This window comes from Melanostigma gelatinosum, assembly GCF_949748355.1.
Source record: "Melanostigma gelatinosum genome assembly, chromosome: 8".
In the NCBI taxonomy this organism is placed as follows: domain Eukaryota; kingdom Metazoa; phylum Chordata; class Actinopteri; order Perciformes; family Zoarcidae; genus Melanostigma; species Melanostigma gelatinosum.
Window position 1 is genome coordinate 16,846,597 of NC_136641.1, and position 72,089 is coordinate 16,918,685.

Here is a 72,089-nt window from a genome sequence, read left to right on the forward strand (position 1 = left end):
TGTGTGTGCTTAATGCTCTCGGAAATATACTCTAAGCATTTGCCCGTTAAACTTCTCTTCACTGTCTTTTGACTGTGTGTGCATGTGATGTCAGTATTTGTATTTGTCCATTACTTCCTGATATCTAGCGAATGCTATAATCGCTTAAGTGGCCCTTTAAGATGATTTAACCTCCATTATTGCAGAGCCAACCTCTCTAGACTGTAACATGAGATGTAGGACGAAGAGTGTGTCTTGTCTGTCACCAGAGAAAGTCTTCAAGGGGACTATTAGCGACAATACTCACAGCCATATATCCTATCTCGCCACATGCTCCTTTATTTTTTCTTGACCGCCCCAGATGAGCAAAAGAGAGAATTTCAAAGTTGCAATGAACTACAGCTTCGGCGCTACAGTCAGACGTGACGTGCTTTCATTCTTAAATTGCATCTGTCTTTATCCCTGTCGCACTAATAATTATGGTATTGCTGAAATATTTGTTTATATTATCATACTGTCACTCCCGACTTACTATAAGGCAAGTTTTGCTACTTTAACACAACTTTTTAAACATATTTTAGTGCCCCGGCTGCATCAGAGACGTGGTCTTTAGTGAACAGTATTTTGAGAACAGTAAAAAAAAAAAAATTGGTATCGCAGTCTTTATGGAACCAGCTATTTTATTTTGATATTACATGTTAAATTAAGTTCCTATTTTATATGCAGAAGGAATAATTGTGTCATTCAGGACCTTTATGCTGAATTTGCGCCAACCACTGCCTGAATTAAAAAATCCACAAATAATGAATACATCTTTAATCGAGCCCCTCTGGATATATACTGTATATTAGAATCATGTAAAATGTGGGGGAAAAAAGGCTGAAAATGAGAATACTGGAATCATGATGCCCAGTTTCCCCAAAAGTAATGAAAGAAATGAAAATAAAATGACAGCATTGCTCTGAAAACTCTCCAGTCTGTTTGGTGAGATTTTATTGAATTAGTCATTCTTAAATTAGACACACCAATTACTGGTCAAATTTCCCAACTCTGATGATAGACATTTCTGAAAACCATACGCATGCTGTTATGGTTAAGCTATGCAACAATTAAATTATTGGAAAATTGTGAACACTCTCTACAGGACACACAAATAATATTGCATTTAGCCGCTGAGCATGGACACATTTTACCACGAAAGGTAGAAAAAAAATTTGCCTCAGTTCTGCATCAAAAGCAAAGCACATGTTAAGCATAATGTGTTGTGAAATGTTATTATCTTAGCTCCAACTGCTGAAATGATCTTCAGCACAGCTGGCTCTCCAAAGGTAAAACATGCTCCTTCACGTCATGCAGTGCTATTCTTCTGTCAGCTTCAGCTACAGATTGTGTGATATGTTTTGTCAGAACTTAGATCAGTAGTCATGATCTGTCGCCACGTCTTTTCCGATAGTACATCAGCGTTACATTATACATCTGTCTAACTCCTGATTTCTTTGTTACTGCCTTATCTTTATGGGTCTCTGTGTCACTCACTGTCATTACTCAGAGAAACGTATTGGATGTCGTTACTGTCTGTGTGCTTCTGAGAGACAGAGAGCATGCATGACGGTCTGTCTCTATCTGTATATTACACTACAGTCATTTAGCACACGCTTTTATCCAAAGCGACTTACAATTCAGATTCGATCACATTTTTACACCGTAGGCACAGCTACGGGAGCAATTTGGGGTTAAGTGTCTTGCTCGCGACTAGTGGAGCCGGGGATCGAACCGCCGATCCTCTAATTGAAGGACTACCTTGCTCTCCACTTAGCCACAGTCGCCCATCATACACATTCGTGTGTGTGTTGGAAAGCCTTCACAAGCGGTGTAGTGCTCCTTTTCCCAATACCGGGTATGTTCGAGGCCAGCAGCTGTGCTGTCGGGATGTGTTTAAGTCTTTTCTCCAGGAACACTCGCTCTGCTTTCTGTCAGTGGGCTGAGCTGGGCCTGCCCAGCGCTGTGCAGGGGTGAGCATGGATTATTAAACATAAGCAGATCCCAATTTACCCTGAGTGGAACTGGCTTGACCTATTTACTGGGCTGGTTTGGTTGGGTTTGGTTCGTCATGGTGGAATTAAAGTGCGGTGAATTGGTGCTGCTTAGGGGTTGTGGTCTGATTAAATTGGTCATCGTATTGAATTTGTAAGGATGGAGATATTCCTAGGTCTGTTTTGATCTGCCAGGTCTTTCCCTCTCTGCCTTACTTCCTCCTTCACAAGAGTTGAGAAAATGTATGCGTGTATTTCTGCATTTGCGTGTGTCCTTTCAGTCAAGCGTGCATGTTCTCATACGTGTCTGATAAATACCTCACGGTGAACTTGATAATTCAACCAGCTGCGGCAGAGTAGAGGGAGGAAGGGAAGCAAAAGACACAGAAAGAAAGAGTGAGAGAAATAAGAGATCATCTTTACGACCTCTCTTCTTCATAAAGCTTATCCACGGTCGTAAATCACTGGCCAGGACGCTGAGGCGAGGTCTGATCTCTCAGGCCAGTAAAACACAACCATGAGAAGCTATGAGCACAAAAGTGTGGTTCCCATTTGTCTCCCTTCGCAGTGTTTTATATTGGGCAACACTTCATTGGTGCTCGACTTGGATAGGATATAACAAAGACAAAAGGGAAGATAGGGAGAAAAATTAGGAAGAGAAGGGGATGGAGTGAGTTGGAGAAGAAGTATGTGTGCATAGTATATGCGTGTCTGTCGATGTCTCTGTATGTTTATTGATAGCTGGCGGTTAGTGCATCTCCCCTCCACCAGGGGGGAATGTGAACACTCATAACATAAATCCTCTGACACACATGGAAATGTACATCATGCCCATGCGCCTTGTCTACTTGCCAATTCAACTCTCAATCCTCCCTTGCGCCCTCTCTCTTCTTCCGTCCTCATATTTGTTTTGTGTTTCTGGCTGTCTGTGCTGTGATTGGCAGGTCCTTTGTGATCCAGCAGATCCCCAGCAGTAATCTCTTCATGGTGGTGGTGGACAACAAGTGTGACTGCAGCATGTTTGAGCCAATCACCATGGACCCCATCGAAATCATGTATATCCTTCAATGGCCAAAGACTGGTATAGAAATAACAATATCACCGGATTATGTTGTTTTAATATGGAAGTCTATTCTTCTCCACCTCATAAGCTCCAGTGTCACAATCCTGTAGCTATAACCACTACGTGTCCAACAATGTTGCAGGGATGTAAATAGCAACGGCATTTTCATTTGTGGGGAGGTCTTTGGGGAGTGTATATAGCCCTCTGCCCTTTTGGTAATGAAAGAGATGAGAGCATTATGAGGGTTACTGACAAACTCAAAGTCTGTCAGAAAAACACACAACACAAGCAACAATACATACATGAAAAGAAAGTGATCATAATGTTTCCACAGGGGCAGCTGGTATTGCACAACACTAAATCATGGATGTGACAGAAGCATGATAATTGTGTTCTGGGAACCCTTCAGAAGACAAAAATAAATTTGTAGATTTCAGATTTCTCATTTGTATGTATATAATACATATACAATACAAAAGTAACGGACGACAAACCAATTACATTGCATTAACTGCTGCAACCTTTGGACCCGCAAACTTAAGGTGCTCAGCACTGATTTTATCAGAACCACTTGCTTTATTATCAGATAGCTGTGTTATTGCCTCAATCGACCTCATTGGTTGTGAGTCCCAATGTCTCACTGTTAGCAATATTACCCACTTTCTAGGGGTCACTTTTAACTTAATTAAATAAAGCAGATTAATGTTTCCTCCACAACTCAGCTGTGTTATCAGCTCAATAAACTCCTACTATAGTGCATGGTAGAAATATATTGCCCCTGTTCAGAGCTCTCACCTCCTTCCAAAATGGTGAGTGTGTGTGTGTCCTTGTGTCAGTGGGGGTCTGTGTTTGGACTGTGTTACACAACAGCCCACGCTGCGATGAGACACTGATCAACAGCAGACACAGAGTGGAGTCAGCTTGAGCTGGATTCTCCGACAATATGTAAGTTGTATGCAGTACAGTCCCACTGTATGTACATATACACCACTGTTCATTTTGTTGTGGAGCGCTTACTGTAGCATAAAGCCTGCAACAAAAGAAAACTCATCAGATATTACTCCGTCTGCTTTTTTTCCTATATGCACACCCGTGCTGTGCACAAAAGTATTACTGCCTTTCCTTTATAAACAAGAAATACACTCCAGCAGGAAAACCCCCTGCAGAGGGTACACATTGTCTGTTATTGACTTAACTTCAGCTGCACATAATGAGTCTCTCAAGTGCGAGCGGTTGAAGATGCAAAAGGACAGGAGGCGCCCAGATACCTGTCACCCTTTTCACCCAGAGGTATTCTCCACATACACAGATACTGCACACACACAGTTCACTCACAATGATAGTACTTTCTTTCATAATAAATCCCCTGCAAATTCTGCTTTTGCGTTTTATTAAAATATTCCACATATGTTCATAGCTTGACACCCCCTCCCTCCCCCTACTTTTCTTCAGGAGAACTCAATGGAGTGTGGAGGAGCTGCGTGTCTCACCCCGTCTCTCGCAGCAACACTGCTCTGCGTCTTCCTAGCGCTGTTCCCCAGGTGACCAGAGCTGGCGAAGCCTCTCCATCCAGAACTTGACTTGGATCCGCTTGACTCAGCATGCAAAAGAATCGCAACAATGCCACAGAAAAAAACACTCCTGCCCCTTATAAAACTGTGCCCAATTCCAACTCGCCTCCAACAAAGCCCCTAGCCCTGAGGTGCCTCCCTACAAGACACCTGTATGAAAGGACTGTTAATGGCTATAGTCATCATTACAGTGCTTTTGCAATATCACATGAGCTGCACCGAGAGGTCATTGGGGAGATACAAAGTTAGGAACATAGTAATAATGTCAACAATGCACATAGTAGCTTAAAAATTCCACAAGTGGTCCAGTAAAACCCAGTGACATTCACACCACTGTGTTCACTCCTTTTAGGTTGCAGCTAAGGGCTGGGGTCTGTAGCTGGACTTGGAACTGGGCATTACAGCCACGTAACACCCGGTTGGAGAGAGACAGGTGCACCTCTCCCTGGCGCACTCTGAATTTGAATGGACAATAATGATTCTGAAGATTGAAAAAAAAATAAAAAATACTGAAGATGATTATATGTGGCCGGGGTCGTAATATAATGTTTGTCAATGATCTTTTTTTCATGATGGGGAAAAAACAAGTTATAGTCTATATGAAGAAAAAAAATTTTTTTATTTATGATTTGCAAGTGGTACCCATAAACTGTGACTATGAGATTTTTTGAGTCCTCTGATGTGAGTGGTTGTTAATATTTGAGCTTTGCCTTATTGAACGATATTGGTCCTGTTTGTGTACTTTTTAAATAAAATGATGTTTAAAATGGATGCTGTTGTTGAAGCCATGTTGTTGAAAGGCTCTTAGCAATAGAACAATATAGTTAATATAAAGCATCAGTTCTCATCCCGATTTTATTGTTGGCAGATTTGGTTGATTAAGACAGCATCTCTTAGCGGTTGGCTGTGGGAAATGTTTGCCTGCTTTTTCGGCCTCCACATGAACAGAGATGTGCGTGCCTGCACGCATGCATGTATTTGTATGAGTGCATCTGGTGTTTCGCTCATCCGTCATTTATGTAACTCTCTGCTCCAGAGGCCTACCCCCCACATAAAGATAGACAATAAAGACCATGACACCAGAATCGTAGGCCAACCACGACATACATCTGTATGTGTTTAGGAAATAGACACAAAAATCCTTTTTTTTCTGACAAACATACTGTACACATAAATGCAAGAATAGGATTCCATGCCAGGCTAACTCATATGCGTTTATGTGTGCGTACAGAGGAGCACAATAAGTAAAAACAACAGCGGTTCGCACAGAACCAGGGCCGGCAGGGAGCCACTCTGCTGTGGTGTCGATGTCAACACCAAGGTCCCCGTGGTCAACAGCGGGACATGCTACTTCTTCCTCTCTATCCCCACCTCTCAACCAGCCAGCTCTACTGACCCCAACTTCCTCCTCCACAGACAAGGTGACTCTCACTGTGCCAGTGGTTTAATCTGGTCTCCATTGAGCAGAACTGTTTCACTCTAATCATTTCCAGTAGATTGTGCTCTCCCTCTTTCTGTGGCCCAAAGACTCCCTGACTAGCTGGTGGGTCATTTATCACTGCATTATGGGATTGTTTGGGTCACAAATCCAATCCGGTCTGTGATTCCTTCCTGTTTGCCAGATGAGTTATGGGAAAGTGCATCCAATGTGTGTACAAAAGCCAGACGTGGGAAAGCAATCTTCTTTCTGAGTTACAATGGCAGCCCTCATGCCAGCCCGGGATCCTGTGACTGATAAATGCTCATCTCTGTTTTCCCCACACACTGGGAAGCGGAAACATAACACATGCAGATGCTTAAAGACATTGTTTTTCAAATATCTCCCTGCACACTGCTCATGTGCGCTCGTCACGCAGGTCGGAAGGGAATTCAGCTTGACTTTGTGTGATTATGTTGTACAGTGTTAAACAGTACAATAATAGCAATGAATAGAAGGTAATAAATGTGTTGCCGATCCATTGAAATACACAATTGTATGGAAACATAAATGTGTGTCTTTACAGGTTTGTTCACTTGGATGCCAGTTCACACCTTTGACCCCGGCCCATCAAAGGAGACATGAATGAGAGAAACATCACTGAAAGTATCTTACGAGAGCGTCCACATTCTTTCCCAATGATCCGATTTACGCGTCTGTTTGTGGTGGGAAGGAACCCCTGAGAGAGGAGTCGCTGATCACTGGGACACAATGCCCTGAAGGGGCCCTTCAGTCCAAAACACACCCATCCATCAGCACTCACACCACTCTAACCCTGTTTGCTCACCATTATCTTGACTGCATGAGAAATCTCTTTTGCTAATATGCCGGAAGACAGATGACAGTGAAACACACACATATTCACACATTCAAACGTTAGTGCAAACATCCACGTGCATGAACACATGTGACACACGGAGAAGGGGTCACACGGAGGGCAAAGCTTTTGGCGTTACCTCGGATGGAATGGATAACATTGATGGTTTGTATTGAGGACCACAGATATGTTGAAATGGAAATGATTCTTAGCAACAGGACCACACACAGGCCCGGTGACCACAACACGCCACAGTTAAGACAAGCTGGGAAAACACACGCACGATTCTGTCGGCATTCCACCGGGTGACTCATTGTACTATGTATTCTTATGCCTGGTGGACAGGCTTACAGTAGCAAATGCGTAATTTTATAGAACCAATACCAAGAAAGAACTTTGCTTACTGGATTTATTTTATTTTATGGATTGTGTATTTGCGGTATCATTGTCATTCTTTTCTTTTTTACATTTTCATCCCTTTTCTTCTAAGCATCTTGTCCTCATCTCTGTCCTTGTTTACCACCATCTCCACACTCCTTTACCTTTTTCTCCTGCTGCTCTGGTCACATGCTCACTGGCTGTAGCGGTGATAATGACCAGACCGCTCGACTACCTCACCCACACATGCATGTACCCACACACCCACACACACACACATCAGAGACGAAAACCGAACCAAACCCCAAAGGCAATTTGTTCCTGCGCATGCCAGGAGACTCGCTGCTGCCAAGGTTGAGAGGTGCCAACTGAAAACATACACTCTTAACACATGCTCTCATTCTCAGAGTTAGTAGTGCACCCCATGCTGTGACAGGAAGAATAGCCTTCAGTACTTATGGACCTCTTGGTGAGCTTGAGGACCTGACAGCCAGCTGTGCTAATACTGTCTGTGTGTGTTTGTTTGTGTGTGTATGTGTGTGTGTGCGCACGCGAGTTTGTCCTTATTTGCATACCTATCCAACAGTGGACCTCAGCATCAATATACGTTCAGCAACAGCGGACCTTTTAGAGGTCCTGCTTTAAACGTGAAAATTATTTCTAAGTGAATTTATTTTTATTTTAGCCAACAGGCCTTCAGATATATGTGCACGTAAACGTTCATAGTCAGCACTGCCTCTGCAGGCTGGAGCAAGGACTTTAACAACTCACGAACACACTTAAACACACTTATATCAGTCCACTGTAGGGATGTGCGTGGGTGTTTTGTAATAATTCACCAGCCTGTAGTTCATCGCTTCCCTTTCAGAGAGGCAGCTTACCGTCTTCAGCCAAATACTGAATACTATACGACCAAAACCAGAACAAATCATATGCATACATCTGGCATTCCATCCTGTGTTTGTACAAACAAGCTGAGGGAGATTTTGCAACATTAGCATATTGAGCGGAGTCTTTGTAGCTGTGATCTGAGCTCTGCCGCCCTGTTTCTATGAAAAGCCTCATTTGGTTACACATGGCAAGCTGAGCAATGGCCTGGAGGGGCATACATATTGGCTCCCTCAAACAGGAAGGGGCTAAGTTGAGACCCACGAGCCCCCTGCCTTGCCCCTGTCACTCAAATGCACCCAGGCTGTTTTTAGAGTGTATAGGCCCTTTTAACAGAATGGACAGTCAGGAATGAGGAGAGAGGGGAGGGTAAGCAAGGGAAAGGAGGAAAACTAGATTGGAGGTCATGGAGGCAACGGAGGGAAAAGGCGGGCTGATTACACCCGAGTAGGTGGTCTCACGATTTCATTACTCAAAGCAAGCAACACCATTGGCTCTCGGCCTCAGTTTGTCCCCAGGTCTCTGCACTGGATTGGGATTGAGAACCGCTGTAAGTATTGTGAGCATTTTAGAGTGTCCTCTGATCACAGTTCATCAGCATCAGCATGTTTATCTTGGATGAAGGACCGATCAATGAGTGAGGAACTATTGGCTGTTGGCTCCCTCATGCTATAAATCCTTCTGTGCTGATGAATACTGATTGTTGATGTGATAATTGATGTTGTGTTTTTTTGTACATGGCGTCTCTGGCCATGGTGTGGTTACATCAAACTTTTATAGAAGTCTGAGTATGTGTGTGTCAGCATGTGTGTGTGTCCATCTGTCTTGTTTGATTTGTATCTTTATACCTCAGCTGCAGAGCTGCTCCTGCTAACCCTCTATGAACTCAGTGTGGACAGGACTAAATGGTGGCTCTTATTGGCACGTCTGTGTGTGCGTGCCTGCGTGCGTGCATGTGTGTGTGTGTGTGCATGTGTGTGCACACGACTGGCCAAACTTATAACCCGCATGTTCTGCGTAGGCCTATGCCTGGCCCTGGGACTTCAACGCCCTTAGTTTGCATAGCAGAGCGGTGAAAGAAAGGCTAAGGTTACAACCACAGGCCCCGACAGAGAAGTCACTGCAGCAATATGACATTTTTATGCCCTAGTGTCCCCCACTCGCCCGCTCTCTCACCCTGCCCTCTGCCATCATTACCTTCTTGACCGTAGGAATGTCCAAAGCCTTGCTCTTGACATCAACCGCAGCCCTGTGCGTCCTTCTGTTCTCTCTCACTATAACCACCATCACGCCCCTTTTCTGTATCTCTGATCAGTGTGTTAGTGTGCACGTACACATTTATGCTTATGCATACAGTATGCACTTGTGTGTGTGTGTGTGTGTGTGTGTGTGTGTTTGTGTCACAGATGTGGTCCTCCTGCTCTCTCTCACCCGAACTGTCTGGAGCATTTAGAGGAAATGACATCACAGCGGGGTAATCTTGGGCGCTGACGTGTGTTTTGCGGTCGAGGCAGGCTGGGCTGTGACGCCGTCTGTTTGTATTTCAAGATCCAGTTGATTAGGGTTCTCATTCATGTAACCATTATAGTTCCACAGTTAAAGGCCATGTTGTGATTAAAAATAATCTGTCATCATTCTTGAATTGTGTAAGAGTAATTACACAAACCTGCATAGATGCACTCTTATGACCTTAGTGTGTTTCTGTGAGCCAGTCAAAATCACAACATATGACAGTGTGGTTTTACAGAGTCTTTCTCCCGATTACTAGGAGGAAGATAGATGAGTCCTCCCATGTTCTCTCCAGACCGTTTGTCAACTTCTCCCTGGTACTTTTTTCCTTTCCGCCTTACTGAAGCTTATTTCCCTCCCCTTCTTACTAAACCGTATTTCCTCCGCTTATCACTGGACCTTGAACTGGGGCTCTGCTTCAGTCGAGATCAACGCTGTGTCTGTGTCATTCAATCAAACATCCAAATCACATTTAAGCTCTTGCGTGATTTTGATGATTTCCTTGGTGCCCAACGATAACACCTCATACAAAAGCACATCCTTAAAGCGGAATTAAAATGTCCATGTTCATAAATATCCCCAGAGAGCGAGCTCAGCATACAATGGTACAGCCTAGAGCTGTTTATCTGAGAAAATAATTCCTCTGTAAACCATTCAAACTAGCCCAACTCAGTCTCACCAGCCAAATGCCTTGCCATGCTGATACAGAAGAAATAGACCTGATCCTGATTAACTATGTATTTATGGCCTGAGGGTAATATGTTGGATCAGAATGGTAATTTTGGCCACCATCTGTTTATACACTTTTTTAACAATCTCCATGATGTAAATAATGTGTGTGGTTTGCAAGTGCTAAATGCCTGCCCCATTAAACAATCAGCTCTCTGCTGCTTCAAATAAACTACATTGCTGCGAAGGCATAAGCCTAATAACCTAGTGCATAAAGTTATTCAGAGTAATTATGACTTGATGTGCAACAATGAAAAGTAAAATCATTAAAGAAAGTAACACAAAGTAGAAGAAATACTCCCATTGCCAAATAAAATGAAATAAATAATGTTACAGTCAAACAAGTAGTATACTGTAACAAGAATAGTGTATGTGGTTGTCACAAATGAGCAATGGATTTTCTTTGCAAAAGAAAAGACACTATGCATTGGATATGGGTTATGACTATATCTTCACAGTGCCCGCCCAGAAATAATAAAAATATTTTGGTTGTGTGGATTTCCTAAACTTCTCAGAATTATCAAGAATAGCCCTAAAAGGTATTCAATTCACTAATGCTCTTACTAAACAATGCTGAGGACCACTGTGTATGTAGAGGAGAAGAAAATGAGTATTTGCTGTATTTCATATTCAAACTTACAACTTTTACAATTCAAACTCTTGAAAAAAAAATCCAAGGTATTGTAGGCTGACGCTTTCTCCTTGTTTATCATTAAAAAATGCAAAACCTGAAGGTAAGACGGAAGGAACCAGAATTAGATAGTTCACCAATGGTCCACAGCCATTGAGTCCAAGTGATTATGAGATGAATGGCACCTACACAACTCCGGCTGGTCATTGAGGTGCTCCTGTCTGTATTTCAGTTGACGCAGGGGATTCTTTTTTTTTTTTACAAACGTTTTGGCATGCTGAATGTGTGTGGTCCTAGAAAGAGGAAGTTGGATACCTATTCTATCTTTCTCTTGTATATGCAGCAGCCAGTCAGTGGATGATCCCAACCCTCAGGAGACTGTTCAGCCGATGAAGATTCAGCTGGAAAGTCTCATCTCGAGCTATTTTCTGTATGAGAGCTTGCACGTAGTTCAGGAGGCCCTGATATCTCAGCTGGTTAAGAAACAAAACAAAAAAATAAAAGAGGTTGCAGCTTGTCAGGTCCATAAAAAGAAATGGCGTGTCTTTATAAGAAAAATACAAAACACATTTCCTCTATGTGAGGAGAACCTAATCTCTCCATTATTCTGCAACACTGACAATGCTGATTTAAACTGGTGTCTATTTCCAACACCACATTTACATCCTGTTCAATTATCATTATGCCCTTTTCTTTATACACTGTCCAGGTCAAGATGGCAAGTTAAATGCAGCCCTGTCTCTTAGAAACTATGTGTATATACTACCAATTTGTATTGAGTGCCAAATGGTTACATAGCAGTGTTGTGAGCATGAATCAGACTATAATTGTGGAGTCTTGAGCAGTTCCCAGATGTCTCCCCTAAAGTTGAAATGTAAATTACACCCTTGGGTGAAGGTGAAGTGGAGGTGAAAAAAGGCATAAATTGCTTCAGCAGGCCTCTGAATCTCTCCTTTAATTATTTTTGCTTGTTGTACGTTTTTTCTGTTGTTGTAGGTTTATTTTGATGTTTTGCTGGACCTCCCGACCGACTCTCTGTCTTCACTCACAGGCGTTGACAACGGGGTCAGGTGTGTATGTTCAATCACACGTGTGTATGGAAACTGCCAGGTGTGCAACCCGTCATGGGTAGCAGGCAAGTGTGCCTCTTGTCACACACACTGATCACAGTTGACAACTAAAGACCCACCTCTTGTTATCAAACACACCTGTTTTAGAAGCGGGGGGTTCCAAGCTGAACTTAATGCTTAAAACAGGATGCTTTGGAACGAAGAACGCAATGGTCATCCATTGAGTCATGTCACTGAGTCATTGAGTTGAGGATACATAAGATCTTCTCTGTGCAGACATACTGTGAAATGGATTATTGTTGAAGCCTACCAGCCCGCTGATGTACCCAACAGTCTTGAAATTGACAACATTGTGAAGTCTTTCCTGACATTACATCTGCGCCTCACTACTGTTCTAATGTACACACACAAAGAGAAAATACCACCTCTGTTAGTGTGTTTATATACAAGTTTAATGGAACAAAATCAAAACGCATTGCTTGAGAAGTACACATACATCCTAGTTTCTTACTCTCTGTTTTGTCATGGGTATATAACATTACATGTGACATATGACAGGCATATTCGTATGCCATGTCACCATGCCTGTAATTAAAATCAACGCTTACTCTACTGCTCTACTCAGCTGCTCTGGATAAAAGTGTCAACTGAACACCAAGAATGTAATGTTTTCAGAACATGAACTATGTTCCATGATAAAATTCACCACCTTTATTTTTGTAAATGTTTAATGAATACCCACTTCCCTCATTAATCTCCCAGCAAAGCACAAGAAAGATAAACAGTGAAGCAGTTAAACAGCTGAGCTGTCCCGTTTTATTTTCTCCCACATATTCAGACCTTCTTATGAAAAGCTGGAAGGCCGATACACACTCCGAACTTGGCAGATCACTCCAACTGTGGTTTGAGGACTCCCTTATTCTTTTTCTTCCTGTGCGCTCTGAACTTCTTCCTTCTGTCTCTCTTTCTCTCTCTCACGCTTTTCTTTAGGGGGGTGTGTGTGGGGGGGGGGGGGGGAATTCACCTCCATAATTTATTGCATGCAGGAAAAAGGCATTGTGAGTTCATAAATCAAAACCACTTTATATATAAAATAAATGAAAGCCGCCTACATATGGGATGTTTTAGCTCACATTCTTAGCAATTGAACATGTAATAAAATAAATCTGGATTTTTCACCTCAGGTCTCAATAAAACAAATGTGAGCACTGAATATGCTCTGTGTTCCTGCACTCGCACCGTATCGAGGCATTTACATAATTTGATTTGTTGGACGCAGAAGGGGATGTCTGAGATAGTAAGACAAACAGAGTGCATGTGAAGTAACTCTAGCTGTGATCTACACCCGTGCAAAGATAATTCTTATCACAGCAGATATATGGTTTAGGACCTTTGATGATGGAGTTTCCCAGAACACTAAATAAATGTTTTCCACGGACAGGTTTATGCTCTAGCTTGAATCTCGGACTTAAATCTTTTGCTCTTGACATTCTTGTACACTCGATTTTTTTTTTGGAAAACAAAACCAAATAGACTAAATACACTGCAGTTGGAATGTTTGGAGGACAATCCATGCGCCGACATTGATCAATTACCAAACTGAGAGGCAAACTAAATAAATATATCCTCAGACATTTTTGATGTGTGTGCATCCTGAAAGATGTACAGCCCACCTGTGGTCTGAAGCTTATCTGGGACTCTACTTTACGCAGCTTTATTTTATTTTCCCCAGTCATATTAAATCTGTCATTCTGCAAACCATTTGACAGATAGTGTAACTGCATGCTTGCTAAAGCCAGCACTGATCACTTTAACCTGTGCTGCTGTTTGTGGGTTTCAAATGATCAAGTTGTACGAGGCAGCAGCGTTCTCCCCTGTGGTGAGATCATGTTACCAAGGGACACCACTGTCAGCTCCTACTACTGTCTCTTGTTCATTAATCATTTGATGATGGTGCTAGATATCCACTTATCCTCTCCACAACTTAAGCTGGACCATACAAAGGAAAACACTTTATATTCTCTGCTTCTTGAGTCTCGTTCAATCATAGATGTTGCTTTTAGATATGCCTCCAAGGCAAATCTGTGTCTGTGCGTGCGTGCGTGTGTGCATGTGCGTGTGCATGTGTGTGCGTGCGTGCGTGCATGCATGCTTGCAACGACACACAGGGTGGTGATTTGTGTCCTCTTCAAGCCCTCTGTGGTCAGGGGAACAGTCATATATTACCATAGTGAAGAAGACAACCATGTCCTCCTTCTGTGTCTGTACCCCTTTCACCTTTTCTATGCCACAACCCTTTTTCTCAGAGCAGCATAAGCTTTAAGCAGCAGACTAAGTGATTTAAATATTGTGCCGTACATGTTACGACTTTTACATCAGAGGCTGCAGAACACATTTGTTCATGATAGTTGCCAAAAGGTACATCTCTGCAATCTTGTGAAATAAAGTTTCGTAAAATTACACTGCAAATGAACAGTAAAGTAAGTCTGTGAGTTGGTGACTGCAGTAGGTTGAGTTAGTACACAGATCTAGAGCTACCTAGAGATACAGTGCAGAGGGACAGGTCTTAAAGGAATGCCAGTCTCTTAAAACCCTTCGGGTAAGAACTTGGGAACTACGGTCTGACTGAAAACACCTGCACCTTATAGAGGCCAGTGTACCAAGAGCTTCAACATCTTGATCCAACATACACATTCATGAATGTATGCATTCACATAAACACACATGCATAGGCCAAACACACATGCACACTCACTCAAATATGCATAAAAGCCATTTGTGCACACGCAGCAATACACACATTCATGCAAATACATATTAGCTTGTGTCATCTTTTCCATGGCTTCCTAGCCCTTTCTAGCATCAGCAAAACATTTTGTATCTTTTCCTTCAATAGGTAAAGTGCAATGAAATGCTATCCCTGCGTTATAGAGATGGACATGACCCAAAAATGCTCTACACCCCCAAAGAAACTTCCCCTCTGCTACTTTTCAGACTTTCAAGAGGAAAAAAAGTCTCTTCTGTAGACAGTGAGTTGTTTGTACATGTCTGCAGCATGTCTGCAGGCCTGCACTGGACTGTCGCTAGGATGGGTGACTGGTTTTACTGGTCTACCTCTGCAGTGAGCAGAACAGTATGATCTGGGTGTAGCAGTGGAAACCGTTTTCCTGGGCAGACCTGTGGGGCCTAACAAGCAACTTCCTCATCAGTGTAGCTTGCTAAAAATCCTATTGATTGCACAGGATGTCTTCAGACTGAATTCAGACATATTAAGTCTGAGGTTTCAACACAATATACAGAAGCAAGCTCAGTCCTTGCAAGGGCATTCTAACTGTAACACCTGGTATATTTCAGGGTTTTCTCCTCGCAAGAAGTGAGTTGAGATAAGTTTCAAACTAATTCCAATCCGTGTGCTTTGGTTGCTTGCCATCTAATAAGGTCCCATCGAAGCCATATAAAAAGTGGTCGCACAGCCGGATACCTTTATAATCTGACAGTGTCTCATTAGCCTTGCCTCTGGGAAGATGGCGGACAGCACTATGCATCAGGTTAACACACATGCCTTAGTTAGTCTTAGCTTGTTTTCCTAGGCAGACACCACATTGTGGCGCTCCAGCAATCATTAAGATCCACAGCCCGAGTGATTAGCTAAAGGCTAAATTGGAGGCTGGCCGCAAATCAGAGCTAAAACCACACATAGCTTTCATAGACAGTGACTGTTTGGCCCCATCCAACACCAACCTTTAATGCTGTCGCACCTGATGCTTGTAAAATAAAACTGCACAGGATGAGACCAACGCTATGTACTATTTGTGGACAGGGATCTGTTCTCACTTTCTTTTCTGGCTGTCTTCTGTATAAACAGGAAATCATATTTCTTCTCGTTGACATTCAAAACAGCTTGGGCGAGCCAGGGTGAAGATAGATACAAGGGATTGTGTTAGAGTGAAGCACATGAAGAGTGAAAAGTGAGGGGCTGCGAGAAGAAGAGAGACAGTTGGGGAAATATTGGCTCCAGATATTTCCCCTGGTTTGCTGCAGAGCTGCATATATTTTGTCGACGTCGTATATTTGAGCTTTGGTGTCAGAAAGACTTTCCTTGTTGTATACTCCACAGGTTGTTCTTTTTTCTTCGCAGCTTTTGTTAGAATTCACAGTTGTCCACGTTGGAAACATACATATTATCAATCAATAAGAAAATAGGATGAATGGCACATTAAGTTTGCGTCTGAAACCAGTTGAGCAGAATGTGCCTGAGAGGATACGATGTCAAATGCATTTTAGATTCAGAATTCAAAAGTCAAACATACTTTTAATGCCATTTGCCCTTGCTGTTTAATCTTGTTTGCTGTACTATCCTCTTCCATTCTGGCCGACAGTATGAACTTAAGTGGAAATGGATAGAGATTCCAAGCGAATATGAGGTCTGTATTTCCTGTAAATAAGATAACTGGCCTTTCTTCAACTCCTTGAAGTTCTGAACTCAAGTCAGCCTATATGAATTCAAGTCAAAGTAAATGAGCTCTCCGGATTAAAAAGCACATTATTATTCTCTGTGTCAGTGATGAATAATGTTTTCCATCTCTGAAGGATGAAGGCTCAGGAGAACTTAACATGTAATGATGTACGTTGTCGTGCGATATGTGTGTGTTTGTGTGTGTGTGTGTGTGTGAGGGGGAGGGTAAATATACATAATGGTGGGTATGTGCGCACATTTCTGAATTTGTCTGAGAGACCCTGGGGAATCAAATTTCTGGGTGTAAAAGGACCTAAAGCTGGTCCTTTCTGGTCCATTCTGCCTGATACTGTGGCAATCATAACCTTTCCCTGGATTCCCTCTGTAACTCAGATCAACCTTAAGGGGAACCTGAAAGCCCCTCCACGCGCTTGTGCACACACACACACACACACGCACGCACGTACGCACGCACGCACGCACGCACGCACACACACATCACCAGTCCTGTGCCAGAACCCATTCATCAGGCCCTCGTAGCTGGGCCCTGTCAACCTCCAGCCCCAGGCCTGTAGGCCTCAAGCCAGGGGTTTGAGTTCCGGGCTCCCCGCCAGTCTGTCATGGTGCTGGGCTACGGGCCAGCCTTCCATCAGCTTTGATGTGAGCTGGATAACCAAATGGCTGAAGAAGGGTGGCCCCTCAGCAGCGCAAGAGTTACACAGCACATTTAGTGGGTCAGTGAGCTACCATAAGTATCCAGCTAATATATACACACACCAATAGCACCTTCTCCAAAACATGGATCAGGTAAAGATTTTAGTTTTTTTTATTGAAGTCTACGTTGCATTTGCTCCTTGTTATAAAGGTAAAATAACACTTGAACTATTTTTCTAATATGATTAAGTGGGCTTAATTGTTTGATTTGGAGACTTTTTGGTGCTCTAGCTATAATTAACATTGCAATAAATACAACTTTATTTTATTACTCCACATGCTGAGCTGTAATTTGTCCGATTTTCATCATGTTGAAGAGTGAAATATGGCGTTTTTTTGTTACTGGAGACTGATTACATTGGAGGATAGCATGCAAAGGCAATGAACTGTTGAATTATATCGTGTTTAAAAGTAGTGTGCCAACTCTCATCTGCATAGACAGGATAGCCCCACTCTCTCTCCCACAGTCACACTGTACAACAACCTCACATTTACACCCTCGTACACAGACAGCCACAACACAAATCTAACAACGGATTGTGCAATACTCATTGCAAAAGAGTTTTGGTCGACTAAGAACAACATTCTTATTCAAAAGCAACAAACGTTGATAAGCATGTATTTGCTGATTGACAGTTGTTGGATATTTTCAACGTGATATGTATTATGTGGGGGAAAATTGTGGCATTTCGTTCTAATCTGAACCATAGTTTTGCTAACCGCTGTCTGACCTTGATATTGTTTTGAGGAAATAATTTTACCAAACCGCTGGACCGCATCGCCGCATATCTCAAGCTGCTTTTTTTGTTTTGTTTTGTTCTGGGTCCCTCGCTATCTAACTTATTCTTTATCTTACTTTTCTGCTTTATATCACTAGAAATGTTTCTGAGTGGCTCCTCTGTCAGCTTGTAAAGCAGAATTGATTCGTGATAATGAGAGAGCAAGTATCCATCTTTCTCTGAGATGGCTAGACAGACTACTGGAGCCACCAACTCCACTTCCTTGCTTATAAACTCTGTTCCTGGTATGGAAAACCTCTTCCAGTGTGTATCCGTGGGTGGGGTCTTAAAATAACTGGAAAGAAGCACTTCTAATATGTAACTGCAATGTTTTAGAAAAGCTATCGTTCCTTGCCAAATCAGACAAATAAACACGACATACAAGATGCGGGAGTAAGGTGGCCTTTCCGAGCCCCCCCTCTGAGAAAAGTCAAAGCCAATAGGAAGTGTGTATGTTCCACATGCAGACACAGGGCCTTACAGAAGGATATTCACCTTTAAAAAGGTGTTCGCTTTATTGGATCTAGCGGGACATTACCTGCATATCCAGCTATTCAATTTTTCCATCTGCACTGTGTTGAATCATTAACGACAAAGACCTCAGTGTAAAGCCGGTGTCTAAACACCTTATTTCATTAAGTGTTTTTTAATGAGGGCGCTAACTAGCCCGGGTGTCAGTCATCAGGAAAAAGACAGCCAAAGCTGTTGGAAAAATATGTTTTTCTGTGGTCTATTACATTTTTCCTGTGATGGTAAAAGTTCTGATGAGTGTGTGTGTCAATTATTCTCTCGCTCTCAGTCCAAGCACATCCTGTGTTACCTTTGTGGGGGAGTTTTTGTATTGCTGTTCCTCAAAAAAGGACAGTTTTCTCTGTTTCTCTCTGTTATTTTCAACACTGCAAATTTGTACATTTGTGAGTTTCTTAGATTGATTTGATCTTGAGGCAGTGGCTCATCGTTACACAGGAGTTCATTCTTGGCACTCGGTTTCAATCAATTTTGAGTGTCACTAAACACTTGTTACATCCATAGAGTCTTTTCAAAGTGAACTTCCGTCCTCACAGGAAGTTAGGTTTAGGAAACAAAACCACTAAGTTAGGTTCTGACTCTCGTCACTATAGTGACTGACAAACGAGTCACATGACTACTGAGTCAGATGACTACCATCTCTCGAGACAAAATGCAGATGTTTACTTTAAGTTTCGCATGGGACACAGATGTAAGTCTCGAAAGTCCTGTGTTTGTTTGATCCATCCACCACCCCTTCCACCTGCCTCCAGCAAACTCCCACGGACTTTCTACACGTCATGTGTTCTTACACATCTCTATAACGCAGGGATTGATTGCCTCCGGTAGCCAATGACTCACCAGGATCTCTCTTAAACCTGAACTTCAACACTAATACGCTACATTAACAGTAGCATCAAAGAAAATTACTTCACCGGGACCAGAAATGCATCAGTCACTGTCTGTGTGCTCCCCCTGCAGTTTCCTCTCTGTGTTTTTCCATAATTCCACTGCTCAGTGTGATGAGAGTAACTGTTTTCGGCTAATTGTAATGTATGACATGGATGTAGTCAGATTGGATACAACTTGCCCCCTGTCCTGTTTAAAAATAAAGGCAGTTGGTCCTACCAGCTTTCTATTCAGAGGAATGAATTCTGCCTCTGAGAGGCCACGGGTTATATAATGGTGAAGCTTGAAAGAAAGGCATATATTTATTCAAAATTTTCATATTGAGTGACATCAGTGAATTAAAATTTTGAGGTGGGTTTGACATAATCCGTGCCTCCAGTTCCTTCCTTGTGTTTCCTGTATTTTCCCCACCCCTTGTGTAAGGAGCCCTGACTGCTCTCAAGCTCATTCACCTGTTCCAAGCTGCAGTTCTTCACTCACATCGCCACATCGCTGACACAGCTACAGTGGTAGTGTCACGTCTTAGGCCAGTTGAAATATGCATTCAAGTTATTTTCTTGTGTGTTTAATCTCTGCTTGCCTGCATGTCTGCCTGCTGCTTTGACACGCTCATAACCTTCCATTTTAATTTCCCTGCCTTGTCTCCATTTTCCTGCCTTGCTTTCCCGGTCAGTTCCTCTACCTTTGCCTCCCTGGATTCCCCTCCCCACTTCCATCCTCATTCTCTTCTATTTAACAATAAAGCTTTCCTCATCATTCCTCACCTGAAATCTGTGTCCTGCATCTGGATTCCCACTGTCTTAACAAAATCTTAACAAAACGATATGGCCGACATGGACCCAGCAGATGCAGGCTCAGTCTGAATGGGTACAGGAGCGTTTTGCCAAGCACTCGCCACCCTAGGCGCCTTCATGGGCTAGCATGAACAACTCTTCCGGTGGGTCACGAATATACCCACGGCCAGAATCGGCAACCTGGTAGATGTGGCAACCACTCACCTCTCAAATCCAGTTCCTGCTCTTCTGCCCCGTCAGTCAGCCTCTGTAGACAATTCTTGTAAATAGTGGGGAGTGTCATGGTAGATGTAGTTGTAAAGATATTGGTAGACACTGAGAATGAGGACTGAAAATGAAGCTCAATAACTGCTGTACCATATTTGAACTATAACTGCGCAGAGCTGCGCTGATGTCGGAGCAACCCCAGGGGCCCACTTCACTGTAATCCACGAAGGCTTAACAGGTTGACAGAATCACTCAACTACTGGCTCTGACCTGGCATTCAGTTCCTTGTGAGGCGGGCGGGCACACACACACACACACACACACACCTACACACACACACACACACACACGAGAAAAGAAAGAGACGCTCCAATGGCCAACCACAAACAAGTGAGTCTGTTCTGGTTTTGTAAACATGTCTCATTGTGTAATATATTGCATGCAGTCTGAGAGGAAGCAAAAACGCAAAGATGTGACGACAGTGAGAGGGAATGTAACCTTACTGTGTGGAGCTGTGTGAGAGCAGTGAGACAACACAAGCAAAGATCATCTGTCTATAAAAGGACAACAGATCAAATATCAGAGTGTAAATACGCCACTGTGAATCAGACAAGGATTCTATTTACCAAAACAAGGCAGTTGTATAAAAAAATAGAACGATGACAATACATTATTTAATGCTATTAGGTTGTAAAGATTACAAGTACGGGAACCCAAAAGCACGACACAGAGACAGAGTACAAGTGTAGTTTGGTTTACTTGTGTTCAGGCAGGGTCAAAACCGGGAGGTCAGTCAATAAGGCAAAACAAATGCAACAAGGGGCAGGCAAAGAATCCAAGGTCGAAAAAACAGGCAGGCACGGTCGGAACAGGCAGATCAGGAATAGTGCGAGGATAACGCTGGAGAGATTGGCAGAGAAACACAAGACAATTTGGCAGGGATCAAGTGAAAGTGAGCAGACCTAAACAGTGAGGTACTAATGAGGGACTGGGCTGCAGGTGAGATGGGCGTGGAAGACCAGGTGAGGGGAATGGCCCAATCCCAATGTCCCCCCTAAACCCTCAAACCCTCAAACCCTCAACCCTCAAGGACTTACTGACGTCACCTGGTAAGTGGTCGAGTGTGAGAGACTGTGAGGGCTAGCAATGGTGTAAATAGGAATGGGACAGCACTTTGCTGCAACATATCATGTTACCATGAAAACGACAAAAAATATGATGTACAATTGTGGGTATTTATTTTATACTTTGTACTCCCTGATTTGAACGTCTTCGGGCTCTTTCCTCACAAGATGAGGTCATTTTATATAATCTATTTACTCGTTTTTGTCAAAACAGCCTCAATGACTAAATCTAATATTTGATGAATAAATATATAAATATCTTCTGATTTCATGTTTATTTTTTGTCCCATCTTTAACCCTTGATGTTTCTGAGTGAATTGAATATGACAGGCTGAACACACGTGAGCCGTCCTCTTTGTTTACCTTTATTTTTACGTCTCCATGCGTCCACTGGTTACCCCGTGTTTAATGTCACATTGCAATGATTTGTGGGTAATTCCCTTATAAGTCAGCAAGAGAGCCTTCAAACACTCGATGATTTGACGGTGGGACAGCCCTGAACCCTCACGGACTTCGCGGGAGCGCGCCTCAAAGTCTGTGAGTCCGTAAGGGGGGGCATTGGGATTGGGCCATAGAGTGATGATCGGGTGTGAGTGGCAGGACCTGAAACGACAGGTGTAATATATATTGAAATTGCATGTGCCATACTTTAGTGACAACTTTACTACACTAGATGCTATAAAAACATTTCATGACGGTTTGACTTTCTTTGCCGTGTTTATGTGCAATTACTTTTTAGATGTCCTTTTTATGGCATACTAATACATAGTATACATGCAATTACTATTTATGGCGCATATATTGGCATATTGTGTCTTTTTTCTATTCTGTAAAATTGATTAAAGCGAGAATCGAACAAAACAAAGAAAATCTTCATGTGTGCCATTTAAGCCGAGTAACAAATTGTAATCCTTTACTGTCCTATGAAGGTGAATCATGTTTTCACATCTGTGATCAATAAGGCAAGATGCACCGCAGCATACTTTGCTTTTCCAGTGCTGCACACACACACACACACACACACACAGATACATATACACACACACACCAACCGCTATTCTACTATGTTTACATTTCAACTGCAATTATCTCCTTGGATATCCTCTTTTCTTCTGCTTTGCAACTGCATTAACAACGAAAAGCTCTAATAATCATTACCATAGGAGGTCTGGCTAATTCCTAACTAGGTAACAATGGCAACCTTGTATACATTTTCACTTCTGGAATAAACATTGTTGGTATGAGAGCAGTAATTGCGCTGATACTAATTTGTCTTAGTAGTAATTTTCATCTCACTCCAACACACACACGCACGTACACACACACACACACACACACACACACATAAACGCCTCACTCATGCACATTGAGAAATTGTGACCTATATGTATAACCTTTCTATTTTCAGCCAGCATTGTGCCCCATTGAAACAACTTGCGGTGCAAGTGGTTTCTGGGGGTGTGGGGGGGGGGGGGGGATAGAATTGGCAGTGAGAGAAGGGGGAGCCGGTAACTCTGTGGCACTGACCCGTCTCTCTGATCCAGTCCAGACTGTTTGCGACGTCACAGTGCGGTGTCCTGCCCTCTTTCTCTAAAACACAAGACCACAATCCCAAATAGCTCTAAATGCAGCTCTGTAGAGCGCTCTTTTTTTGGCCCCGTTGCCGCTTTTTGAGCATTTTACAGTAAGAGCAGGGGAATGGAACAAGCTCCACTTTAGCTTAGAAAGATGAGCTTTGCCAGACTTGTTGCCCTGACAGCTTATGCATTCTGTTTTATGAGGCTTTAGAGTACAAAGCTGGCCAGAACTGATCAATAGAGTTTGTGTTTTTCTGCAATTGTAGATGTTTTCTGCAGTGACAGTTTTACAGAGCTTAAGGGTGAGTCATGGTTTGATGTGGTGTTTTAAACAGGAGTAAGAGTACTAACATTTGCACCAGAATTCAAGGGGGGTGAATCGGCCAGAGTTCAAGCTGAGGTTTTGGTTCATGAATGGTAAAATGTGGTGTAAATGTATTCCATCATTATGTGCAGCCTTGTTTATTGCAGTTACAGTAGTACATTAGTTCAGCCTTTTCCACTGCAGGAACAGAATCAACTAAATGTGTATGGATCTACAAAGATGTGGTCAGCAGATCTGGCTTCAGCAGAGGGAGGTTGCCTCATATCATCCAGCTACTTTGTTTTAGGAAAACACAACCCGTCACGTAATCGTCCTAAAGAACCTCAGAGGAATTTAATGCAGTGGAAGAAGAATAGAGTAAAACCACTTGCTAGGCCCGTTGAACCTGTCTTTATGCAGCCTGGTCCATTCATTATCACCTCTGCATAAATACAAAAACACACAAGCACGCACACAGATGCAACAAAGTATTCAACGTGTGCTTGAGGTATTTGCATATTTCAACATCTAAAAATAAGAAACCATCAATGTTATCTTTGGGAAAAACACTTCTGAAAACACTTGTTACCGTGTTTTCTAAGGGTCGGAGAGATTTTTTTTTTTTTTTTTAAGTAAATTGGAGCAAAGCTCATTTAGACTGGCAGCTTTTTTTCTTTGATAAATTGTAGAGAAGGGATGACAAAGAGATGCTAAGGTTTACACCAGCTTAAAATATCTGCTAAGCACCTCCTTCCCTAAGTTGGTGCGCATTTGTGAAGCTATATACTAACTGCCATTGCGGTGAATGCCTAATTGTGTGTGCGAAACCTAAATCACAACCGTATCCAGTGTGGGATAGTGTTGTTCTCTGCAGAAATGGTGCATAAATGTTTACACAGTTGCCAGCATTATCTGTCAAACTGTAGGTGGGAGTCGAGAAATGGGCAGGTGGAGAAAGGGCCGCCAAGATTAGATGTCCAAGCATTTTGTTTGAACCTTTGGAAGTGTCCCTGCCTCTTCCTCTGAGAGTGTCATACCTGTGCACCTGAGGGTTTCAGGTTTCCTCTACGTGGTGAATCAGCCTGCTGTGCACCTGGATTTCTGTTTATGCTATTGCTGGAAGAGTCCTGCTGGTATGTAGTCAGTCACTCAATCTGACATCCAAGGAGGCTTGTCTAGAACGTGCAAGTAGTATCTCACCTTCAGGTAAATACAAAAGTTGATTTCATATCCTTCTAAACCGTGCTGTTGACAGAAGGTTAAAATGTGTAAAAAAAACCCTCTTACTGTTCTTCCTCATCTTCAAGTCTTTTTTTCTCTTCTAAAAGCTTTTTACACCTTCTCCCTCCTTGCTAACCTTGTTTCATTCTCTCCTGCTTTCCCTTATTGGCCTACGTGACAATCATAAATGTAAACACATGATGTAAAACACTTTGTACAAGTGGATGCCTAATGCAAGTGCACCGGCACACAGTTGCCAATTGACAGGATCATATACGGGATGTGCTCTTAAAGTCAGTATAATTTTCCAAATGTAAATATGAGTCAATGTCGGGACCGTTTACACTGTAATGGTGGTCTTTCAGCTCTACTTTCCGTAAAGCACTTTCTCTCTGCTCTGCTCCCTCGAGCCTCTCCTTATTACTCCCCTCATCCAGCGCTCATATAATCCCTAGTTTCTCATTACCCAATCTTCTCTCCTGTTCTCTGCGTCTCCTCTTGAGCTCCAGCAGTCTCTGACAAAGCCCAGTCGTCTTCCAGACAGCCCAGTTCCCCCCACATTCAAAATCCCCCTTTTCCTATTCTCCTGACACAATATGATTTATCATTCTATAAACTGATCCACTGTCATTGGATTGTTGAGGGGCGCTTACAACACAACCTCAATAACCCCCTTGAGAGACACCCAATCTTCAGGCCATCTTTCCAAAGCTCTTTGTTCACTACACGCCGAAAACAGCCATCATCCAACGTGGGTGAGGAGACTGAAGGAAGGAATTTAGAAGCAAAAAAACAACATGAAAATCTTTTTTAAAACTGATTTAGGAGAAAAAGAAAAGTTAGATCGTATTGAATCAAATCTCTATTGAAAGAGACACTTTCAAGTAGATAAACTTGTCTAGTAAGTTATAAGTAGAAAGGAAAAGGTTAGTCATGAAAACAATTTGGTATAGACAAACAAGTTAACAAATAGAGTAAATACTTCTCTGCTGGTTTTACATTTGATATTTATTGAAACAAAGTAGAGCATTGAGCCAATTTGTAAAAAGTAACAAAATATCAGCTATAACACATTACGTTTAACAAACCTCAAATTCATGGAGAAGCTTATAAATATACATATTTGGATTGGTAGAAATAGTTTGTCTATTGAGAATCATCACAGGGATAGTTAGCGGTTAACTGAGTGGTACAGGAAATCTGTAGTGATGATAAAAATCTGAACGTCATCTGTGATATACAAGTGTATTTATTTGTGTGTTAACATTAAAGCTGAACATGAGTGAGAAGAAATCATTTGTGTGTTGAATCAATAAGGTGCATTTCCCTTTACAAAAACAGTGAGGAGCCACATTAGTGAGAACACAATTTTAAAAAGTGACTATAAGCAGTGACTTGAGGATGTCCCACTATTGATTTATTTCTCGACCGTTGATCTATGATGGAGATGATGCTTCTCTGTTTAAAGCTCAGAGGAGAATCTGGTAAAAGAAAATAAATACAGTTTACTGGTTGGTTGGATAGACATACTATATACACATAGCATGGGATATTTCACCACTGTAACCACAACATTGCCCATATATATTCAAACCATATTAAGTATTGTAGAATAATGTTAAATGGATAATCTGAATTAATATGGAAAAGAATGTAGGCTATAATATTGATACATTTGCTGATGCACTGTAAAAAAACCAACCAGCTGAACAGACACGCACAGACAGGTTTAAGCCTCTGTATCAAAGTGCATAATGGTGGAGGGGTTGTTGCAGCACCTGGGGAACTCTAAGGCTTCTGGGAGAGCTTAATAAATGGCCCAATCCCCCAAAACAGCCATCTTATTGTACTCAAAGGACTCGTATGAACCAACAGTGTTCCTTACGGTTAGGATGTGAAGGCTGGTTTGGGACTGGGCCCATGAAATCACATCCATACACTATAGCACACATTGTCCTCTCAACACAGTCATTCTCAAACAACAAACCAGGACCCCGTAGTCAACTATGCCACATATATCAAAACACTACTCTTCTTAGGAAATTGGAAGCACAATCCAATTTCACAATGAGTGTGACGCATCTGACAAGAAGAACTGCATATGATGATATGAAAAAAGAAAAAAAGGTGGGGGTCACGTGAGGGGAGATTTCCAGCCAGTTTTAGGCACTTGAATGGGTTAAAATCGACTGGTGATGACTGGGCCAAAATAAAACACAATCTCAAAATAAATATTTCACGATACTCTCAGTTTCTGAAGACATACGATTTTTGGAAAAAAGAGTCAGTCTTTTTGCAATGGCATAATTGTTTAACTCTATAAATATAATTTATATAGTTTTTTTCTTCCATTCTTTCTCTGTGTTCAACTCCTTTGCTCACGTATACAGACAGATGTTTGCCCATCGTCTGCAAGCAAACACCCAGGCAACACTCTCACTTGCAGACGAACTGGTCTACGATCTTGGTGCAGCGCTTGCACTTGACATAGCAGCACCAGTGGAACTTGCAGTGGCAGCGCTCCACTATCTGGGCCTTGTACTGGTCGTAACCGCGGCCGCAGCACATCAGCTCACACCCATCCATGCCTTCCGAGGTCTTGTTGCAAAGGCGCCCCACCGTGCCCAAGGAGCCTGTGCTTTGGTTCTTCAGGCAGTAGTCCGGACTGGACTCGATGTACACCAGGTCGTGGCTTGTGGGAGCATTGAAATTGGTGTACTTCTGCACCAGCTTTCCGCGCGAGTTGAGCTTCATGGAAGCAGAGCTGTCATACTTCTCCTTCAGTGCGTCGCCCACCTTGCGAAAGTCAGCTAGCTGCAGCCAGCAAGTCTTCAGACTGCAGGAGCCTGATACCCCGTGGCACTTGCAGGACACGTTGGCAAGGTCTGACACCGTCTGAAGGAGGGAAGAGGAAAGAAACAAATAGATTAATAACCAGATGAAGAACATGCAAAACCATTTATTCGTATGTGGTAAACTGCAGACAAATGGCCAAGCAACACATGCTTCATGTATCGAATTTGATATCTCTGCATAAATATTTGCACAATATACTGCTGATGATCTCATAAGGCATCACATTGCACATGCACATAAAGGACAACATTGTCCATGTCAATAGTGCAATGAATAAAATGTTGTCCACTCATTTGTCCTACTTGAAAGAGAACAGCCTGGCAACAGCATAAAGTTTCCTTTGAGGTGGTTTCAAGATGTTTGGAGAGGGGAAAAAAAACCCAAGTGCTGCCTTCATCTCCCCACAGATCAAAGCCTCAGGAGGGGAGCGCTGACATAGCTGTTACACAGATGATCAGCGGAGACTTATCTAAATGAGCTGGATTGTCTCACTTCAAACTCCTCTTGCTATCACTGGTTGGTCTCATGCTAGGGCCTGCAGTTTATATCGGTCTGCTTGCTTCTTATCTGGTGACATCTTAGTGTGCGTATGTGTGCCTGTGCATATAACCCCAGTGTCATACCCTTCTTCCAGCCTCGTTATTGTGAATATTCATCATCAGCCGGGCGCTCTCATATGAGCCTTTAGGGTAGCTCTTCTCCCGCTCACGTGCATCCACAAACTCCTTGGAGAATCTGTAGCCGTAGTTGAGGTTGTCTCCGCAGCCGCCCCACAGCCAGTCTCGCGGCAAGTCTTTGGGGCGAGCAGCACGGCTGCACCCACAGCTGGAGAGCTCACCCTCTCTGCAGGCGCGACTCACCGCGTTCACCACCCCTGCCGCGCTAATTGCATAGGTGAATGCCGTTTCTCGGCTGCCTGCAGATGCACAAACAGGAACATCATGTCACATTTCACACGATAAGAAACAGAGTAAATGAGAAATACATTGACATTTGGTACACATATCCGGTGCTTCCATTTTTTTTTATGCATGTATATTTATTTTATACCAAATGTGTGTCACTAGCATTCTGCTTTAAGAACTTGTACAGCGTTATGAGATGTGATGTCATATGACAGCATTGACCATACATTCAGGATTACAGAGCACTTCAACCGAGAGCTGCATGCTCCTCATCACCAACATCTTGGACGGTGGAATCTGGTTTGCTGTTATTGGGCTTCAGCCAGAGAGAAGAGGGCGCCCTCCAGTGACAGAGATGCTTCTTAACAAGCAGCTGCCATTTCACCCAAATTGAAAGAGACAACAGTTATTTTACCTTACATGACTGACTGATCCTGGAGCCATTGCTCATTAACTACCACTGTTTCTACCCTCAGATTTCTGCTACAGAGATAAGACGTAGGAAGTCTTAATAACGGAAAATACACAAAAGCAGTTTTTGCTATCCCCAATCCATTACTACCTCTGTACAAAGCCACAGACTAGAAACGGAAACTTAAATGAGATAAACTGAAGAAACAAAAACAGCCGACCAAACTATTAGGCTGTGTGTTGACATTGAAGACGAGGGCTGCTACTAAATAAAAATGCACAGCTCATATACCTGCTGGGCCAAACCTTTAGAGAGTGCGCTCCAATGACAATAACAGATGGACAGAGAACGGGAGATGAGGGAGGAGAAAGAAAAGACGACTGAAGAGATAAGTCAAGAAATACAGTGAAGAAAAAAAGCAAGCAAAAGGGAAAAGGAGACACGCATGCACTTAATACCACAAAAGGTGGAAAAAGACAATGACAGAGAAGATACAAGGTGAATAAATAAACCTTGTGGAAAGTCTGAAAGATATTCAGGTGGGAAACGCTGGCAGGAGCAGTGGCGATCAGAAAGAGTGGGGAATTCATTAGTCTAGTACGAAGTTTAATCCACCCCAAGGATATTGGCCTCATAGTGGACCTGTGAACAGACAAACTGCTGCCTCCCTGCTCCTGTACCCCACCCTGGAGCTTGCCAAGCCAGGCAGTGGAGAGGGTCTGCACCCAACCACGCCAGCACTCCCTGGAGCTCAGCTATAAATCACCAGCAGTGTCCTCGGCCTGCAGACAGACAGACAGTACGACAGGCTTTCAGATGGACAGCCATAAAAGGGGAGGACATGTTTACTTGGCCCAGAGTGGACCGAGACGGGAGCAATGCCGGGGAGGGAGGAGAGGAATGGGAGAACGGCTGCTGATGAGGTTTCTATGAAGACTGATCTGTGGAGAGGGAGTCAGCAGAGCCAGAGATACAGACTCACCAAGAGTAGCGTAGAAACGCAGACAGACACATATGTGCGCACACAAAGTCATGTAGGGGTATGTTCACAACAAGTACAGCACATTAAAGGGTTGGTTTACCGAAATATTAAAAAAAAAAAATCATTGAAAAATGTAATGAAACAAAAAAAAAAACGGCATTACTATTTACTTCTAGTGGTATATATAAACATCAACAGTTGTATGTGCAGAGGTTTTAAGATATTCATCTGTCATGTTCCCCACTGCCCCAATATATGCTGCAAGTGACAGGAATTTTGGTTTTGGTGCTCACAACATTAAATATTAAAGGTTCAAAAACAATGTCCTGCTTACTTGTGATAATTTACAGACCTTGTGTGATCAGTTTTCAGTGAAACTACTTTCTAGATGAAAATAATCATCAAGTAAGCTGTTGACAGTGTGTTCTGTGGATTGACTAGAGTAATGGGAATATCATGACTGCAAAGACAAGTCACTGTTGAGCCCATTAAAAGGTTATTCTTAAAGCTGGGAGCAGCACAAACTAAATTCCATTCACCATTTATCCCACTAATTGCATTGGGATGGGGGGAGAAATCTCACAGACGGATATCCCATAATGTATAAAAATGTTTGATCTTCGGAGGTAAGAATCTTGAATTTTGGGTGAACTGACCCGTTAAAAAGTACATGAACCAAATGCCGACCGACCCCTCTACAAGTGTTACTGTAGACTAATTTGAAAGGTTCCCAAAATATGAGCAACGCAAGCGCTGACTTTTGCAGGCCCACATCCAAAGAAAACTAAAACAAACCAAGTGAAATGATAGGATCCAAGAGTTGGGATTACGAAGAAAGGATTGTTAAGCTCTTGAACTTTCGACAAGAGATCTCTGCACACTGCATGCAAGTGCACGCACGCACGCACACACACACACACACACACACACACACACACAGTTTAATCTCTGACAAGGTGATATATTGGTGCACACACTTACTGCACTCCCATTACTTGTGAATACAGGGCAGCAACAGTCCAGCTCCACAGAGTGTGCATCTGTGTGTGTGTGTGTGTGTGTGTGTTAAACTAGATTAGATTGTCTCCCATTCATCAGGGGAAAAGCAGATTCTCTGCCTCCCTCTTGCTTCATGTCGGGAGCTGGTTTAGCCGGCCACAGCGACATGTGATTTATCCAGCAAGCTCACCCACCAACTATTCCCCCCACACAGCGGCTGAGAATCAACAGCCCCATATATTTCACACACACACACACACTTTCCTAAACACACAAAAGAGGGTCAAGAGAGAATAAAGAAAGGAAAGATAACACTGGTGAATATACACCATTTGTGAACACAGGTGTTTGAATCTGCTCCTATGTGTTCAGGTATATGTTTCTGAGATTATATGCTTTGTCTGTATACATTGTTGCCCACTTCTTACCTATTTGCATGACCCGTCCAAAAACAGATGAGTTGTCCACCGTGCTGCAGTTCCAGCGCCGATGTCTGAACTGGTACTGGCATTCTCTGATGCCTGTTTTGGCACCTTCACCGATGTACTGCATGTGGTCCTGGTAAAGCTGGCACAGCTTCTTCTGGCCCTGTGACAGGCCCACCAGCTGGCTGCACAGAGGCTGGGCACCGATGATGTAGGCCTCTGGGATCAGTAAAGGGTTCATAGCCAGAGACCTGGATGAGGGGAGCCACATAATGCAGTTGTTTTCACTCATTTGCCATTTTGACACAAATGTATGCACGATTTAAGGTCAAATTCTAAATCAATAGCTCATTTCACTTGATTAGTTTCTCCTTCACATGGGTGCAGCTATATTAATCAGGGAAACGAGGTGCAGTCATTTATACACCCTATAAACTCATAGCTCTTAATGACACTGGATATTTAATTCATGTGCAGGCCAAGAACATGGAAAAAGAAAAGAAAATGGAAGCATAGACAAACGAGGAAAAAGAAGAGTCGAGGAGTGAAAAGGGAATGTTGTTTGTTTCATTTTAAAAGTTTTCCAAGGACTTAGGATGCAAAGGTGTCCAGCATTTGCCAACAAAATATATAGAAGTGTATAACTGGCTATGAAAGTTATGCACCTTTTTTCAAACCACAAAAGAAAAACAAATCGAATCATTTTAAAACAGTTCCTTTCAATTTTGTATTAGAGAAAGAAAAAGAAATAAAATGGACTGGAAAAGAGAGAGACATGGACAAACAGAGAGAGAGAGAGAGAGAGAAACACTAGTATGAGCATCTGGTTCCAGGCCACAGGACAATTAGAGCATCCCATCCCTGAGCCCTAAGAGAAAGACAATTAGCCCCAAGTGTAACCTGATCGACTGGGAAAAGTCAGCAGCCAGCAACGTAGCACACACGGAATACACACAACATATACACAGATGTATACACACAGAAGAAAAAATGAACATACACACAAACTGTCACTGTCTCACACACACACGTCTTTAGGTAGGCTGCTTGGGCACTCTAAATCATTCACACCTGTGTGTGCTCTCAAAGAGGAAACTGAAAGACACATAGTTTGGGCTCCAAACTCAGCTTTCCAAAAAGTCTGTGGTGATCTGCGAGTCCTCAGATGGTAAATCAAACTCATTTTTTGAACTTTACGGTAGTCGCCTACTGAATTGAGCCCATTAAACTATGTTCATCTGCATAAATCCTCTTCAAATGAATTGTTTCAATTATAACTTGTATTTTCATAGAACTAACTCACCGCATGATGTCACCACTGGCTTTGATCTGCTCAATGGAAGTAAGGACAAATCTTACACTGAAAGTGTGGGTTCACTGTAAATGCTCCATGTTATGTTCCTCTACAAGCACTTAAGCTGGGATACACAATTATACACAAGTGCACATTTAGACACAAATTAAGAAACAGCAACAGGATGTAAAGACATGTGATTTGCTGTAAGCAGAGCCTCTATGTTGACTGGTAAACAGTATTTTACCCTATCAGAAGTACTCTGTGTGTGTTTAAGTGCACCATGCTCAAATATAGGCTTTTCTAATGGCAGTAGGATGTGTGTCTATACACAAATGCAGCACACACACACACACACTCATGTACAGTCACACACAGTGTTCGTGTTTGTACATATTTCGACATCGACTCATAAACCACAGCATTCTATGTTTTCTATAATATTCATAATTTTGGTTTGGCAATATGAGAAGAAAGAAAATAAGGGAGAAAAATGGTCCTTCCTGAAGAGCTAATGTGCTACAGTCAGCATGTTGTGTGACTTCATATGTGGTGCAACTGAAGCTGAGGAGGCTTACTTAGCAAACACGCACACACGAGACACACACTCTCTCAAACACAGGCCTAAAATTGACTGAAAGATATATAAACATTTACAAAATGTTAAAAAAAAATCTATATCCAATCTTTGGCTTTTTTCATGTCTTTTTAGACTCGGCTACCCCATTTACAAATGTAAAGAGAAGAAATTCCCTTTGAAAAGCTGACAATCTCCACTGGCCATGATACACACACAAATTTAAGACACACAAAATATAGCATATATGTAAAGAAAATGCATACCACCATGAGTTGGCCTCCACCACTACCTGCATGAGGAGTGTGAGGAGTGTGAGGGCAAAGACACAGTGTCTGGAGTCCAATAGGCTGCCAAAGGGCCAGCAAACCGGCCGACACAGACAGCCCAGCCCAAGGTTCATACTGCCGTTTGATCTGAGGGAGGACAGAGAAAAAGGATGCTCGTCAGTCTGCCTGCTTGTATTCAGGGGATGCAATCCACAACTCTCTATTTTACATGCAAACAGCACCATGGTTGTGTGTGATGAGAGCCCTGGAGGCCATCGGTGCCACAGTAAAGCAGTCATTTGGCAGGTCTGAGTGTGAATCACACAATACTGATAGACATGCTTGAGAAGACACAATGACCATGAAACCCCAGATATATACATTCCTGACAATTCACTTTACACAGAGAAAGAGACTCACAAATGCAGAGACAGACAGACAGACAGAGAGGCCTAATCAGGCTGTGTGTGCGTGTGCTTTATTTTTAATCCACTGCATATTGTTGGCATAAGGGCCACACCTAAATTATCTCAAATTTCAAAAACAATTATGACTGCATGTTTTATACAAAGATGGTTGACTCAAAAAAGAAGATCTCAAACATGGGCTTAGAATAAAACACATTGTGTGATTTTTCGTTGTATTTCACGCTGGTTCATTTTCATCTTTGGCAAGGCTGATTTTATTTGTTCCTGGTGAAAAAGTTCAATATTGTTCAGTTCTGTAAATAAGAAACAGTCTTGAGAAATAAAATTCGTTAATTGAACACATTTAATGTGAGTTAACATGAATATTTAGGCCCGTACAAAACTTGGAAATTAAAAAGACATTCGATTTTTTTTTCGTATTAAATATACAATTTGACGAATAACGATCATGTCTATCAATAATTGTACTGAAATGATTTTTCATATTCATTAATTGACTGTAGGGTCAGACTGAAACGAGCCACGTCAGCGGCGGATGGCCTGGGCATACTGTGCAGATTTTTGCCTAACGAAAACTGCAAGGAATTTAAAAAAGTTAAACATGTCAATTGTCTGCAAGGAACTGTTTAAATAATTACCTCTGAATGTGCGAGTTAAACCGATGTGCCAGCCATCCAGTTGGGCCGTGTGTGAATTTTGGGACTCAAGCAGCTCTAATTTGTCACGCTGCGATATTTTCCAGGGTCGAGTCGCGGAGACATGGGCCTGCTTAATACTCATTACAGGCAAAGCCAAGTTCACCATCACTCACCCATCGCGTGCACACGCGCGCGCTGACACACAAACATGTGCTTTCAGTTTGTGGCTGCTTCAGTAATAGTTGATGAGGTTATGTTCCCTAAAGTTCTTCCACATAAATTAAAGCAATAATCCAGAGGGCGGCGGTTTTATGCTGATTTTAAAGTAACTAATTGGACTTGTTAAGCCTGCCAGCAAATTTTAAAATATATTTATTTACAGATAATTTAGTTTCACAATTAATTATTTTGCGCCAAGCAGGTCACTTAATTAGGAGTAACTCCTCCACAGCTAGAGTGACACACCTTTTTTATTGCACATATTCATATGAAATGTACCGTCATGATGCCACAGGTGCATGCAATTATCTAATATTTCGTTGGCCAATACTGCGTAGTTCATTTCAGTGCGCCAACTATTCAACACCATACAATACTTTATTATTGCTATTTAAAACTATACATTCTTGACGGCTATTTGGCATCACTGCATGCTGAGTAAATCCTGCGATCCATGACCCCGGAAACGATTTGACCCGAGCGAAATATTCATTGGAACTTTACTGGATGACTAACGACTACCTTACTGATTTTTGTCGGTAAAAGTGGCATCAAATTGGACCGGAAGAGAGAAATTAGAATAACGTCGTCAGGATGATAAAAGATCGGGCGCTCCTTTTGCAATGGATCATTTCAGAGGCTATTTTAAGAGCCATATGGACTAAACTGCTTTACATTAAACCTAAGAGTTTAAGAAAAGACGCGGATTATTTCACCTTTGGTCAAATGTGTCTTTTGTTATTTTCTGGCCAACCAATCTAAACTATCGTGACAATTAAACATAATAGTAATTGAATGATGTACCAACAACGTATTGTGAAAATATGGAGGGAAAAGCATTAGGGTGCTACGAGTGGGACATTTTAATGATGACTTATTTTAAGTGACTGTATTTACGGTATGGCCTGCATTTGTAAGCCTTTGGATAATGTGCATGGTGACAAAGAATTTTTTTATTTTTTGTTAAAGAGTATTCATGGAGCAATTTGAAAAAAGTCACCTTTTCCCAAGCTGCATGGTACCCTAATTTAATGACTAATTTGTTAAATATTATACGCATTTAATAGCGCAAAATGATAAGTGTCTTGTCCTGCCTGTCCCATTGTTTGAAAAAACCAGGAGAGGGAGCCAGGTACAAGGATTAGATTATGAGAAGCAGCACAAAGAACAGTGCCTGACTTTAAACAATGGTTAACAATGGAACCAGAAATCAGACTATTATTTTGCATTTATATGGTTTTTAAAAAACAATGTGTGGTTTATTTTCGCTGAATTTCTAATTTGCCCACATGGCCTTGATATATTATTGGTCACAGTCGATGCAGTGAGGGGTTAGTATGTTTCACACTTCACATCTGTCATGCACTTTTGTCCACATAACTAACAACCAGTATTAGTCCACAAAGGTCCCACTGAAGCACGCATTTCCAACTCTTAAAGGTAAACTGCGGCTGCATGGAAAAGTGAGTGAACCAGAAGACCTATAAAGGCTACTCACCAGGGAGCACAGCCCGTTAGAAGTTGTAATCCACTTTCTGAAGACGATATCAAACCAATAATCCCAGAGCAGGCCAGGTGGATTTAGGATGTCCTTTTCTGCTGCGTCTTGTCGTTTTATCCGGATTTCTTGGAAAGTGCTTGGCTGGGGTGAAGAAAGCGAAACACTAAGGCTATGAGTTCTTCAGTTTGGTGTTTTGGTGAACACGGACACCCAACAATCATTGAATACATGCGCTCCGTGCGCCAAACCGTTTAGAGGGCTTGTAGTAAGCAGCGGGATACATTAAATGTCCAAAGACCTTTCAAGGAAGGAAATTATCAGTTCCTTTAACGAATCTGTGCACGACTTTGTGGTTACTATTAACAAATAAAACCCATCTGTGGCAACCCCACTGGCGGAAACGTCGGATGTCGATTCTCTTCTAATTGAAAGCGGCCTACTTTAATCGTCGCTATCAAAGTAAAAAAAACTGTCCAATATTTTATCAAGACAATGTCAAACCAAAAACAGGAAAAATATTGTGATGAACATAAAATCCAGCCGCTCACACGCCCAGGTCATAGCGCGTTTTACCTGCCGAAAGATCCACACGGTGAACCTCGCCACAAACGACTTGTCAATTTACCTTCCATTATGTGCAAAAAACGACTTTGACAATTCCACTGCTCGACTTAAAAGTCCTCACATGCAAAAAAGTAAGTCATCCGCCTCTCAAAAAAAAAACAGATGGCACAATTAATCGGCTCCAGACAGTATGCTCCAAAAAAAAAACTTTCCGCGCGGACTATCTCCAAACAGTGCGGCTTGGCGAGTGCGCACGGTGCCAGGAGGAGGAAAGGAGCACAGCGTGTGAACAACGGCGGCTTTGCTGAGGCTCCGAGTCTGTCGTCCTCCCACACCGTATGTGTGTGCTGTAGTGCAGAAAAAGTATCACCGACTATCCCTCCCTCTCTGCTTCTCTCACCTGCTTCAGTCGCCTCCTCTCACAAACTAGCACACTGCAGCATGGATGCGCAGCGCAAAACCTTCAGATGGCGCATGCGCTTCACATTTCTCCTCAAATCGCCTTCCAGTCACCAACTTTCAAAGAGCAAGGCATTGTAGGGAAGGTAAAAGAGAGAGAGAGAGAGATGGTGGAACAGGCTGTAACAAAACAAGCGTCTCTATTACCTAAAATAAACTTATAAAGCACCCGAGGCTATTACCTTATCCATACCAGAGTAGAGTTAGGATTTTCACTGGCAGCAGATCGAGTTGCCACTCAGTAAAATCAAGACAAGCAGGTCCAGATCATGTGCTTATACAGGCTGCTCTCATCACCTGAAGGCCTGTGAGCATTACGGTCATTACTGTAATTATTATTTTATGGTACATTATCTCAAAACATGCTGCAGGAATCCCTCGGCTTACAGTTCTATATTTTTCAATGAACCCGATGAGTGTCAGAGGGCAAAGTGTTTAATAGTTTCACCTGTGTCACTGTAGATTGCTCGTCTGTGCACACTGAAGGCATTCAAGGGTGAAATCCGTGTTATTTTCAATTGCGCTGGACAGAATTTCATCTGGATTGAGGAAATAGAGATGAAATAACAGTCAGTAAAACAATGCTGAAATGAATGGAAGGGGTCACCTGAATATCTGGCTACATGCCCAAATGAGGACTTGAAATAAAAAAAAGAAAAGAAATAAATTTAGATTTTTATGATACCAATCTTCGTAGTCAGGTGCAGTCAATCTTATATATCTGGTATGGGCCGAATTCAAAACAGTATGAGTCCCTCAACCCTTACTTACAAAAGGAAGAATATAAATGTAAATATCAATGTAAAACAATTCTAAGCTCCTCAAATGGTCTGTAATAATAAAAAAGGATCAGTAATAAAGTTATTGCTCTTTTCGGCCACCAAAATGTTTTTAAATAACTCCTTTTGTGAGAGCCATCATTTTGTCACATTTTTCCACAGTGTATATCTCCTTTAAGAATGTACTCTTCATGTGGCTGTGAATAACTGTGGCAGAATGAGTGTGAAGTGCCTGCAAATCTTGCAAGAGTTCTGTTCCCAGCTAATGTTACCGTGGTGGATGCTGGAGGCTGCGACTGTGTCAAAGAGCACTTAAAACATGCTCAGCCACATTTCTGATCCCTCACCATGCCTCACTACCCCTCCCGCCTCCATCAACCCCCCTCCTCCTCCATCCCCCCACATTCCCCTCGAAGAAAACTGGGCAACATCTGGCTGAGTTTATGAGAGAGAGAAAGAGAGAGAGAATTGGTAGACCTTGAAAACGGGGGAGAGTTCTTTCTTGGGCAGTGCAAGAGTCTATTGTTGTAGTTGCCATTAGTGGCGGCGAAACTTTCATTTTGTGAAAATACCCATTGTTGCACTCAAATTTACCAATAACACTGTCGATGTCAATGTAGACATGATTGTCTTTCTGATAAATCCCGTGTTGCAGTTCTTGTGAAAACTTTTATTCAAACAAGAGAAACCAGCTGACCACTGCAAAACACTGTGGAACAAGTCAAGGGTGAATACCGTTATCCCCCAAACTTTCACAGTCATCACAAACATGAGAGCAGCATGAAACCACACACACACATGCAAACACACTGTACAAACATGTACATGTTAGGTAAGGGCCAAATGGAAACACTGTTATACTGTTGAATCGAAACATAACACTGTCCGTTCTCATCAACCTCCAGTAGTGAATAAAGTGATGACGCAGTGCTTCAAAATGCAAGTCACTTCATAATAAACAGACTCGCCACTCAGATTCACAGGATCAACAAATAGACAACAAAACAATACATCACTCGTCGCATAATAAGTCACACATAGCTGTTAAAACTTCAAAAAAAGAAGAGTGGCACTCAAAACTGTTTTGGATGTAGAAAAGCTAACAACATGATATTGGTTCATTAAACAAATGCACAGCAGGCTAAAAGAACACAAGGAGAAATGTATAAACAGACTGTTTTTACAGTAAGCTGGCTGATTTGAGGTCAGCCGTGACTCCTTCCCTGTTAATATGGGTCCTGATTTTAGAGAAGGTGTAAGCAGATCCTCAAACTGTTCTGATGGGGCATCTTTAAGGCCAAATTCGCCTTTTTCTTGTTGATCTCTCAGCAGGAAGTGGGTAAATAGGGCGGTTTACTGGGTAGCCCGAATGATTCAGATGCAGTCCCATTTCAGTAATTTGTTTCAGCAGACAGGGTTGTCTCCTTTGGCACGGTACATTGAGAAGGTTTCTGTGGATTGTGGGTTTTGAGGTCCATGTTGTTATATTTACAAAAGTCTGATATTTAGCTGCAGAAGCAAACACATTCATGCCATCATGAACCAGTCCAGGATTGGCATGGGTTTACGGCTAGTTCCACCGGCTCAGCTTAGCCACACCAGTAGTCGACAGTGGAGTGGAGTGATTGCCGCTTGATGTGAAGCCAGAACTCTGTAGCACCGCAGTACTTTAAAATGAATCTAGCTCACAGTCTATTGAAAACAGCTAGGGAAATGAAGGCCGCTTGCCAATACCTTGTAGCTGCACACTGATGACAGATGGTCCTGTGAGGGATATTCACCCGCCCTCAGTCGGCCGTTGCATTTGTCAGCGGAGGTGACATTCATCGGTGAGATGGTATAATCTCTGACCGGCTGAACGCTGAGTTTATCCATATATGTATGTCAGGTGATCATGATGGTGTGCAATTATAGGCCGGTTCAGTGTGTATGCTTGTAGTTGAAGCTCTCGAACCTCTTGGTACCTGGCTCTACAAGCAGCTGTGGAAAAAAAAAAACATGAAGAAAATCAATCAATATGAGAGGTCAACCACAAAGAAGGAAATACAAATCCACACAGGGATATAAAGATGCATCATCTAGCAAAGGATCTTAGGTTGTTTTTAAAGTGTCTCTCCTAAGAGGTTGCATCATACCATTGCGTTGCTTGGTAATAGACAAAAAAATGCTCAGGTCCAGTGTAGATATTTCGTTTTTTTCTTTGCTTTAGGTTGACCATTTTCTTCCTCTAACTGTCTGGTGAGCCCCCAGAGGCCCTTAAGAATGCTCTAAATGTAGTTGGCAGCAGCCCAAACATCAAGTGCTCATTTATAAAAAAAAGTCTTTTGGAATGTGTCCGTTATTCAGGTTGCACAGCAGTCAGCAACAACTCACTTCTTTTCTTAGGGTTAGGTTGTGGGAAAAAAAAGAAACAATGATGTATGTCTAGCTCGCTGGGGGCGCCTCATTGGCTGAGCAAACAGGCCACAAACTAACTACCAATCACTGAATACGTTATCATCAGTCACTCAGAGGGGGCATGGTGATACTTTAATACCAACTTTGTTTGTTGGGGACGTCTCTGACATTCACAGGTGAAGTTGAGGAAAATGTTTTAAAGGAAATGATTTGACCTGAGCAATGATGCCGAAATCTTGAATGTAAGGGGATTATAAGTATTTAGTGGTAGCATCTTAGGTTAGTGTGTTGTGTATAAAGAGGAATGTCAAATTGTATGGAAAGTGTCCAGCTCTGCAGGGCTGCTCACACTCTTCCTGTCTCCCTCTGATTGGCTACCAGGCAGAGAAGGACCATCCATTACAGCCAGGAGTAAATAAACATGCACAGCAATTAAAGTGCCATCATTTGTTATGCAACGTGGTGTGTGTGTGTGTGTGTATATACATATACCCGCTTGCCTTTAAGTGTGACCAAATGTGTGTCGGCGCATGTACATGCTTGTGTGAATTTGTGGATGTGTGTTGGACGCCATTCTCAGGTTTCTTCACCGTCGTCTGCACTTAAATTAATGATTTTAGGGCCAGAGAATCAACAAATATGACCCCTGGTAGGGCATAATGGAGAGAACGACCTGCTTGTGGATGTGTTTGAAGAGCGCTCCTCTTTCTTCTCTCTCAACACCTCACTACTGCCACACAACAGACGCATTCACTACACAAACTCACGTGTGACGCCTGTGTTCATGTTGTTAATGAGGAAGTGTGTGTTGCTTTGTGGTCATGAATGTGTGTACGCTTATCGGCCTATGATTATTTTACATGTCGGCATGTTGTGACAGATTGTTAAAATCATATGGAATTGTAGGTACCTGAGCGTGAGTTCTGCATTTGTAGTAATGATTATGCCCGCTTCAGAAGCATGTGACAAAGCAAAGCATATTATATCAGCCAGGAAAGCTATAACCACAAGATGGATAAGTTCAAGAGCTCAAATGGCTCTAACAGGCTGCTTAAAGCCCTTTCAGCCCAAAGGTCACTGTCCACAGGGCTGCAAAACACGCCAACTACGCATATACTGCATTGCACAAAGAGAACAGTTCAACAAGTGCTCACTTTTGCATAAACTCTGCATCTAAGTCAAATGTAATTTTGAAATAGAGTATGACTGAAAATAACAGCGTGCTCATTTGATACAGAGTGGAAAAAAAACACATGCAGATTCCATTTAACAGACACTGGCGGTGTGCAGCAGTTTGGCTGCATGAGGAGAGTATGAATGTGATGGATTGCGCTGTAATATTCAAACCGTGACTTGAATCTTCACAGGAACAGCTCCTGATAAAACTAAAACATTAGCACTTGACATTTACTCCAACAGATCAGACTCAAGCCTCGCATTAGCATATTGAGCCACTTCACTGAAAGTAGCTTTAGAGAGGGGATAAAAGGCACATTTCATCATGGCTTTGTTCACACATATGAATGTTTGTATCTGTCTTTTGAGGTTGGTTTTCAGATCACAATTGGGTGCACTGTCCTTTTAAATCAAAAATTGCTACCATTACCTTTAAATTGCTAAATATAATTTCCATCTCCCTCTTACAGCACGTAGCCATCATCTCCTTCTAACTCCAATCAGCCATTCCTATCTTCTACTCCCTGCGTAACCCTCATCCTCCTCCCCACTCTTCCACTCTCAGTGTGCTCGATGGTGGGATCAGACAGGGTGAACACGTTCCCATATTAATACTGGTTTAGCCTGCATCTGGAGACAGGACAATTATTGTCTTATCAAAATTTGCAAATCTCAGATCTTTAAGTTTATTTTATGAGTCCACCTGCAATTCTCCCAAAACCATTAATGTTAAAGTGCTGCTCTTTCACTTGAAATAACGCTGGTTGGTGTCTTGTCAATCCTACAGAAAAAAAGAGAAACCCACCAACTTAAACTGAGTACAAAGATTCAAGATAAAAAGACCCCCCCCCCATCCCCCCTTACCTCTACCAAGAGGAGTGACATGAAAAACAAGCCATTTGGTGGTATGAAGGGCCAGATATTTGGGTGAAATACAGGGAGACAGAAGTGGCATCTCACTGTTCTGTCTATGTAGTCACACATATTTCATCTTGTTGACATTCTTTGTCAAAACGAAAATGTTTTTTCTGTGGTCACATGCCTCGTATGTGACCACATATAATGTTTCTGAAGGATGGTCTATTTAACCTTTGGAAGAAAAGCAGTTTTGACAAAATGCCTTGCAAGGAAAACCATGACAAAAACAAATCACTGTTCTTATCATGTGTCTGATTAATTGTATGCAGGTGTGATGGTGTTTCAACATGCTAATTGATGATGGAAAGAACAAATCATACAGCATCTTTATTGCTCCATGGCAATGCAATGTAATCCATTACAACAAATTTGATTTTAAAAAAGCACTTAACATTTGATCCAGTTCCAATTAATTAATCTGAGGTGACATGTTCCTATGAGCAAAAAACTATATATTTAGTATATTAAATGGATGAAAAACAAGGATCTATGTGACATGCCCATCCAGTCATTTTGAAACCACAGCCGAGAAACCTTAAAAATATGGCCTACATCAAGCTACCCCAGGAAGAGAGAACATCTCCTCGGCAACAATTGCTTCAAGAGATCACCCTTTCTTCCCAAATGTCTCCTTTTTTCCCCTCTTTCTTTTTTTTCAGCCTGACTTTTACAACTTCCTCCTGGTTGGGACTGCAGCTCTAACCCAAACAAAACTCCATTTTTTAGTTATTGGCCCTCATGGCATGTAATGGAGAATCAAGCTAATTATCCCTACAGCTGTTTTCACTTGCTTTTTATGTAAGCAATACCTGGCTGATCCAGAGAGCAACAGTGAGGCCCTTCTTAGCGCTCCAGGCCTCCAGGCCGGCTGGAATTAGAGAGCAAAATGCCAGGTTTTCCTCCCCCCGATGCTGCCCGTGTGTACCCCTGCACCCATCTCCCAGCACACAACCCGGCCCTACACAACCCTCTGCACACTCAAAACATCTCCACTCCCTCATACACCTTTCAAAACTCTGCCTTTGATGTTAAACAAAGCTACTCTTCAGTTAAGATCTGTATGACAAGAGCTCATTTTCCTCCACTGATGGTTCCTGGCAATTAATGAAGGAGGTAAACTACAGTAGGGTGTGGCTCAGATTAACCATCTCCTGCTGTCAAAAACTAGAAAGAGAGGGAGTGCAAAAAAAGAAGAAGAAGGGAAAGAAAGACTGAGAGGGGGTAAAGAGTGAAAGAAAACAATCCCTCAAAGGCTAATTACATAATTTCCTTCATATGATCAAACACATGCTGGGTGAAAGCAAGTGTGAGCAAGCCTCACAGATGCCAGGCCAAGAGGTGCTGAGGAGACTTACTAACACAGTCGGCAACTGCTCTCTAGCAATGAACAGCCAATGCCACAAAAGCACTGAGCCAGATCACAGAAGCAACTTCATCTGTACTGTTTGTAGCTTTTGTGGGATTCATATCCAAACCCTAGGTATTGATCCTCCCTTCTCCAGCAAGCTCAGGGTAAAGTGACTCTGAGCAGATTAACAATTGCTGGTGTAACGTTCCCCTCATTGCAGTTCAGTCCTTGCTGCAGCCAGAAATCTGTTCAGTACAAACACCACTAGGTGGAGTTGACAGTTGATGAAAAAAAAAAAAAGAATCTCATGTATCAAACTCATTCAATTCCCATGGAGAGGCAGCGTGCATCTGTGAGTCAGACACCGAGCATGCTTCACATGTGCTATTTCTGAGCTTTCTTCCCGTTCAAACACTGCTCCTCTAGCGTGCATCGTCCCCTTGTTCCGCCTCAAATTGACATCTGGTTTAGAATGAACAGAGACAGCGATAGAGGAAGACAGAGGGGGACACTGGTAGCGATTTTAAAACTTCTATTATTTCAGCTAAATTATAGTAACGTCTGTGCCAGCAAGAAAAAGTAAACGAGCAATCCCTCCCTTGAACTCCCTCCCTCTCCCTCTTTTTTGTTTCTAATCCTGTGAGGAATGATGGAGGGCTCTCTGTGGAATGGCGATGAGTGTTTTGAGTCCAGCCAAGGTTTGCCAATGTACAAATGACATGGGTGGAATCTGCAGAGCCTACTCCTAATGACGCCCTGCACAAACACAAATGCATGTCGTTCTGCGTTGCTAAAAAAAACAAAAACATACATGTGCATGAATGTTGAAATGCAAGCACACAAATACACAAGGCACAAGCATCGGAGAGGGAGGCTGAAAAAGCGTTACCGGAGGGACATCTTCAAATTTTTAACTTGGGGCGAAAAAGAAACTATGTCTATAAAAATGTTCAATGTTCACGCAAGTCTTAAATACAGGTTTGCGCAACAACGATAAAAAGTGCAGTGAATTCTCTCTGCTCCCAAATTCCTCTCCCCTCTTCATCCCCCACTCTGTCTCTCTTGATCCGTCTCTCGTAGCGCTCAGAAGTTCCTGACTAATCTCACTCATTTACCCTGTCAAGCTTATTCTTGCCTTATCACAGTATGTTTTTTCTCTTTTCCCCTCTCTAGCTCTGAGCGCAGTATGAGTGGCAGTGTTTATGTTATTGGGAGAAATGTCAAGAGCTCTACTGTGGGCCAGCTGCATGTGTGTCAAAGTCTGCCTGTGAGTGCCTGTATGGCTGTGTTTACAACCCACCATTGCACCTATTTTTCCTTGCAAGAATCGCTTGGGGCCCTTGAGGAGCTTGTATCCCATAACAACACCTTGACCTGGAGCTACACCTCAAAGTGGAGCAGCAGTGCCCCATCAGAATCCAGGCCGAAGAGCCCTGAACGCGCCTGCATCCTGACACCAGCGCAGGCCCAGCCAGACAGGGGAGACAAGTGAAACCCAAACCCACATTAAAGCACCTCCATCAGGTAGGAGATCAGTGGAGGCCTCCATGCTCTCAGTGTCTGCGGGGGTCCGGGCCTCTGAGGCCCTATCTCACCTCCATCTGGAAAGAGAATCTGAGGGTAGTCTGATGGTTCGATAAGAGGCCATGCCGACTGACACGGTAACAGCCTCTCACCCCCATTTGCAAAAACCGGAGTGAATGCAAGTCTAGCTGCGGTGCACTCTCATGCGGGTAAGGGAGGGAGGGTGGATGGGTTGGTGTGGGGGGGTATGGGTGCATGGTGGCATTAATGTTGCTTTGAAGGTTTGACCCAGTTCCCTGAAATGTGCATAGAGGCGCTACGCTTACAGAAACAAGTTTATAGTGTGACATGTGCATATATCTAACGCCTCTCTCGTGCTTTCTCTGCTCTTTGTGTTGAAGATTCTACACACACAAATGTGGGAAATATATATCTCGTTTTTGACATGAGCCTAATACGTGAGTAGACCAGCAAGTAAAGTCTGTGTGTGTGTGTGTGTGTAGATGTATGCTTGTTATAAATGAAGCTGGAGCTTTGGATTTCAAATGGTTTGGTTTGGTTTGTTCATCTCGGATCTATTTAAGATCATTTGAACCAGTTAAGCAAATACATTTGATCCTTCAGATCTCAATCTGCTCTGAAGGAAAAACAGACTCATCTTTACATGCAGTAGATGTGTGTGTTGGTGCGCGTATCTGTGCCTGCATGTGGACCTGTGCGCGTTTGCGTATGAATCTGTGTGTGTGTGTGTGTGTGTGTGCGCGCGCGCGTGTGTGTGTGTGTGTATGGGACACTTGTGTAAACAAATTCTGATAACAATGTCTATTCAGTAGCTTCAAGTATTTGAGGTCAAGATGGAGACTTACACGGTCAGCAAAGATTTGTGTTTGGTCATCAAACATTAGAGCCCCAGCTCATCCAACGTTAACAATGTGTTCATTTATTCATCCATCACACTTGAACGAGGGGTCAACTGATTTTGTCTTGTGATTTCGTATCTCTTTTTGCACATCATGGACAAGCAAATGGCAATTTTTTATTTCTTTATTCAACCAAACGCAAAATCTGTCTATGGATCTGAGACAGGGTAACAAAGTCAATTGTGTTGTTTGAGTGCGTTTTTGCTAGCACAGCTGCACTGTGGCGTTTAATACTATTTAAGTCCGGTCTCAGGAAGAGCCAATCATGTTGTTGGCCAAGTCTGTTTGGTGCTCCTGGGGTCAGTATAGCCCCAGGACATGAGACATATAGGATATACACTGTGGATAAATAGGAAGGCTTTCACAATGCCTGGTGGTCTGACCTGTGTGTCAGTGTGTGAGAGAGGGGATGAAGAAACACCTGAGAAAAATGCCAAATAGATACGTTTGAAGTTGCTAATTCTGAGCATTACTCTCTGAGAGGTATGATGAACTGCAAGTTATATGTATGTCGTAAAAAAAGAGAGAGAGAGTAAAGAAAACATTGATGACTTAATCAGAGTTTAAATGCATTGTTAGTTCACCTAAATTCCTTAAATACATTTAAGGGTGCTTTCACTCCTGTGGTTGGGTTAATTTGGTCCAGACTAAGGGGGAAAAAACGTCTTTGAAGTTATTGCACAACTTTAATGCTTCTAATGTTAATATTTATGTTCTTTGAGTGTCACAAAGAGCTCAAAATGAAAAAAGTCCTTTTAGTATTATTAGACTGTAAATCAATTACATGTTAAGAAGAATGACAACCAGGTAGGGACAGGACTGTATAAAAGCCCAGACGTGCATTAGGCATCTTGTAAAGTAATGATTCTGGGCTGCCATACACTATTTAATGGAATTGAATAACTGACAAAGTAAATGGAGTTGAATACAAGCACAACAGCTTTTGACCTAATAATCAGGGTCAATAGTTTTTGAGTGTTTGTAGGTACGCCAGGCTCTCGGGTCCCACTGCCAGCAGGCATGTTGTGGGGCAATGAGACGGGTGGGAAGGGGGATAATCAGAAAAGAGGCAAGGGGGAATGTTTTTGTGGCAATAACCCACCGTCGCAGCCTCAGGGTTGAGAGGTAGGGTCTGTGATGGGGAAGTGTGGATGAGATGGAGAGAGGGGGGAAACAGGCTGGGTAGCTTGAGCTTGAGGCCAGAAACAAACACAAGTGAAAAACAGTTAAGATGTCTGTGCCAGTTATGTTTCCTGGGACCTTTTAGCCTCTGTGTGGCTAAACCCCTAAACATGTAAACGTATCACTCTTGAGTATAACCACAGACACTTGCGCAGCCATCTCGAACCTTTAACAACCTTTCGGAGCACTCTGAACGACACTGTGAAAAAGGCCCCGCCAACGAAACCTAAAGGGAGATACTGTGGATCATAAATAAGCATCGTAGAAAGTGACAGAGTTTTGGCCCAGGGTGCAGATAGAGAGTAAATAATCCACATTCGTTTTGACAAAGCGACTCATATGTTTGTGATATTTACTGCTGAAACACACTGTTCCCACTAAATAAGTGCTGATAGAGCCATCCACACAGACAGTGCTAAGGCTTGCTCCGAAATGTAGTCTTGCTGTGGGATTAATACAACAGGTTGCACTGGCTTGGCCAAAACTCTGTTATGATAGCCAAGGATGATAGAGAGTGGTGCTGGAACTATATGTCTCAATCTATTTGTGAAAGTCTTTGATGTGGAATATTGATGTGCTGGCTACGTTGGGGATCATTTAGCAACCCTTGTTCATTTCACTCTGATAACTAAAACTCATGTCCCAAACATGGAATTGATATTAGCACAGGATACTTTGCAGTAAAATGACCGGTGAAAAATAAATTCACTGAAGTGAGTGCAGACTTCCAAAAACTAATATGTGCAGTATAATATGTTGAGGTGTGTGTGTGTGTGTGTCTGTGTGAAGTTGCTCCATTTTGTCTGGGTGGTGCTGGGAATACTATCGGCTTAAGGCTGAAAGAATTCAGGCCTCCCAAGCAAGGTCATGTGCTGATGTTTAGTAGGAGATTTCTCAGGTCACAGACTGTGACTTTCAACCATCACTCACATTACCACACATCTTTGAGTAGTTCTGTTTAACTGGCATACCCCACATCTCTCCCCCAGTTTGCTGTAATGACACGTGACAGCTGTTTCGACCCACTTACCTAGTTGAAGGAGAAGTCAACCCAAATAGTTGCTAGAAATGAAATGGACAATGCATAGTAGATGTGGTGGCCTATGGGAACTTTAGGTCGGGTAACTTTTTGTAATTGTAACATAATTGATGATGACAAGAAAATATCTACTTTGTAATTTCTAGAAAGCACTTACATGGCCAATGACAATATATCTGTATGTACATTTAATTTCCCCAAACTTGATGAAAATGTTATGATAATGGTGGTTGGTTGGGCAGAGCACTTAAACCTTAATGTGTGCCCAGTAAGATGTGATTTTGTGAATTATTTATGATCTGGTTTGATTATACCTGGTTTTATTACCTTTAGTATGTTTGCAGGTAAAGTAGACTGGATTTTGTCCCCCATCAATTACATTGGAGGCATATTAAAATGATCTCTTGTGTGAACAGGAGGCATAATTACAGCAAACATAACCTATTTCACCCGGTCACTTCAACTCCACTCTTTCCGGTTTCATCCTTTTATGTCTGCAGGATGGACCATTTAACATAGCACAGCTCACCACAATAAATTAGCATCAGCCAACGTAACTGCCAGTACACACATGTGGACAGTGTTTGTGTTACATGGGTGGTGTTTCACAGGCATAATTGCATTGTGTCTCTCCCCACCTGGGCTCTGACACATGTTCAACAGCTCAGACAGACACACCCAACCTAACTCACTAATATCAGACTAACAGAGCACAGAGAGAAGGAGGGAGAAGGGGACAGATAGCGCTTCCCTCATCTCTCCTGTTATAGAGTTATAAAGAGACTGTGGTGCTATGTGTCATTTCTCACAACCCTGAATACACCCATGCACTCACACATTACTGAATAGGCACAAACAAGCAACAATAACAGAAAATGTCATGTGCATTATTGTATTGTGTCCAAAATCTCCTCCCAGGAATATGGATAGTAGTGCTGACCGCCCTCTACATATCTGTTCTTCAGTTACAACACGGGTAACCTTGGCTTTGAGTGGAGGACGTTTTTACTTCAGCTACGACTCAATGCAGCGGCTTCTGCAGTAAATATTACAGGAAATCTCCTTCAATGTAAGATGTATGCATGCACACTTACAAGCACATCTATGTTGCATGTAAGAAGGCAGCAAATGACAAAGACAGAACCAGACAGGGAGAATAAGAGAGAGAGCGAACAAGAGACGGAGAGACAGACACAAGCAGTGATGTTTAAAGAAAGAGTGTAATAACAGTGGTTAAGGCCTGCTCTTTCATTGAGTAAATCTGGCCGGGGCTATTTCACACCGTAGGAATCTCCTGTCGACCAGATCAAAGGCTCGCTCAGAGACAGGGCTCGTACAGAGCACAAGGAACAGGTGACAGCTCCGATACACGGAGGCATTTACACAGGCGCATACAAAACCTCCACCACTGACACACACACACACACACACACACACATATTTGAACGAACACACAGTGAGATCAGAAAAGCAGAGAATGACAGCTCCTTTTGTGTCTAGAAGAGCCTGTGGGGAAGTCTTTCTGAGGAACTACAAGAAAACCATACATCTATCATCTGAGCAACAAAAACCACTTAAAGACAGTCAATACAGGCTGCACACAGCCTAAGTATACAGTGGGTATGACAAAGTACATTTCGTCTTTACAAGTATGAGCGTGACCATGTACCATATGAGTAGAACATTGATGAGACTAACACATGTACAGTGGACATCTAGATACGAATGGTATAGGAAGCATGTGGGACTCGAGTGCAGCCTGATGATGGATAGATCTAATATAAAGTGGGCCATACCCAGAGGGGGTGAACATAAGGCTATGTCATCACTGGCCCATCTCTCTCCATACCTTCCATCACTTTTCACTCCCTCCTATTAACAGCAGGATGGGGATGTTGTAACTCCCACACACACAAACACAAGGCCACATGCCCTTGCAGAAAAACACACATGGATTCAGGTATATGCACACACAAACCTACTCATTTAATTGCAGACATGCACAAAACGCATGCTTGCATACACATAACATTTTCACAAAGAGAAATTAATCCCGGGTGGTCTCAGACACTTTCAGTCGCAGAAGTCTTTCCGCTAGAGAAAGCTCTGGTTTTGAAATCACGCAATCCAGTACATACTGGGTTCAAAATGCATTTATACACACACACACACACACACACACACACACACACAAATGTAGAATGGTTTTCATGAAATAAAATAAAACGGAAATAAATGTGTACAGCGGAGCATGGGGACATAAAACATGACTGCGGGGCTTCTGGTATACACCAAACAGTACACAAACCACCCTCTCTCTGATATTCAGTTCCAGCCTGTATCAAGCTAAGATGCTGTATGTTTAACATGGGAAGGTCCCACCTTAAACATGGCCATTATGGCCAATAGCTTTTGCTGTTTTCTTAGAATATGAGAAGATTACACAGCACTATGACGGGCCAATTACGTCCTTCACTAAAACACACCTCTGTACCAACAACTCTCTAATGATGATGGCTTAAACGTTTTCCCCAATAGAGCCCTTTCAGCTGCCCTGGCATTCACACACAAACATACTCTGCTGGTATAGTTAAATACACACACATAGGTACACACATACATACACAGCCACAGATGCAGACTGAGTCAAATTGAATCCTTGTGTTAAGTATGTAGAGCATCCCTCGGCGCCACAAAGGCCTGTCTGTTTTTGTGCGTGTGAGTGTATGTGTATATCATCCCCACGGGCCAACTTCTGCAATCAGGTCAAGGATTGCTTGGTATTGGAACTGAGTAAGAAAAAGAGGGAGACTGAGACAGGCTAGAAGTGCCAGCCTTCCTCTCACATTTTCCCAACATCCTTTCTCCATCCCCCTCTCCACTCAAACCTGTGTCACCTCTGACCCAGGTCCAATTCACGACTGTCATTATGCAATTAACACCAATTAAGTCATTTGCCTGTAAGAATGTGTGTGTCTCCGCATGTATGTACGTGCATGATTGTGTGTATGTGTGTTAAGTATGTTGATGTGTGTATGTGCGCCAGAAAGGGCAATTACAGCAGCACAAGGGAGCCTTTTGGAAGCGGAGAGCACTGCAATCAACCAATCAGCCTTCAGATGGCTTTGACATGAAAAGAGAGCGTGGCCTCTGCTAACCCTGGGGGTCAGCCGCAATTTACTCTATTTACCCACTCAGGAATGACTCTCTGTGTGTGAAGAAGGAGACACAGAGAGGGAGGGAAAGGGAATGATGAATAGGTATGGAAATGTCTAAGTTGGTGTGTGAGCAAAATAGAAATGGGGAGAAGGGAGGGAGGGAAGGAGGGATGAGAAGCCTTGGGGTTGTTGGGCAGGTGAATTGCAGTTGGGTGGGTGAGGTAGGGGGGCTTGAGTGGAGAGAAGGGGATGTGGGGTGAGGCCTTCAGGTTGTGTTTGCAAAGCTAAAAGGCCAGCAGTTGGAGCCCATTTGCTAACAATTTCCCCTTGGAAAGTGGCTCTGTACACACACACACACACACTCCACACACTTTTCCTATTCTACAGAGAGCATATGGGGAATGACAACTTTGCACTTGGATGGAGTTATTAAACAGCGAGATGCTCCATCATGATAATAGGACTGTTTCTGCTGAACAAAATGTAAAAAATGACTAATACAACAGCAGGGACTATTAGATTACGCCAGCTTCTGTCAGTTGTTTGGATCCACCCTGTTTATAAAACCATACTTTTACATGTTTTGCACGTTTTATCCCACTAACCACAAATTCTATATACAAATACCAATCATGTTTACATTACTGCTGACCATTTTCCAAAGCATACCCCACAATTGTGGACAGGCAGCCACGTGATATGAAAATCAACTTGTGGATACTTGAAATGTGCTTGAGAACGGTAATCCATATGTGAACATCATTATTTTAATGATTGCCTGATGCAGTTAGATACAGGGAGCATTTTGGAAATTCTACCTGTTAATGCATTCGAGAGCACTCCAACAACAAAGAGTCAGCTGCCAACAAGTGCTGAACTCATGAGCTATGCTGTCAGAATATTAAACTAAGAAGAAAAACAATAAGCACACAATGGGGCTGTCAAAGGGTAATGCAAATGTTCCTGTTTCTCTCAATAAAAATGTTGTTGCTTGACAACCAATGCTAACATCTCAGAGCATTCAAGTACTTGTTGGATTAAATGAATGGAAAGCAATGATGGCTGACTGGTTAGTAGCAGATTTTATTTTATGGTATTTTTGACAAATGGTTGACATAGATCTAAAAATATGTGCTTTTTAGTTTAAAACAAAACGTGCAAAACCACTGATCTGGTCTTATGTAACTGCTGGATCTCAATGGAAATATACAGAGAGAGAAAGTTTGTTTCTTCAGTTACACTAGTTAACCTGTATTGATTTTACACTTGAAAAAGTCACTGACTATGTAGTTCTCGCTACAGAACTAACCGACCTCGCGTGATCAATAGCGCAGCTGTCAGGTGCCAGGGCTGGGCTGCAGAGCAGTGAGTAAAATACAACAAGACCAGGCAGCCCCTCATCACACCAAACAACCTCCTGGCTACAGAACAAAGGGAAGGCAGAAAAACCAGAAACAGACAGAGAAACTCAAAGAGAAAAGAAAGGAGAAGTAAACACAGATGCTCAGTATTTCCAGTGCTCCTGGTCAATAATATCAGATATCTGTTGAGAGGGACACAGGTTATTCTATATTTATTGTGTGTGTGTGTGTGTGTGTGCGTGTGGGGGGAATGTGTGTGTGTATCAGAGCATAACTGTCCTGCTCCAGGGGTCTTAGATGTAGACTGTAATCAGGACCACATGACTCTGTTACAGGAAGTCCTCCAGCAAAGGACAGGAAGCAGGAACACAAGGACCACATCATTAGTCTCGCTAGTTCCAAACCCCACAGCCAATAGAAGCCTCACACACAGTGGGCTTGGGCGTGGTTGTTGGTGTGTCCGCGAGTGAGCACACGCACCATACATTTGTATTTGTGTGTCTGAAGCCTGCAGGCTGATATTAATGACTTATTTGTTGACTGAGTTTAATGAGTCCATGTTGTGTGTGTTTGGTGGAGTCAGAGCAGAACTCTAGAGAAGGCTTGGGCCTACAGCCAGAAAACCTGAGCTAAATAACTACAACACACACACACACGCACACACACACACACACACACACACACGCTCACACACGTATATGCACACACATCTTTCCAAAAACCCCACCAACAGCCCTCCTACCACATTCTCACCGCCCCTTCCCTCTCTGTTCTGCAACCCATCAAGGCTAAAGAGGCTAATTTCTGTCGATGGGTTACAGGTGGCCAGTGCAAGGTGAACCACATCCACTCTGCTGGCCGACACACACACACACACACACACACACACACACACACACACACACACACACACACACACACACACACACACACACACACACACGCACACACACGTATATGCACCAGCACTAAGAAAAAATGCATGCCTCTAAAACCAACCCTTTTATAAACCCAATGCCAAACATCAAAGAGAGAACACACCTTAACACACCTCAAAGGCACCAGAGACACACAGTTACGCTTGTGTGCAAACACACACACGCACACACACATTAAAACATCCAAACTCAAACATATGCACACTCGTAAACCTTAAAGCATGAAGGATTTCCAACAAATAGCTTGAGGGTCAATTCCAGGCCTGCAGCTATCTCGTGTTTCCAAAAGCCTTGCAGTGCTTTCCTAAAAATCTTGGAACTTTTAGAAATGTTCATGTTCAAGTTCCTCCAAGACAGGAAGGAAGGGCAAAGGAAAAAGGTCAAAATCAGCATCAATCTGAAAATGAGACTTTGAATCTTATCTTTCAAAGTTGCCTTTTGGAAGTAGAAATTCTTCAGCTGACAGCGACAATCTACTGAGTGTAGGACGACTGTTACAAATGACAGCAATATAATGTGGAATGAGGTTCGCTCCAGCTCGAAGCTTTGTGTAATTCAGTTCCCACAATTTGGCCATTAGCTCTGAAATTTCATCATTCTTCGAGCTTTGCAGATGTCATCTTCAATATCTGTAGCTGAGCTTAATCTTAATTTGTGAGCAGAGAAGGTTTCAGTTGAGACAGGCGAGCCTCCAATCTCAAAGACAGGTGAGCTAGTACAATGTTTTGTTGCATTTCTTAAGTTCTTTTAATGATGCATGTTTTTGATCGTTCACTCCCACAAGTTCCACATTCTTGGATAGCCATCTGTCTCTGTCAGTCATCTTATGAAGGTTAAAAAGCAAGCTGCCAAATTACAAGACCAGACTGAGCTTAAACTCTTACATTTGTTCCAACCAGCAGAAGTGTGTGCGTTCGTGTTTGTGTGCATGTGTGTGTACTTCTGCACAGATTGGATTGCAGCTCTTTGAAGACATGCCGTGGCCTTCATTAAACCCAGTCCTAGAGTCTGGAACAGCTTTCTGGGAATGTGTCGATAGCTTGCACAGACACACACAGGCACAAACACGCACACACTGCAGTGCCAGTAAAAATGACCAGCTTTCTTTGAAGTCTGTGTCACTGTGCAAAGTGATAAGATGAAAGCTGATCATCTCCCTCAAAAAATCTTCCAGAGCTTCAAGTGAACACTGTGCCGACAAGCCTGCACCTACGCCAGGAGTGCCAAGAGTGCCAAGCTAACTGCTACATGCCACACTTATCAGCTGCTATCTGATTGGACAGCGATTTTGAGCTGCCACTTGGCAATTACAGATTCACAATGGACAAGCTCTTCTGACAAAAATGGTCCTTTGAAGTTCTGTGGCACACGTGAATTCACGACCCGACCTTAACATACAGGTTGAGTGAGAGTGAAAGAATGATTGGTTGTTTTTAGCCATTTTAGAAATATGAATAGTTCTCCTGCTACGTGATGTCAACAGCTTGCAAAAGCACCATCTAAATATTTGATGTTTTAACTGATCTTCATGAGAATGACAAGCAGCGACCTGATAAGAAGGTAAATGACATGCTTTATTTGATTTTCACGACGACCAACACCAGCTGGCTCAGACTGCAACAGACTCCATCCAACACGGTCAGATTATTGCTGACACCACAATCTGCATCATAATGTGAGTTGCCATCTTTAGGAAAGCCCAGCAACCGAGAAGAGCAAGAGAGTGAAATCCTGGCTCGAAGGCAGTTCATAAACTCTGTCTCCCTCTTGGTATACACAACATACAAACACAAACAAACACGCAAATGAGAAACAGGACGAAGGAGAATGGGAGTGGGAAAAAGACAAGAGGAAAAAAAAGAAAATATCCAGTGAAAGTAAGGAGGGGTAATCGCTGTTCCCTCCCTATAATGGCGTGCAGGCAATGATGGAATGGTCTACTCATATGCATTTAAACAGAGGCTTATCCCACTACTTTGATACACCTCTATAATTGCCTGTGTACATTTCTGTGTGTATGTGTGTGTGTGTGTGTGTGTGTGTGTGTGTGTGTGTGTGTGTGTTTCTGTGTGTGTCAGTGCAAGTGTACAATGTTGTCTTGTCTGTCAATCTTGCTCATTATGCTTAATCCCTGGGATGACAATCTCAATCCTCCTTGTCAACCTGGGCCTTTGCAGCAGCACTCAGGCAAGGAGCTGGGTTTAGCACTTGCTCACTCCCTCCACACACACACGCACACACACACACTTGTCAGGTAACACCAAAACAGATCACAAAGAGAAGAAAGCATTTTTGCTTGGCAAGAAAAGCAAACAACTATCCCACATCTGTATATGTGTGTGAGAATGTGAGGGAGAAAGGGGAGAGGGAGTGAGAGCAACAGAGACAGAGAGAGAAAGAGAGAAAGACACACACAATCTCTCTCTCTCTCTCTCACACACACACACGCACACTTCAGACACAAAGAAAGAGGAAATCAAGCAACACTTCCTGTGTTTGGAAATTCAAAACTGCCACAAAGCGATGATAGAGAATGACTACAAGGAGGCTTACACTGAGCAGCAATGCATCTAAAACCCACATAAATATCTATAGCTATTCATTATTCTCTTGACTCCCCCTTTTTCTTGGAAAACAGAAATGTTCACAAAACATCTTTCACCAGTTGTTAATACTTTTTCTGCTTTGCCATGATAAAGTCACGGTATGTTGCCTCATTCCTACCACCCACCCACCCACACACACACACACCCACACACACACAAACAAAGGTGGACCTCATGCATGCAGGCATACAAACATGCACTGATTTAAAGTTAAGGGTCTAAACCCATTCAAAACTTCTTGCTGCTTCATCCAAAATACACCAAATTGAATCAGTCTCTCCAAACGCTTTCCAACATCAGAGCCTGCGATGATAATGTGTGTGTGTGTGTGTGTGTGTAATGTTAGGATGAGGCGGAGGTAGGACTGACTGGGCTGACTTAACAGCTGACATCAATGATAAAACTTTTGGCCTGTGATATCACTGTGTGTGCGTGCGTGTGTGTGTGGTGTGTGTTACACTTCAAACCCTCCCACAAGATCAATGAGGCAAATGATGCTGACCAGTGTATTTGAACTTCATTGGTGCACAGAGGCAGTATTTTGCTAACATTTCTGGTTCCGCTAGTCTATGTCGTTGTGTCCTTGAGCAAGACAATTAACCCCAACTTGTTCCCATAGGCAGTGCCTGCGGTGTATGAATGGATATGAATGTGAATGAGAGTCCTGATGGGCAGGAGGCACCTTGGGTAAAATACGTGAAATGTAGTTTTAAAGCACTTTGAGTGGTCGGAAGATGAGAAAGCGCTGTACAAGTACAAGTCTTATTACTATTTACGCTTACACACACACACACACACACACACACACACACACACACACACACACACATACATACGCACAAACAAATTCTGGCAAAGCCAATTTATTACGTCAGCAAACAGAGTTAGCCTGAATGGAATGCCTGCTGTGAGACACATCAGTTCCAGACACAAAGCCTTGTGTTGCCACATCGAGACAGACACACACAGTTTCGAAACACACACACATACTCGTTACACACAAACACTGTGTAAGAGAAATAACTATGTGTATATGTAATTAGAAGGCAAAACAAAGCAAACACATGTTTGGGTCTTGTTCTCTGGCCTGTACTTCAGTCCATTTGCACTGCGGTGCAGGAGGTTCCGCTAAGCCATTGTTTTAGGTGCTGCTAAACACATGGTGTCATGCTGGCGGAGCAGGAGGTTGAAGCTGGATATGAATGAAAACATTCATGCGTTTGCGGTATGTAAATGTGTCATTATAGTTGGCCTGGGAATATCATTACCATAGACCAATAAATACTGTAAATATGTGTTTTACTGAGTAGTGATTGTTTAGATTTTCTTTTAGAATTTTCTTTTGCATTGACCCAAATACATGCATAAATGCACACAAACACATTCCCACATGTTGGTTTTCCTTGCCAGCACACAAGCTTTATTGCTAATTAGGAGCTAGATTTCACAGCTAAGAGGTATGTGCAACATCTTAGTACTTTAAGCTTATATTATCAGTCGCCAACACACATCCTTCTTATAAAGCTAATGTCAAACTCAACGATGGGAATTACCTCAACACTGCTCTGACTCACCTGGTAGTGAGTATTTGTTGAATAATTACTCTACGCAGCCATCATTCATAGGGAGAGATAACAGCAGAGAGAGAAAAAGAAAGAGAGGGAGGGGGTAGAGAGAAAGAATGCGGCTGAGAGAGAGGAAGGCTGAGAAATTAAATTGAGACGCAGAAGAGAAAGACAGATTGCGTTCGCTCTGGTATGCCATCTTTACGATCTGTCTGTGAGAGAGCTCGTGAAATTGAACTCAGGTGTAGTGTGATGCCGAAAAACCCATTTCCCCATTAGGGCTATGGAATTCTGCATAAACAAATTATACAAATACTTTCTCTATAAAAGAGCGGGTGAGTTTTCTCCAACTGTGTAGTGAAACCGGAGCAGGGTCTTGTTTATGTGCGCGACAGAATGTTTACATTGTCCTCTGCTCCCATCCCTTGGGAGAACGCCAGGCCTCCGACAGCTTTATTCCTGTCACACTACCTGTCTGTCTTTGGGATTTCTGTTATGGAGAACATGTGCTCGGTCTTAGTATGTGTGTGTGTGTGTGTGTGTGTGTGTGTGTGTGTGTGTGCGTGTGTGTAGGTGTGTGTGTGTGTGTGTGTGTGTGTGTGTGTGTGTGTGTGTGTGTGTGTGTGTGTGTGTGTGTGTGAGAGAGAGAGTGGGAAATGCCAACCAGTGCTCTGTCCTCAATACAACCAGCTTAACAACTCACGAGTGATGAGTTCAAGGATGGAACCCAAGAAAGAGAAAAAAACAATGACGAATGGCCATGACTTTATGCTGCCTGTAATTATAACTATCCTACGTAACATCCCACACTGGTCACACATCACAACCCTTTCTTTGTCTTTTAAACTAACTTATAATTTATCCAGAAAGTTGTCTAATGCCAGCAACAAATTGTTCCACCTGATAGTTAACTAAAGACGCAGTCACACCAAATACACTCGCCAAACATAATTCCCTTGCTGTTGTGGATTGAACTTGCCTTTTCAACATCGAGGCAACTCCAGAATGAGGCTGGGATTGACCTTTCATTCAGAAGGTACTGAGTTTTGCCTTTTTTTGTGTTTGCATAACTGTATGGTGATGGGAAAATGAGCACCATCTGCATGGCTGATAGTGAGTACAAGGGCAGGGTAAATAAAATGTTTGATAAAATCACGTATCATTTTCAAACTGTGGAATGCTAATGTTAGCTGGCTAGCTTGTGCTTGCAACACTGCCCACACTATTTCCTGCCCCACCCGCTGTTTGCCATGGCAAGCAAGTAAATTTAGATCTTGACAGTTGTGGTCTGATAATACAACCACAGCTTTCGCATGTTAGCCACTGAGCAGTAACACTAGAGCTCAAGAAGAACCCATTTACCCAGCCAAGTCTTCCCAAAGAGACTAGGGATTGAATCCAACAACCTTCAAGTCATAAGATCCCATCTCTAAACTGGAGGCTTTTCTCTGATCATTCGTTTATGGAAACAAAGGTAAAATGTAAATGTGTTCAAATCAAGCCGTACATCAAGTACAATAACCTTGCAATGGTCAGACACAAAACTCAGTGACATTGACCTGATTCAATATGCTGACACCTAGAATGAGTGCGCAGTAAACTATGATGCTGTTCTGAGACCAGTAGGAGGAGGACCACCCAGCAGTGGAGCTAATCCCATAGCTGCAGGGTTGAAACCTTGCTGCGTGCATACTCTGACAGGCTAGGATAGGATATCGGAGAGGGGCAAAAGTACAATGGCACCAATTGATGACTGGTGTTTCATCCTGCCATGATCTACTCTGCTTTTGGTGAGAAAGAATTATCAAGTGAGTCTCTCTTGGTTGGCCACCTCTCTTTCCCACCCTCTGCCAGCTGGTGTACAGCTCAACATAGTTTTGATTGGAGGTGGGTGATAGCAGTGTTTTTAAAGACCAGATTGGTTGTTACATGATGGTTAATGTGGTTCCTCTGAGAATAACTTAAAATCAAACCATCAGACAGCCTATCGTAAAACAGACTGCTTTATAGATGGCTAGATCGCATGGTTTCTTGTCTACACCTTAAAGAAATTAAGAAGGCACCCTTTACTGAACATATTCGGAGGGAGAGGAACTAATTGTACTGTACTGTACAACTGTATCGTATTGCACTGTATTCTATCGTGCTTTACAGTTGACTCTTGTTTGTTTTGTTTTGTATATCTATATTTGCTGGTATTTGTTTTCTCTGTTGTAAAAAAGGAAACATTTCAGGAATTTAAAAAAAACGAAAGCATCAGTGAAAGTCACAAAATATATTTGGTAACACTGCCATGATACAAATAACAGTGGGTATCAATCCGTGACTTTTTGGTGAGAAAGAGAGAGAGAGAACGAACTCTGCCTGCAAGTTTCTGGAAGAAAATGAACTGGGTATAATGTGGTTAATTTAAGCATACAGCCACCAGAACAAATACTGTTTGTTGATTCATTTTTATTTTCAGGCTTGGTGCAGTATTGGTACCAAATCTCAGGTGACAAAAAAAAACTGAGACAGCAATAGGCTGCTATTTATTGTGATTGGATGTTGTGTTGCAGCCCGGCACTGTCTGCTGAGATGCAGAGACTTATAAGAAGCCCATTGGCACTACAGGCGAAGGTTGATGAAAGATCAACTTTATGCAAATACAAGCGACAACGGGGCAAGAGCAAATCAAGCTTGTTTTGATTCCCACTGAAATTGAAGGACAGAGTTGTTTACTGCTCCACTAATGGAGTGGGGGAATCGCTTCCCCTGCAAATACAGGATTGCAATGCCAATCAGTCTTGAATACACGTGTTGTATTAAAACAGTTGCAACAGTGCACACACACTTAACAAAAGACATTTACTGTTCTGTGCTTGGGAAACGAGCTGTGCTATAATGCATTTGACCATTTAGCACCTAAGGTTACTGTGGTCTCCGCTTTGAGCATCGACGGCTTGGCAGAAACAAAGAGAAGGCCCACTGCTGGTTCTGCTTTAGCCCGTCAAACAGACTCACATCAAACACAGAGCCAGCGGCACTCTACAAGATATAGAGATGAAGCGAGAGAAGAGAAGAAACAGAAATAAATGGAGAGGGAGTGACAGAGATGCACTGATTCAAAGGAGCGCCCAAAGTGGAAGCCTTCGGATAAACAACCAATCAGAAAAGGGTCGCTGTCTAGCCCAATCAGAACACATTCCAATGAGAATCCTCTCCAGACCCAACCAACTAACCCCCCAGAGGTATGCACAAAAAAATAAGACACAATACACACACACAATGTGACTAGATACACAGAAGCATCTTAACTAAGGTCTTGTCTGGCCTTATACCACGACTAAAACCCAAAGAGTCTGTCTTCAATCTACCGCCAGTCTCAGTCCCGGTAGTCTACTATAACTGTTCATCACTTTGTCCCTCCTGGCAACACGTGTGCAAACAGTTCTGTTTGTATATGACATGGTGTATGTGTGTGTGTGTGTCTGATTCCATTGCAGACGGATGGAATAGGTGTCTGGGCTCATTCTTGGCAAGGATACTCTTGTTTCAGAGAGAAGAGCAAGGATGATAGTTGCGGGATGCAGGACAAAAGGATGTCAGTGTGAGTGTGCGTGTGTGTGTGTGTGTGTGTGTGTGTATGGTGGGTGCCTCATTGTATGTCTTGCTGGGTTTGTTGAGTGTATAGACTTCCTTTGGTCTGGAGTAACAAGAGTACAACATGCTAAGTAACAAGGGTGCTGGGATGTCTGTGTGAGAGTGTGTGTGCATACACAAACAAGTTTTTGCTTGCCTGCTTACAGAATGTGCGTGTGCATGTGCTTGCATTCGTGCCTCTGCCAGTGTGTGTACAGGGTTGCATGAGAGTGTGTGGTTGTACAGATCCCCTCTTGGCAGCAGCAGTGTAAACTGAGGAGGGTCTTACATGGGCTTTAATCCTGTGCTGAATGTCATCGTACAAGTGTGGCTTTTCCACAGGCCCAGATAAGAGAGAGAGAAAGAGAGGGAGTTCTAATGCGCATGTGTGAGTTGTATGCATGTGAGCATAAGTGCATACATGTATGAAAGACACCCTTGTAAAGTAGCCTGACCCACTGGTTTGATGACAAGGATTATAGCAGTGACATACAGTAAGTTGTAAGGGACAGACAGAGCAGCTACAGCACTAATCTGCTTGTCTAGTGATCTAGTGACAGAGAGAGAGAGAGGCCACTCTGACATCCAATTCTAAGGTTTCACTGGAAAACACAACCTGGCTGAAAACTACTCAGCCCAACAAGCTGAGCTGTGTTGGAATAGCTTTCGTTCAGGCCAGGGGCTTTTACACTTTTTTCAGCGTGGGGCCCAAATGAGAAGTTTATTCTGTAGCCCCAAGACTCAGGGGCTTTAAAACATTTCACGACCCATGTCATATGGGTACCCTGCAGCAATAGGCTGGTGAGCCATTTTGGGATTTGAAGCCTAGGTTCAACAAACACTACGCAGGTTTGAATAGGTCACTGATATAGAATGTCAGTGACACGTCTTTTGAGGGAAAGAAAGCTTTCATAACTAATTACACTGTAAGACATCAATTATGATAAAAAGTGTTGTTGTTCCGACCAATGGCAACGCAGCACATCTCGCTTTTTACAAGCTTCCCTGACGTCAGTGACCTTTGGCAAAGTGTTGGAATAGCGTGAGAAATAAACTGCAGCCGACTGTTATACGAGGCTCAATTAGTGGGCAGCCCTTAATGTTGAGTGGCAGTCCAACGGTTGTTGATGTTATTACAGTATAGCTCCGCGATAGCCTAAGTTATAAAGCCTCTTTGCTGACTCTGCACTAGGATGAATTTCAGCAGACGGAAACAGGTAAATTCCTGTTAGTTTTCCTCTTCAATCCTACAAGGAGCGTCCGATAGCAGCTCTGGCATTTTGAGAATAGGGAAAGAAAATAGTGATATTCCTTTTGCTATTACTTATTAAAATACATCGAGTGTTATTTCTCCACCACAGTGTTTCCGTAGGTGTCAATCTTGACCATAAATGTTTGCTTTCTATTTCGATTTAAGTGTGTGTCTGTGTGTGTGTGTGTGTGTGTGTGTGTAGGTGTGTGTGTGTGTGTGTGTGTGTGTGTGTGTGTGTGTGTGTGTGCAGTGGTGCTTGAGTTGAGACATCATAAGTGCTGTATGTTGCAGGATGTGCCATCCTTTAAGTGAGCGGTACAATATCAGTAGTGATTAAGTTTCACATGGTAAAGTCAGCAGGTGTGAGTCTCCTCTCATCTCCCTCTGCCTGAGAGCAGTGGGCACGTCTATGATTGGCAGCCTAGGGGTGGGTCTATATGTTAAAAACACAGTTTGGGGAATAACGCAGGACTTACCCAAGACCTGAGGCTGTGTGATAGTTTTAGTGCTTTGGGTTTGTGTGTGCGTGTGCGTGTGTGTGTGTGTGCGTGAGAGAGAGAGCGAGAGAGAGAGAGGAGAGCACAGGAAGTCTGAGGAAAATAACAGGTTTAAAGTCAAAAGGCTGTGATTCCCTTTTCTCTGTTTCCAAATCCCGATACCTCCCTCATTCAGTGCCTCTTTGGGGATGTTCAGACTTTCTCTTTTGGATGTAATCCGTCTTGAACAGGGGATCTGACCCACTGAGAGTTCTCTTATGCACAATGTTGCTCTCTAGCCCTCAAGCACGCACACACAAATGCACGCAACTTCTCGCCGGTGCCTCTCCAGGTGCGAGTTTCTCCGGAGGGAAGGGCTTTTGTGTGCTGCCATCTCAATAAGCTCACAAAACACCCTTATAATCCTACCAATCTCTCTCTCCCTTTCTCTCTCTCTCTTGATCTTTCTTTCACACACACACGCACACATACACACACTCGCTCTCTCTCACACACAACTGGCTGCACAGTAGGAACTTGCTTTAGACATTGAAATAATCAATATGTTTTCCCATTTGGACCCCAATATCCCACAGATTCACAACAATGTTAAGATCTGCATTTCTAATCTTGGTCTATGTCAGCAAGCCACAAAATACTTGGATGTTTCTTGCGGCAATGGCATTTGAAGCGGCAATGGCATTTGAAGAAGCAATGGCGATGAGGGGAAAACAGAGGGGAAAAGGGGAGGGAGAGAGAGATGAAAAATAGCTACAGCTTGAGGTGTACTGATTCATGACTGTGGGCTGGCTGAGCCATTACACGCCGTATCAAACATTGATGTTACAATGATTATAATTTAGGTAAGGTATATGTATATATGTCCAGCCAATCAGGATAAAGCCATTTTTGAGGGTTAATGTTACAGCAGTTGCCACATTTTTGAGATTATGAACCTGAGCCAGTGAATTAGTGGTCATGAATGAGAAAGCACTGCAGCGTCATTTCAATTACATACTAGAGAAAGAAAAGTAAGTGCTTATTGTCGTCTGGCAGGCATGTTTGTGCACTTGAACTAATAACTTCGAACAACACTGACTTTGAAAAACACTTACAGTAAACAAAAAAAAAAGCTGGAGAGGTCAGAGCACTGAGCATCGCCCAGTTCAAAATGAGAGCGCGGCAGCACTGGGGATTAGGGATGTCGACCAGACAGTATAAAATACAATCTTCAAAAGGTCCTGTGACGAGCTTGACAAAAAGCTAAAAATGCCCTATCTGGTTTAATGTTACATTTTTACTCTAAATTTACCTAAAAGTTGATACTTCAAAAAACCGGAACTAAACTGCTAATAAAATGAAATCCTTGAAAAATATTAAAGGAAAACTCATTTTAAAAAGTGCAACTGAAATAACCCTGGGGCAATGGACAGCGTGCCCAGTGGTAATATCTAGGCTCATGGCCCACTGTGGCTGCAAGGAGATGCTGACTCCGGCAACCAGCGGCCATGTGACAAATCCCATTTTGGTCCCCCTTGGTTGGCTTGGATGAGAAAAAGTCTTGTCACTTTTGAACACAGTGTTCGAAGACTCAGAATCACTTCCATCATCTCCGCTCTCAAGTGGATAGCAGATATGTTATGGTCAGCTGAGGTGAGCAGCTAACAATTAACTGGCTGTTAAGCTCCTAAGACGGTTTGTTGTGGTCCCCCCCCCCCCCCCCCCCCATCAACTGGATTGCCCGAACAAAAATGCTTACAACTTAAGTATTTGCTCTTGCAAATTTGCAGCATAGCACGAGCGATTGTGTGTGTGGCCATGTCTCTGCGTGTGTAATTAATGAGTGTGTTGTGGGTGGAGGAAAAGAGCTTACTCAGACAAACTGCCTTATGATCCACACATCAGGAATAAACTTGTCTGCCTCACGACATTGCCAGTCCGTCGTTCCCTCCTACCTCCTTCCCCAACCTCCTCCTCCTCTGACAGCTGGGGCTGAAGAAGCATCTCTGGATCCTGTCTGTCTACAGCTTCATACATCGACAGTGACAAAGCAACTCTATCACCGCTCTTCATTCACCTAGTTAAAGGTATTCATTTGCAAGGCATTTTAAAAAAGCAACACGTCATTGTGAATTTAATTATGATGCCACAGTATAACAATTATTCGAGATGATTCAGACCCTGGTCAGACAGAATGCATTTTAGCAGCCTGACGCGGCTTTTTGTAATTGTTTTTCAATGAGAGTGAAGCGTTCTGCGTGTTGCGGAGCACTTCCCAATTTTCCACTCTGTGCATCCCACGTTTTTGCAAGACCGTAGGCAAATTGGTGCAGTACTTTAGATTTTGGGGAAGTTGTAAACTGTACTGTTTGTATTAGGTAGCATACAGTTCACGGTTTGTGTTAATCAAACATGAGCACACATTTGATGGCTTTGTCTTAGCGAGCAACTGTCTTCTACCTCACACCAAAATAAAACGCTCCCTTTTCGCAAACAGGGTTTTCGCAAAATTCCTGCCCTACTTCAGGGAAAATAGGTTTTCTAAACATGTATCAACTATTGTACTGATGAGTAAAAATGTTTTGTGAGTTTTCAGCAACTGCTGCCTTTAATCTTGACTCTGTGCTCTGTATACAGAGGTGCAACAGCACGTGGCACCTTCACAAGAAAAGGGCCTTTTGGAAAATAACTCAGGTGTTGTTTCAGGATGGACTGAAATAGATACAACATAGAGCGCACTCAGATGTTGTTGCTCAGGTGTTGCTGAGTTATCGACTTCTCTCCACTCATGTTCAATCTGGTGGAACAACCTTTGACCTCATAGACTGATGATGCTGACAGTTGGCTGAGGGATGGCCTCGGTCAGACGCCTCTACTGACCTGCGAGCTGTGGTTCACTGGTCACCAAAGACATACTGCACAGCACGGCTTAGCACATGTGTGAGGAGATACTTACCCAAACATTATCCAAACGCCCACACAAGTATGCAGCTGTAGACTAAACTCCTGAATGTCGAGAAAATCCAGAGTGAAACCAATTGATTTATGAATTAAGACTTACTAACTGTTGATAACATGGGGCCTTCACAGAAATATGTGCCGTCACCTTACAGTAATTAATGCGTGGGGTGATAGTTGTTTACACCGGAGATTCATCCTGGCACAAAGTGCAGAAAAAGTGGCAGGACCGGCTCGACCATTTAAGCTGTCGCTGGGAGACTTTTCTTTCAAAGACAACCTTGAATTAAATGTCATGGCATTTTCTTTGCCGTTTAGAGGAATGTGAACATGGTGTCATTAAAAGACAGACACGTCTGAGTTGTAAACTGCCATCATCGCAATTATAAAATTGTAGACAATGAGAGGTGCGGTAATTTCCCACAGTCAATCCTGTCATGTTCTTTTTCTCCAATGTCAATTATATCCACTGTGAGGGTGGTTTTGAGGTTTCATTAACAACCTGAAGATAAGAGAACACATAGAAGAGTAATCTCAATATTCATAAAGCACTCACGTCAGGATCACCATACCCTGCCCGGTGTTACTGACCTTTACTATAGTCTACCACCTGGAAACAAAAGGCCATGCAAGGCAGCAATCCACACAGTAATCTGACAAATAGCAACAACATCAACATCAATTCAGTACCAAGTAGAGTGCATGCTACGGGTCGGACGTTATCATAAACCATTTTTAATCTGCAGCAACAAAAAATACCATTGTTACTGTCAACAATTTGACTAGATTATGGATAAAGTCAGATATGCTGCCCGTGAAGTTTTGCACCCACCTCAAATACACCTCACTGAACTATTTCTCTATTACTGTCACTTTCACATACACAGCAAAACAAATATATCTTTTTTACTGGTTTCTTTTTGAAGCTTGGTTCAATTCTAATGAATTATTCAGTCAAATTAAACTAAAAATACAAGTAAATTTCCCGTATAAATGCGATCGTTCTCCGTTTCATACTGGCTTACCTGCAAATGAAGAAATAAATAATAATTAATGAATAAAAAGGGCCTTTTGGAAAAGAATTTAGGTACAAATTAGAAGAACAAGGTAAGGTAAGGCAGTGAAAATATCTAAATACAGCATACACTTTAACTGATACACATTTTCAAGGAAGGCTTTTTTTTAGGTGGCGAAAACATTTAACTGCTGCATCTACTGTAGGAAAAACACTGACTATGGATGAGTACCTCATACAAAGCCACATATAAAATGTAACTATCTCTTTCACGTAATTGTGTTTTAAAATAGTACATTGGATTGACAATCTGCTCCCCAATTTCAGTTTCCGACTGAACTTAGACTCCCTTTTCTAGACTTTTTATAGCCGTATATAGATACTTACTGGCAGACACAATGTCGAGATACAAACACTGTATTTAGTGCAAACACAGCATGGGCAAATGAAAGCCATCTTCTTGACTTGTTTTGACCTGAACAAGGCCTCACTCCTTCCTGCTTGCACACACACACACACACACACACACACACACACACACACACACACACACACACACACACACACACACACACACACACACACACACACACACACACACACACACACACACACACACACACACACACTTCTGTCCCCACTTGGAAAGCCTCTCGACTTCTTTTCGCTTCATTCAGTACAAATAACTTCACGGTGGGATAAAAGCATAATGTTTCCCGAAAACCTCCTCCCCCCACTTTGCTTCACTCTTTTGGCCCCATGTTCTCCTTCACTTTTTCCTCCAACCCCATTCTCTTGTACTCTCTGTCCAAGTGGACATTCTTATTTCATTAGAGGGGGTTCTGGGAGGCCAAGAGGGTAAACAAAAACCTCTGTAATCAACAGCAGGACATACACAACCACAATGAGCCAATCAGAGCACCAGTGTCCTTTTAGAGGGAACCATGGCTAACCAATACAAATCCACACCTGGAAGCTCAGAACTTGAACTTGCCAACTTCAACTAAGCACTTAGGTTTGTGTGGAATTCAAAATGTAGCTGAGCACTGGGAGTCAAGGTTATCCATAAGGAACACCAATCAAAGCATGCATGCCTGCAGAGAAACCAATACACACACACACAGATCCCCCTATTTGTCTATCGGTGCTGTCATCTCTGTTTGCTCATATTAGAGAGGGCTCACTCAGGGGCAGGATATGGGGATTAGGTCTGGCCTTATTGCGCTGTAGCTACACACCGCTAAATGGCTCCCATCTGTTCTCCCATTGAGAATGGCTAATACATGTTAGCTGTGCTCGCATTGTGCACTGCCAGAATAACAGCAGTGGATAGATGAGCGGCACTGATATCGCTAGCCACAACACCATTCTGTGCTAAAGGCTAATGTGCCTGGCTTATTCTATTAGATCGGGATAAGAAGCACTAATACGCACATGCATGCACACACACACACATACACACATGTGCAAAGACACACCATCACAATATCTGATTGGAGATACCGAAGCAGTAGGCTAGTCACGGATCCAGCTCTAGGTTTACCTTGAAGTAAGATACGCTAGAGCCGGGCAAGCGAAAAACTAGCAAGAGGTGGAAAGAACAGGAGTGATGGAAAATAGATGGAGAGATGGAAAGAGAGGGAGAAAGGGGGCAGTGTGGTCTGTTTCATTACGGTGAATCCTGACACTGCTGCATTCTCAGCACACATGGACTGGATTATAGGCTATGTGGGCTGCTCCGGCACTGTATAGCTCAGCAATGCTCTTTTGCACACACACACACACACACACACACACACACTTGCAAATGTACACACAAACATAATAGCTAAACACACTAAAGCTTTGCACTGCAGGAACACAAACCATTTGCTATAGGACTCTTAATCCCAAAAGCAGCACTAGGGCAAAGTGCACAACTACTAAGTCGTTGAGGTTAGAGACAGAGTCTTCTTGTGATGGTCCACCTGTGGATTACTGGGGGAGAAGAATGAGATGCACTGGAAACTATGAGTATACAATGCTGTCTGGTTTTCTCTCTCTCTCGTTCCCACACAGATACATAAGCACTCTGCCTCTTTCCCTCTCTTTTCTTTGTCGGTGTTTCTCTATCTCTGATATCTACAGTTACATGTCTCTATTTTTCGCTGCCTCTCTTTGTCTTACACACACCATCAGCCTCATTGCACAGACCTCTTTCCGCATGTCTGCATTCAAAGGCATCCTGAGTCTATGGGGGGGCTTCGATATAAAACCCTCAAAGCAGGAATTATCCTTTATGACTCTGCATTCTTCATTTTATGTTTTTTCAGCTTGCATCCTTAAAAAAAGGTTTCATGACTGTTCTGTGTCATATTGTCTTAATTACTCCACACACTGGCACCAACAGGGTGGGGAAGCGCGGTAAAACTACGACTACGTCTGAAAAAATGAGGTGGGGAGAGAGAGACCCATCCATCTCTGGTTTTTCTCATTGTGTCGTTTTTATCACCTATGGGCCCTGGTACATTCACTTTAGGCTGCTGGGTTTGCATTGGTCTAATACCACACAGTTACCTATAGCCACAGAGTGCACAGCATGCGGCACAACTAGCATATGAGCACTTCATAGAAAGACAGCCATAAACCTCTGAATCAACTGAGGCTTTAGTTGACTGGAATTCATAAGCAATGGGAAATGAAGCCGGCTTCTATTACGCTCTCTTCTCTCAGACTTGGGTAATTCTGTGGTTATTGTGGTGCCATCAATGTTCCCGGCTAATCGTTACTTGAGCCCACTGAAGAAGCCTATTGTGTAGAGGATCGGTAAAATATCTGGAGCTGATATACAGTACTACACCCTGGCAAAGAGTGCATTAACTCTAAAATTAGTAGAAGAATTGAACAATATAAACTCACTGTGGACAAATGGATGCAGGGTTTCCATAAAGATGGTCATCATGCCCATATTCCCTCTTCATCGTCCTATGAGAAAAACATGGAAAACATTCATCATCATCATCAATCCATAAACCATCAGTACTTTATGTCCAAAGTCTTCAAAAATGGCATGTGTGTGGCAGAAAATGGCTTAATTTTGGACCAAGCCATTAAATGTACAAACTCTGGCCCAGTGGTAATGTCTTCACAAGTATAGAGTCTAATCGCTTAATTGTACGGTCCACCTAACCCCCTGTGAATTGTAATCAAAACACTCCTGTTCATTGTCCTCATTCAGAAATATTGTGTATGATATCATAAAATGCTTTCCGCAGTGTGATTGTTAGGAATCAATAACTAACCACAGAAGGGGTTTCCTTGGGGCTGAAACTGTGCAGGCAAGAGCCCTGCTAACAGGACGTCTAATTCACTCAGACACGAACATTACAATGGTTAGCATGACCTGGCAGCTCAGTATAGCCAAGCTCTTGCCTGCATAATGCTTAACTGGGCTACGGCAAAGTTGAGTCTATGCTACATAAAAGCAAAAAAAACACAAGGGCCTTGGCTGCAGTCCACAGTGGCTTTGGTTGGACTGAGTGGTTGTGACAAGCTTGGTAAACTCAGTAGGCGACACCTAAGCAGCTAAGCTATAGATGTAATGGCCTTTCAATGGAACATGCTAGATGCTAAATGCTAACATGCAGTTACAGTAATGGCTGTGACAGGCCCTGTAAACAGTGCCAAGCTTATAACCACTGAGTCTGCCAGGTTAAACACACACACATACACACAAACAGGCCAAATACCATATGCTACTTCTCATAAACCTGAAGCAGGCAGCATGTTACGGCTTTGAAAAAATGAGCAACAACCCAAAAGAATATGTTGTAAAATTCTGTCTCTGATAAACACTTGCTGTTTTTTATTTCCTTCCGAGGCTGCTGCCAAGTATCTGGCAGTAGTGCCGGCATGGCTAAATGAGAACAATGTGAACACAACATGCCCGTCGAACTGCACACACTCCATGCTGACACACAGACCCGGGGTGCATCTCAAGAGGCTAAATCCACTTCCTGCGCTTGTCTCCTCTGATTAGATTTCACCCGTCCTCAGAGAAAGTCCATCACGGATTAAGTAGAGGACAGGGAGTATAGTTAGAGGATTGGGACGGACTCACTAGATGTAGCAATGAGCTTTGAATGGCATGTGGTTTGGCTCCATGGAAAAACTTAAAGTGTATTCCGTGTTTGTGTGTTCACTATTCCAGTGCATGCATTGGTGCTCATAATTCTTAAATGTGCCAGCTGGGTACTCATGTTGTTTGTATGTGTCTGTGTTTGGGCAAAAAAAAAAAAAAAAAAATGCATGTGTGGTGACTGTTATTCATGGCACTAGCTGGGATGGCATTATGGTCTGCAGGGTGAGTGTGCAGACCCTCTTCATCATCATTATCACAATCATCATCAATCATCCTTCGAGTGGTGTTCCTGGACCAGGCAATGCACTGAACCACTGGCCACATTTGGACATTTGAATATGGAAAGATGGTGGGAGAAAGGACTGAAGGAAAGACTGAAAGAGACATGGAGGCATGGAGAGAAAAAATGTGAGTGTGCAGAAAATACTCTTCATGAATATTAAATTCAATAAATACTGAAGAACAGACAGC

General features: G+C 42.7%; 2 protein-coding genes and 1 pseudogene across 3 annotated transcripts in view; 1 reads left to right on the forward strand and 2 right to left on the reverse strand.

The window, feature by feature from the left end:
• Positions 1–4,917, forward strand: part of cacna2d3a (calcium channel, voltage-dependent, alpha 2/delta subunit 3a) — a 105,431-nt gene extending 100,514 nt beyond the window's left edge. The window contains exons 35-37 of the mRNA XM_079273539.1: positions 2,957–3,093; positions 4,277–4,365; positions 4,528–4,917. Coding sequence (XP_079129665.1) covers positions 2,957–3,093; positions 4,277–4,365; positions 4,528–4,620 — 319 coding nt within the window. The 3' untranslated portion in view covers positions 4,621–4,917. The remainder of the gene's footprint in view (positions 1–2,956; positions 3,094–4,276; positions 4,366–4,527) is intronic.
• Positions 4,918–25,727: 20,810 nt separating this feature from the next.
• wnt5a (wingless-type MMTV integration site family, member 5a) lies at positions 25,728–37,289 on the reverse strand. Its single transcript, XM_079273839.1, has 5 exons — positions 36,240–37,289; positions 33,454–33,603; positions 31,320–31,567; positions 28,217–28,509; positions 25,728–27,632 (listed from the first exon to the last, which is right to left on the reverse strand). Exons 2-5 carry the CDS (start codon positions 33,588–33,590, stop codon positions 27,174–27,176), a joined length of 1,137 nt encoding a protein of 378 aa, XP_079129965.1. The 5' UTR covers positions 33,591–33,603; positions 36,240–37,289; the 3' UTR covers positions 25,728–27,173.
• A 33,146-nt stretch (positions 37,290–70,435) lies between these two features.
• LOC306780693 (ERC protein 2-like) overlaps positions 70,436–72,089 on the reverse strand; it is a 96,797-nt pseudogene continuing 95,143 nt past the window's right edge. The window contains exon 16 of the transcript in view: positions 70,436–70,462. The product of the transcript in view is annotated as an ERC protein 2-like (transcript). The remainder of the gene's footprint in view (positions 70,463–72,089) is intronic.

Coding starts and splice junctions, on each gene's coding strand:
- wnt5a (XM_079273839.1), bottom strand. CDS start 33,590: ATGAACCTTGGGCTGGGCTGTCTGTGTCGGCCGGTTTGCTGGCCCTTT. Junction 31,568..33,453: donor GTGGAGGCCAACTCATGGTG/GTATGCATTTTC, acceptor CCCCTCATCCAG/GTCTCTGGCTATGAACCCTT. Junction 27,633..28,216: donor ATAACGAGGCTGGAAGAAGG/GTATGACACTGG, acceptor TCCCTCCTTCAG/ACGGTGTCAGACCTTGCCAA.